The 72089-nt window shown below is 41.4% G+C and overlaps 3 protein-coding genes across 3 annotated transcripts; all 3 read right to left on the bottom strand.

The window, feature by feature from the left end:
- Window positions 1-33675: 33675 nt before the first annotated feature.
- Window positions 33676-38138, bottom strand: LOC124647597. Its single transcript, XM_047187513.1, has 4 exons — window positions 37908-38138; window positions 37475-37762; window positions 36667-37254; window positions 33676-34114 (listed from the first exon to the last, which is right to left on the bottom strand). The coding sequence occupies exons 1-4, from the start codon at window positions 38136-38138 to the stop codon at window positions 33764-33766; spliced, it is 1458 nt and encodes a 485-aa protein (XP_047043469.1). The 3' UTR covers window positions 33676-33763.
- Window positions 38139-38464: 326 nt separating this feature from the next.
- On the bottom strand, window positions 38465-42629 carry LOC124708537 (SH3 domain-containing protein 2-like). The gene is made up of 10 exons (XM_047240218.1): window positions 42433-42629; window positions 42200-42313; window positions 42030-42099; window positions 41783-41934; window positions 40419-40520; window positions 39544-39744; window positions 39392-39454; window positions 39145-39300; window positions 38971-39045; window positions 38465-38818 (listed from the first exon to the last, which is right to left on the bottom strand). Exons 1-10 carry the CDS (start codon window positions 42490-42492, stop codon window positions 38702-38704), a joined length of 1110 nt encoding a protein of 369 aa, XP_047096174.1. The 5' UTR covers window positions 42493-42629; the 3' UTR covers window positions 38465-38701.
- A 3773-nt stretch (window positions 42630-46402) lies between these two features.
- On the bottom strand, window positions 46403-60562 carry LOC124647596 (kinesin-like protein KIN-7K, chloroplastic). The gene is made up of 24 exons (XM_047187512.1): window positions 60222-60562; window positions 60015-60112; window positions 58448-58537; window positions 58058-58110; window positions 57736-57801; window positions 56994-57047; window positions 55960-56019; window positions 55210-55288; window positions 53966-54033; window positions 53735-53791; window positions 53519-53623; window positions 53076-53180; window positions 52832-52939; window positions 52614-52745; window positions 52277-52456; window positions 51994-52158; window positions 50189-50329; window positions 49342-49461; window positions 49198-49248; window positions 49043-49090; window positions 48812-48943; window positions 47950-48630; window positions 46930-47059; window positions 46403-46849 (listed from the first exon to the last, which is right to left on the bottom strand). Exons 1-24 carry the CDS (start codon window positions 60560-60562, stop codon window positions 46767-46769), a joined length of 3147 nt encoding a protein of 1048 aa, XP_047043468.1. The 3' UTR covers window positions 46403-46766.
- Between the last annotated feature and the right edge of the window lie 11527 nt (window positions 60563-72089).

The following is a 72089-nucleotide window of genomic DNA, read 5'->3' as shown; positions in this document are numbered from 1 at the left end:
CTTCAAGTGCAAAGTTGAAGGGCATCATGTTAGATCATGCCCATTGAAGAAGAAGAAGCACTTTAGTGAGAAACAACAAGGGAAATGACCACAAAGTCAAGGTCAAGCTCAAGCTCAACCTCAAGTTGAAGATAGGCCACTTCCTAAGAAGAATCAAGATATTGTTCCCCAAGGAAAGAAATCAATAAAGAAGAAAAAGGGGAACACTTGCTACTTATGTCGTGAGAAGGGGCACTTTGCTTCTTCTTGCTTAGGTGCTACCTTATCTAACCCTATAATTGTTGATGATGATTATTCTCTAGGGAAGGATAAGGATGGCAATGTGTTTTCCAAGTTTGTTGGAACTCAAAGTGGTTTCAAGAAAAGGACCATTTGGGTTGCCAAGCCTATTGTGACTAACCTCTTAGGACCCAACTTGGTTGGGGACCAACAAGCTCAAATTTGATCAATAGGTGCGTGTGGAGGTCATTGGAGACTTGGCTATTTCATGAAGAATTAAGGGATCTTCATATGTTATATTTTGACCAAGCCAAGTCGTATGGATCATCATCTATATCTTATATCCAATGTTCCTCCTTGCGGTAACTTATACTTCAACTCTTCATATTTATTGTAAGTTACTTGCCCCTTTGCATGTTTGGTTTTATATCAAATATGTGTTTGTATGTGTTGAGTCTTACTTACCTATCTTGTGTACTCAAGTATGTTTGTTTGACTCATCATATACTTGTGTATTGTTTTGATCCTAATGCATCTTGATGATATCTTATTTGGCTCTCTTTGAGTGATTAATGGAACATCCCATTTTGGGGGAGTGATATGCATTGTGCATCTCTCTTTCTTTAAAATGTGTGTACATGGGTACCACCACTTAGTATTGATATTGAAATATTATCTAGTCACTATATGGTGTGTCATACTCATGAGAAATTCAAATTCTAATGTCCATTAATCATCTCTAGTCGAATTTTAGTTGCCTCTTGTTTAGAAGAAATGTTTTATCACATTATGGGGGAGTAATATGTTTTGTACATATCACAAGCCTAAGAAAATATGAACATATGAGGTTATGCCACTTAGAGTTGATACACGTAATTATCTTGATCCTAGGTGGCATGTTTGCTCAAACAAGCTCCACTTGTATTAAAAAGCTTATTGCTCATCTTATGGTTCTTGTTTGAGTAAGAAATTCTTGGTACGGTTTTTCCTCAAACACATATCTCTATATCTTATTTGAGATACCGTTTGCTTCAAGTTATTCTAATCATTGCCGTGCGTGATTGTTTGACTAATTGTAACTATCAAGAATCTTCATCCGTGCATAGTGCTTAATTCTATATACTTATCCTATGCCTTTTATTGTGAAGTTGATCCTTACTATTCTTATTGATATACCACCGGAAGTTAATTCCAATATTCTCATTGTCTTTGACAATTGATAACCTTGTATGTGGTTGAATTTATGGATCACCTTCACCTTGGATTGATTCTTATTGCCTTATTTTATTTCCAAGAAATCTTTGTTGCTCCCATGTGTCTTCCTTGTCCCTTCGGAAAATCCTTTGATAAATTCTCTTAATTCATATTAAGTGTTTGTTTTGGAAGACAAACTTTTTCCTTATGGTACATTGTGCCATTGTGAAAAGTGTAGAGGGTTTGGTTTATTTGTTCGAACCTTGCTCTTTTGGGAGTTTGCTATCTCGTTCCTTCTTACATGTTTTATTTGCTTGAATGAGATAAATCTTTGAGCATGTTTGCTTTATTTTCATCCTTTATGCTCAATGGTTTCTTCTTAGTTCATTTGTTGAACTTTGTTGAACAAATCTTTTGTGATTTGCGTCTTTGATATAATTTGGACAACAAATTTGTTTGGTCACATCTTTATGCCTTCTTCAATTCATTTTGTGTTTCGTCCAAAGTATATCTTTCTTGGATCTTTAAAGTCTTTATGCGTGCTTATATGTAATTTGTTTATATTTGTAGCATGTTTGCTTTCGTTGATCCATTATATAGGGTATACTCCATCAAATCCTAAATGGCTAAGATGTGCATGAAATTCAAATTCCATCTAAATATGCACATATTTATATGGAGTGTGTCCTATATATTGTGGTTAGTCTAACCATGTTGGACCCAATGAGTTTGGGGACCAAGATGTACTTGAATGTTGTTTTAGGTACATTGGAGATGCAATGGAGGCTTGTCTCATCTATAAGGAAGGTGTTGTCACCATATGATAATTGGAGTCAAGCTAGGATGATCGATGAAATCTTATCTACTACATCATGACATTGCTATCTCGGTAACAAGTATCTTATTCATGCATTCTCATATAGCATCCAACCTCTTGTAGGTTGTATCTTGGCATGAAATTATTTATTTTGAAAATATAGCGGTTCTTGAAAAATCCTTTTTAAAGTAAAACTTCTTATTGTACATTTGAGTAATTTGAGAAGATGCATATGTTGGGAATATATATAAATCATGTTTATGATTCACCTACCCAAATATGCCCTCTAGCAATCTATTGCATATCAATTCCTCAAAAGAACTCTTATGTGCAATTTTGATAAAAATTGCGAAATAAATCCCTATTTGTGATACTTGTTGCCTCTCTCAAAACATTCCAACTAGCTTTACTTCCCTTATCGGTAGTTGTGATGTTTTTGAGATTTTCTTGGTTGAAGTTCATTCATATACCATAAGTGAAAATTGGAGCCATAGGCTATATATGCTTCTTAAGCAAACATCCTTTGGTATATTTTATGACTTCATCATGGATATCTTGTCTTATCTATTTTGTTAACTTCTTGTGTATGCATGTTTCTTTATGGATCACTTTGTCCACTTTAGAAACTCATATACATAAGAGCGTTAATCCATCACCTCGATATCCTTGTTCTTTGCCGGCCATATTTTATCCCTTTGTTTTTAGTGGTGTTGGTAAAGAAGATTTATGAGTGCTTGGTTTACTTGTTTTTCTTCATGCACTCATATCTAGTAATTGTTGGACCCAAGTTATTCTTGATAAGCATATTATCTTTATCGTGGTTGTGTTCTAAATGATATAGAGGGAGTAAGGATTCCATGTTTGTGCATATTATGCACGAACCTTGGGGAGCTTCCTTATTTTATTCAAAGCACTATAGCTCTCTTATCATGATATCTTTGTTTGTCCAATTGGATCTTTGATTGCTTGCTTTATTTGTGAAAACTTTCTCCATCATGTTATTCTTATGCAATCTTTGATCCTCAATATAGTTTGACTTCCTTCTAGTATTCATCATTGGATATGTGCATTTGATTCCACTTAAATTATGAGAAGTGCACACTTTGGGGAGGATCTCACATTATATTGGCTTTCTAAATTTTTCACCCATTTTGGCACTCGATGCCAATGGGGGAGAAGTTTAGAGGGTTTAAGGGAATGGTTTTATACTTAAGTTCGGTTTGTGCTTAAGTGTTTTGCCTCTCATGCATTCCATATTTATATGTCTTTCATGGTTGTTTTGCCTCTCATGCATTCCATATTTATATATCTTGCATGGTTGTATATATATATAGTGGAAATTGTCCCAAAGGTTAATCTTGACAATGTATGCAATGAATTCATGTTCATCACACGTGCATAAATTGTGGGGGAGTTTTCTCTATATATATTGGTTGTACGTACTCACATCCCTTGCATTAGTTGTAGTTGTGTGAGTAGAGTTGATTTTGATATGGGATAGTAGTTTTGTGTTACTTGATCATATCAAATACAACCTCTTGTATACAAATTATTCTCGGATAAGTTGTGTACTTGTCTCTAATATTCATTATATAAACCCTCTTATTGTGGTTGTCATCAATTACAAAAATGGGGGAGATTGTAAGGGTATATTGCCCCTATGTGTGGTTTTGGTAATTAATGACAACCCCTATGGACTAATGTTTTCATTGAGTTTATACGAAGGAATATTCCATAGGTTCTACTTGTATTCCATGTGTTGGATTCAAGTATGGATGCCATGAAGATAAAGATATACCTTGTGTATTGGCATCAAGATCATCGATTTGAAGATATATATGTGATATGATCAAGAATAAGAAATGAAGATGGAGTTCCTATGTGGAACTCAATATTAGCCATGCTCTAGCTTATGTGATAAGTAATGGATGATCAAGATCTCGAGTGCTTGATTCCAAGTGAAGAATTCTTTATACACCTCAAGATAATATGATAGAGCATGAGAAGATACAAGGTTGACCAATGCAAAGAGTGAAGAATAGATTCAAGTTTGGTCAACACATGAAGCATGAAGAATGTGCCACATAAAGTCATGTGGTATGGTAAGCCTTGTCAATTATGCTTTATGAACTAACCCATCATATATGTGCACTTGTGTTGTCTATGTGGGTTAAGTATCTTTCCATGGGCATGCATCAATAGTGAGATCTCATATAGTCCATGAGAGGATGACATCAAGTGTTGATCGTCATCAAGATATGCATCAATGGAGCTTTCCCATCATGGTGTATGGGGGAGAATTTGTGAGTCTTCACGAAGCAACAATTATCAAGTAAGGCATTCCTGCTTGAGTGGAGCTCGAAGAGTTATCATCAAGATCAAGCGGGATGCGCAAGGCAAAGGTATGGCCTTGCTAGGTTTTCCTTTTACCGGTCTCAAGGTGGATGTTGGGAGACCGGATTATAGGATAGATAGCCGCACTATCAAGATGGGCTTTCGGTTGGGTAACTTGATCACATCGTCTTAGGGAGCTCAATCCTTTGCATACTTTGCATATCCCTATTTCTTCTTGGTGTTTCTCTGTGAGAGGTTCTTGAGCTTGTTGCTAGCTTTACAACAAGCCCAAGTTCATCGAAAACGGAATCCGCATGCATCTTCTATTGCGTTTTCGAGTTTGGACGTCTTCACCGCTTCTTGACGGTCGGAGACTCCCTCTCTAAAAACATCTAAAAATATCCTGTGAGGAGTCTCCATATTTCCAACAAAATTGGTTTCATGTCAATCGGAGTTCGGACACAAAAGTTATCACAGTTTTTGTATAACATGTTTTACCTACTGGCCCGGTTTCTCGCCCAGCGTGACCGGCCGTCCCACCGGCCGGCCCGGTTCAAACCGGCTCGTGGACTGGTGCCAACCGGGCCATGTACTGTAAGACACATAAGTGTCCCGGTCATGGCCCGGTCACAGGCCCGGTTTGGACTGGCCGGGTCCGGCCCCTCGTCCGGTCTGACCGGGCGGTGGACCGGCCTCCCCGGCGCATGTTCTGCGCGACAAAGACTCGCCCCGGTCACGACCCGGCGCCTGGTCCGGTTTGGACCGGCTGGTCCGGTCTGTGGCCCGGTCTGACCGGGCCCTGGACCGGACGGTCCGGCCCTAAGCCCGGTTGACCGGCCTCCTCAATGGTTGACTCAGCCCAACTTTTTCCCAACGGTTATATTTGCTCTTGGGCTATGAATAGCCCTTCTTCCACCTTGGGCTGGATTAGTTCTTCCCATTCTCTCTCCTCCATTGTTGCCTTTGAAGAACTTTCTCTCTCTCTTGTCCCCCCCCCATGATTCTTGCTCATTCTTGAGGGATCTAAGAGAGGAGATCTAGATCTACACTTCCACCAATCCATTTCTCCTCTAAGTGAGGGGAACTCTTGGGATCTAGATCTTGGAGTCTTTTGTTGACTTTCCCCATTGTTCTTCCTCTCCAATCTCATCTTAGCATTTGTTGCTTGGGTGGGATTTGAGAGTGAAGGATTTGAACACCTCTAGTGTTCTTGCTTTGCATCATTGCATAGTGTTGAGCTCTCCACCACGATTAGTTCGAGTGAGAGACCGTGAGCTTGTTACTCTTGGAGGGAGACCTCCTAGTTGGCTTGGCGGTTGGTGCTCCGGTGATCTCTTCAAGAAGATTGTGAAGAGGCCCGGGCTTCTCCTTCGTGGAGCTTGTGAAGTGGTTGTGGAGCATGCCATCTCCGGAGCGGAGGAAAAGCTAACCATAAGGAAAGGGCCATTATCCTTCGTGGGTGTGGTTCGGAGAATAGGGTGATCCTTCGTGGAGCGGGGAATCCTTCGTGGGACCTCCACTCCTACAAACGTGACGTACCGTCTTGCAAAGGAAGGGAACATGGGAATACATCCTCGTCTCCGCGTGCCTCGGTTATTTCTATACCCGAGCTCTCTTTCCTTGTGATAGCCATCGTGCTTGAAGTTCATATATCTTGCTATCACTTGTGCTACATATATCTTGTGCCTATCTTGCTTAGCTCTAGTTGCTATTGTTACACTTAGTTGAGCTTAGCATACTTAGGGTTTGTGCTTGTAAAATAAATGTTAGTTTAATTCTTCATTCTTACAAGACAAATCCGCAAGAGTTTTTAATTGCCTATTCACCCCCCCCCTCTAGGCGACATCTCGATCTTTCAATGATCAAGATCATCCTTATGTAATGCTACATGTTGTGTTTGCTGGAATCCGCTGAATATTGAATACTATGGTTGAGATTGATGTCATATGTTATTTGTGATCTTGCATGCTCTCTGTTGCTAGTAGATGCTTTGGCCAAGTAGATGCTCGTGACTCCAAGAGGGAGTATTTATGCTCGACAGTGGGTTCTAGTTTTCTGGAAGAGTGACAATAACTTCCAAGATTGTAGATGTTATGTTGCTACTAGGGAGAAAACAATAATGTTTTATCCAAGGGTAATTATATTGTTTACTTTACACATGTTACTTAATGCAATTATCTGTTGCTTGCAACTTAATACTGAAAGGGGTGCGGATGCTAACCGGAAGGTGGATTATTAGTCATAGACACATTTGGATTACGGTCTATGTATTATGTTGTAATGCCAAAACGAATCTCATAGAAGTCGTCTTGCTATGTATGAACTTTATAATGTCAATTGCTCAGCTGTAATTTTTCACCCAACATGCTATTTATCTTGATGGAGAGACACCACTAGTGAACTATGGACCCCGGTCCTTTCCTTTACACTGATACAATCATCATGTTATGTTTACTTTCTGCAAGCACTGTTTTCTTTTCATTCACTTCAAACATCTCCTTCCACACCATACGGTTAACTCTTTGATTCAGCAAAACCAGTGAGATTGACAACCTCACTATAAGTTGGGGCAAAGTATTACGATTGTGTTGTGTGCAGGTTCCACGTTGTTGCTGACGCCGGTAGTGCGCCCTGCCAATAGTCAGCCAGCAACACCTTCAGAACTCACTCCTTTCTCCTATTGGTCGATTAAACCTTGGTTTCTTACTGAGAGAAAACTTGCTGCCGTGCTCATCACACCTTCCTCTTGGGGTTTCCCAACCGCTTCCACAACCGCCACCAAGATTATCTGGCGCCTTACCTGGAGCACCATCAAGATTTTTTGGCACCGTTGCCGGGGAGAAAGATGATTTATGCAAGAGGAGTCTCTCATATCCAATTTCTTTACTTTGTTATTGTTTTGCTTAGTTTACTTTATTTTATCTTGTTTGTTTCATTATATCAAAAACACACCAAAATTAGTTGCTATTATAGTTTGTATTTATGTTGTTCTATTTCTATCTTACTAAAATGAGTATTCCTGAAGTTGGAGTTCGTTCTTTTAAACAACAAGGGGGGAGTTTGAAAGATATTTGGTATAGAATAAGTGATGCTCATCATAGATGTATGAAAAAATATTGTACCTTGATCCTTCTTAGAAATTTTAATGTTGTTATATCTAGCTGGAATAGTTATGTTTTGGATACTCTCACAGGGGGTAATTTTCTGGGCACTCCGTCTTTAGAAGCCTGCAATTTAATTGAAAGTTTCGTAGGAATACCACCTACTAATGTTGTTAAAACTGAGATCACTTTGAAATATGTGGTAAAAAGCTCTTTAGAGAAAAGTGTGCCAAATTTTCTTGATAATGCTAGCCAAATTAATGAGTCAATAGAAAGTATCAATAGAAGAATCATTATTTTAGAGGCTAGCAATACTCATGATAATAGAAATCTTAGAATTGGTAAACTAGAGGAGGCTATGGAAACTTTAAGTTCAACTTTTTCTTCTCTCGGGTTTAAGAAGGAGAAAGCTTTTGTAGGGAAAGAGAAAAAATTCATGTATGTACCCAAGGTACCCAAATCAAAGCCCCATAGTATGCTTAAAATCGATATAGCTTTTAGTACAATTAAGATTAATTTACAATATTAATCATCTCATGGGGTATCTAAAGTGCCTATTTTTACAAGTTGTGTTTTAGAGGAAGTTATTGATCTTGATGCTTCTTTGCTTGATAATACTTGATGCAAATACTTTCTGCGCCTATCTGAAAGGCGTTAAAGAAAAGCGCTTATGGGAGACAACCCATGTTTATTTTCTATAATTTTATTTCGTTGAGTCTTGGAAGTTGTTGCCTTTGTAACAAGCTCTTCTTATCATTTTTATTTCATTTTTGTGTCAAGAGTAGCCTTTAATAGGAAGAAAGTAAGATTTGGGGAAGTTGCTGTCCAGAAACAGATTCTGTGTTGTTACCGTTAAAATTCGTACTCCCCGAGAGTACGTAATTTGGAGCTGAAAATTTTTGAGCATATGCGCCGGGTTATTATCTAACTTTCATTAGTTTCGTACTTTTCGATCTGAGCATAATAGGATTTTCGAAAATCGATCTTTACCTGTTGTTCTGTTTTGACAGATTTCTGCCACTATTTGCATTTGGCTCTTATTCTCTTTCTTTTTGAGTTCTTTTGAGAGAAAGAGCTTTTTGAAAGAGTTGCTACAGTAGCTAATGTTTTTATGAATGTTTGATATATGTTAGAACCGGACCCAAATGAATTTATTATTTTGATTGCACTAACGTTGCTAATAAAGAATTGTGTGAAGTTTTGTATGAAGGAAGTTTTCAAATGTAAGGAGAGAAGAATGATGTAATGAAATAAAGAATGAACAAAAGCTCAAGATTGAGGATACCCCCTGCCACCCCAAGAAATATTCAACAGGTACAAGAGTCAAAGCTTGGAGATGCCCAAGACATCCCCTTCTTCATCAACAAAGCAACAGGTCATCTTTTTGTGCGCTATATTTTAATTGCTTCATATGCTATGTGTTATTCTTGGAGTGTCTTTATTTTTGTTTTTAGTTTTCTTTAGTTTTGTTTGTTGTACAATAAGGTTGGATCGCAGCATATTTGTTTTGGAGAATGACACATTATGTTTTAATTGCATAGAACACTCTACTTTTCACTTTTACTGTTATGCGAGTGTTCTAGTTTTCTAGTACTTCGTTTAGCTCTGGTTTTTCCACTTTTATTTTTGTTTAGAGCTTCTTAGTTTGCTTTCTTCATGTATCATTAGCTCTCTGGTCCATATTTTTTTTGTCTATGAGATTTGTTTCAAATAAATTGATTGGTGTTGGAGACGAGTAAAAAAGTTTCATGCTAATAGTGATGCAAAACAAAGCTTATCTAGACCGTGGCATAGACTTAAGCATGTCATGTTGGATGTTATTTTTATGATATGCTTAGTATTTATTGTTGCATCATGACTTGTCTTAAATATCTGAGAGTGCCTAATGTGCCATTGAAAGAATCATGTGTTGTTTCTATCATAGAAGCATAATATTGTGATATTCTCCTTTGATGCTTTATTGGGTTGACTTGGCACATGCTTACACCATGTTATGACTAACAACCAGTCAACTAAAGCCTTCATGATCATTTAGTTTTTAACTTGTGATATCACTTTATGCTTTGATTAATATTGTTTTGTCGCTATGCATGATTATGGTCGTTATTGCTCTCTTAGTTGGTCGCTCTCAGTCTTTTGCTAGCCTTCGCATGTACTGAGTATGAAGCTCTACTCGTGCATCCAACCACTAAAAACCAAAGTTTGCCAATTGTGTTCACCATATCTACCTATTAGCATTATTTCTATTCCAAGTATATTCATCATCTTTTTTTTATCTATCTTTCAAATTGATTATGAAAAAAAATAGTTAGTAAAGCTCTCACGAACTTGATGGCACATTTATTTTCTTGCACTTAATAAACTTGAACCATTGTGACTATCTTATGTTGATTATATGCTTACAAGTTGTAAGTTGGGACTTAGCACAACCATGCTTTCATGGGGCACGCTTTCAACATTGCACTTACTATTTAGTTCATATCATGATCTTTTGCTTATGGATGCCTATCGATGCGAAATAGAATAGAAACTTGTAAGTCCATGGATTTTGTATATGTGTTAGAGAAACGTTGAGCCGCTAACCTAAGTCATGCATCATTCATGGTGGAAGTTTACAGCATTTCATAGTGAGTATTCTATGAAGCATCTTCAATAAAAAGCTATACCCATAGAAAATAAAAGGATTGATGAGATGCTCATTGTTTGTTTGTCTTGTTATTTTGGTGTGGGATTGCACTTATATGAAAGATTACTTCCATATCATGGGGCAAGAGGTACCCCTGCTGCGTTCTTAATGATACATGTATACTTACAATGATAAGAACTTATTTGGGACCTAAGTTAAGTAGCATGAGGTGTCGGTACTCATATTCAAGGGGCATGAGATTTTCAACTTATGATTGTGAATCATATGACTCATTTTTGCACTCACATTAACTTTAACAATTCAAGATGCCAATGATAGGGGCAATGAGATCTCAAAGCTAATAAGTACCATACCTTGTTGAAAGCTTTATAAAAATTGTTGATCCTTACTTCCTTCTTCGAAGGACCTTTCTTTTACTTTTATGTTGAGTCTTCATCTTCTTACTTTATGCATCAATTAAGAGAGCATAGTTGTCATTCTGAGTATAATGTGCATAGTCCCAAGACTTATTGATTGATTCATGATTATGCTATTGCATGTTCTTAAATTACTTGTATCTAGTCACCCTCTGAACTTTAAAGGTGTCCTAGCATTTATGCTTTGCTATTCCATAAAGGACAAGCTGAATACCACTTTGCTATATTTTCTCTATGCTCATAAATAAACAGTTGCTTTCATTGCATAATTATTCATGATGTTTTGTTTGAGTTACTTCTCATGTTATAACATTGTTGCTAAGTTCTATCGTTAGAATTATATCTTTCATGCCTATGTTTATAGTACTTTGATTCTAGCTTACAATGTTTTACAAAAGCTTGATCAAGATTGTGATAGTTGCATGTCACCTCAAAAATTATTTTTGTTATCACTTACCTACTTGAGGACGAGCAGGAGTTATGCTTGGGGATGCTTGATACGTCTCAAACGTATCTATAGTTTTTTATGCTCCATGCTTGTTTTACACCAATTACACTATGTTTCACTTTTATACATTTTCCGGCACTAACCTATTGACAAGATGCCACAGTGCCAGTTCCCTGTTTTCTGTTGTTTTTGGTTCAGAAAGGTTGTACAGGAAATATTCTCGGAATTGGAAGAAACAAAAGCCGAAGTCAATATTTTACCGTAACGAAGACACAGATCGAAGGGGAGTCGAAGAGGGGAAGCAGGGCGGCCAGACCATGCCTAGGTGTGGCCGAGGCACTAGCCGCACCTAGGGGTGGTGTGGGCCACCTTGGCCTCCACCGACATCGCCCTTCCGCCTAATTATTCACGATCTTGGGAAACCCCTGAAGACCCGAGTCTCCATCCACGAAAAGTTCCGTCATGGCCGCCATTGCAGAACCCATCTCAGGAGGGTTCTAAAGCTCTTCCCGGCACCATGCCGGAGGGGGAGATCATCACCGGAGGCTTCTACATCGCCATGCCCACCTCCGAAGTGATGCGTGAGTAGTTCATCCCTGGACTATGGGTCTAGAGCAGTAGCTAGATGGTTATCTTCTCCAATTTTTGCCTCATGTTTAGATCTTGTGAGCTGCCTATCATGATCAAGATCATCCTTATGTAATGCTACATGTTGTGTTTGTTGGGATCTGATTAATATTGAATACTATGGTTGAGATTGATGTCATATGTTATTTGCGATCTTGCATGCTCTCCGTTGCTACTTGATTCTTTGGCCAAGTAGATGCTTGTGACTCCAAGAGGGAGTATTTATGCTCGATAGTGGGTTCATGCCTCTAGTTTTCTGGAAGAGTGACAATAACTTCTAAGATTGTAGATGTGTTGTTGCTACTAGGGAGAAAACAACAATGTTTTATCCAAGGGTAATTCTATCGTTTACTTTAGACACATTGCTTAATGCGCTTATCTGTTGCTTGCAACTTAATACTGAAAGGGGTGTGAATGCTAACCGGAAGGTGGATTATTAGTCATAGACGCAGTTGGATTACGGTCTATGGATTATGTTGTAATTCCCAAACGAATCTCATAGAAGTCGTCTTGCTATGTATGAACTTTATTCTGTCAATTGCCCAGTTGTAATTTTTTCACCCAACATGCTATTTATCTTTATGGAGAGACACCACTAGTGAACTTTGGACCCCGGTTCTTTCCTTTACACTGATGCAATTATCATGTTCTGTTTACTTTCTGCAAGCACTGTTTATTTTTCATTCACTGCAAACATCTCCTTCCACAACATACGGTTAACTCTTTGATTCAGCAAAACCAGTGAGATTGACAACCTCACTCTGAGTTGGGGCAAAGTATTGCGATTGTGTTGTGTGCAGGTTACACGTTGTTGCTGACGCCGGTAGTGCGCCCTGCCAATAGTCAGCCAGCAACACCTTCAGAAGTCACTCCTTTCTCCTACCGGTCGATTAAACCTTGTTTTGTTACTGAGGGAAAACTTTCTGATGTGCTCATCACACCTTCCTCTTGGGGTTTTCCAACCGCTTCTACAGCCGCCACCAAGATTGTCTGGCATCGTACCTGGAGAACCATCATTGCATCACATATGTGAGGTTTCCTTCGCTGCATTGGGTAACCTTGCATCCTTCTAGTTATTATGCATATTTTGTTTCAAACCACATGAGTTGGTGGTGCACTAGTACCATCGTCTAAGGCATCAGCAGTCCTTGGTGAAAAGAATGGTCTTGATCCTTCATACGTCTCTAACGTATCGATAATTTCTTGTGTTCCATGCCACATTATTGATGTTATCTACATGTTATATGCACACTTTATGTCATATTCGTGCATTTTCTGGAACTAACCTATTAACAAGATGTCGAAGTGCCAGTTCCTGTTTTCTGCTGTTTTTGGTTTCGAAATCCTAGTAACGAAATATTCTCGGAATCGGACGAAATCAACGCCCGGGTTCCTATTTTACCCGGAAGCATCCAGAACACACGAGAACCGCCGAGAGAAGGGGGCAGGGCCACCACACCACACCCGGCGCGGCCAAGGGGGCGCGCCCCCTAGGGTGTGGGCCCCCCGGAAGCCCTCCTGCGCCGCCTCTCCGCCTATATAAAGCCCCCGACCTAAAAACCTCGGGGCGTTCGACGAAAACCACGAAACCTTCCGGAGCCGCCGCCATCGCGAAGCCAAGATCCGGGGGACGGGAGTCTACTGTTCCGGCACCCTGCCGGAGCGGGGAAGTGCCCCGGAAGGCTTCTCCATCGACACCGCTGCCATCTCCACCGCCATCTTCATCACCGCTGCTTGCTCCCATGAGGAGGGAGTAGTTCTCCATCGAGGCTCGGGGCTGTACCGGTAGCTATGTGTTTCATCTCTCTCCTATGTGCTTCAATACAATAATCTCATGAGCTGCCTTACATGATTGAGATTCATATGATGATGCTTGTAATCTAGATGTCATTATGCTAGTCAAGTGAGTTTTACTTATGTGATCTCCAGGAGACTCCTCGTCCCACGTGTGTAAAGGTGACAGTGTGTGCACCGTGTGGGTCTCTTAGGCCATATTTCACAGAATACTTATTCACTGTTGAATGGCATAGTGAGGTGCTTATTTATATCTCTTTATGATTGCAATGTGTTTGTATCACAATTTATCTATGTGCTACTCTAGTGATGTGTTATTAAAGTAGTTTTATTCCTCCTGAACGTGTGCAAAGGTGACAGTGTGTGCACCGTGTTAGTACTTGGTTTATGCTATGATCATGATCTCTTGTAGATTGCGAAGTTAACTATTGCTATGATAATATTGATGTGATCTATTCCTCCTACATATGCATGAAGGTGACGAGTGTGCATGCTATGCTAGTACTTGGTTTAGTCTGTTGGTCTATCTTACACTAAAGGTTACTAAAACATGAGCATTATTGTGGAGCTTGTTAACTCCGGCATTGAGGGTTCGTGTAATCCTATGCAATGTGTTCATCATCCAACAAAAGTGTAGAGTATGCATTTATCTATTCTGTTATGTGATCAATGTTGAGAGTGTCCACTAGTGAAAGTCTATTCCCTAGGCCTTGTTCCTAAATACTGCTATCGCTGCTTGTTTCTTGTTTCTTCGTGTTACTACTGCTGCATTACTACTTGCTTGTTTACTTGTTACTGGGCAAAGCACTTTTACGGTGTCGTTGCCGTTGCTACTGCTTATTCATACCACCTGTATTTCACTATCTCTTCGCCGAACTAGTGCACCTATTAGGTGTGTTGGGGACACAAGAGACTTCTTGCTTTGTGGTTGCGGGGTTGCATGAGAGGGATATCTTTGACCTCTTCCTCCCCGAGTTCGATAAACCTTGGGTATCCACTTAAGGGAAACTTGCTGCTTGTTCTACAAACCTCTGCTCTTGGAGGCCCAACACTGTCTACAAGAATAGAAGCTCCCGTAGACATCAAGCACTTTTCTGGCGCCGTTGCCGGGGAGGAAAGGTAAAAAGGCACCCATACTACGGTCCCAGGTAAAGTATTTTTCCGGCGCCGTTGTGTGTGTGCTCAAAGCTATTTCCTTTAGATCCTGCAATTGCATCTTGTTGTTTCTTGTTTACACTAGTTTGGCATAATGTATAAGAGTGAGCTTCTTATTCTATTTCCTGATTTAAAACATGGATTGTTTGATGCGAAAATTAAAAAACCTATGAAATCTTATTTGCATGTCTGGTAGTAATATTAGTATGAACGCTTTGAACACCATTGTTGATAATGATACAGAAAGTCCTAAGCTTGGGGAAGCTGGTTTTCGTGATATTTTTAGTCCCCCAAGCATTGAGGAGAAAATTTTCTTTGATGATACTTTACCTCCTATTTGTGATGATTATAATAGTGGTCTTTTGGCGCCACCTACTATGGAGAGTAAATTTTGTTGTGATTATACTATGCCTCCTACACTTGATGAGAATAATAATGATAGCTACTTTGTTGAATTTGCTCCCACTACAACTAATAAAATTGATTATGCTTATGTGGAGAGTAATAATTTTATGCATGAGACTCATGATAAGAATGCTTTATGTGATAGTTATATTGTTGAGTTTGCTCATGTTGCTACTGAAAGTTATTATGAGAGAGGAAAATATGGTTGTAGAAATTTTCATGTTACTAAAATGCCTCTCTATGTGCTGAAATTTTTGAAGCTACACTTGTTTTATCTTCCTATGCTTGTTACTTTGCTCTTCATGAACTTGTTTATTTACAAGATTCCTATGCATAGGAAGCATGTTAGACTTAAATGTGTTTTGAATTTGCCTCTTGATGCTCTCTTTTGCTTCAAATACTATTTCTTGCGAGTGCATCATTAAAACTACTGAGCCCATCTTAATGGCTAAAAAGAAAGAACTTCTTGGGAGATAACCCATGTGTTATTTTGCTACAGTACTTTGTTTTATATTTGTGTCTTGGAAGTTGTTTACTACTGTAGCAACCTCTTCTTATCTTAGTTTTGTGTTTTGTTGTGCCAAGTAAAGTCTTTGATAGTAAAGTAAGTACTAGATTTGGATTACTTGCGCAGAAACAGATTTCTTTGCTGTCACGAATCTGGGTCTAATTCTCTGTAGGTAACTCAGAAAATTATGCCAATTTACGTGAGTGATCCTCAGATATGTACGCAACTTTCATTCAATTTGAGCATTTTCGTTTGAGCAAGTCTGGTGGCCTAATAAAATCCATCTTTACGGACTGTTCTGTTTTGACAGATTCTGCCTTTTATTTCGCATTGCCTCTTTTGCTATGTTGGATGAATTTCTTTGATCCATTAATGTCCAGTAGCTTTATGCAATGTCCAGAAGTGTTAAGAATGATTGTGTCACCTCTGAACATGTTAATTTTTATTGTCCACTAACCCTCTAATGAGTTGTTTCGAGTTTGGTGTGGAGGAAGTTTTCAAGGGTCAAGAGAGGAGGATGATATACTACGATCAAGAAGAGTGAAAAGTCTAAGCTTAGGGATGCCCCGGTGGTTCATCCTTGCATATATCAAAAAGACTCAAGCGTCTAAGCTTGGGGATGCCCAAGGCATCCCCTTCTTCATCGACAACATTATCAGGTTCCTCCCCTGAAACTATATTTTTATTCCATCACATCTTATGTGCTTTTCTTGGAGCGTCGGTTTGTTTTTGTTTTTGTTTTGTTTGAATAAAATGGATCCTAGCATTCAATTTATGGGAGAGATACACGCTCCGCTGTAGCATATGGACAAGTATGTCCTTGGTTTCTACTCATAGTATTCATGGCGAAGTTTCTCCTTCGTTAAATTGTTATATGGTTGGAATTGGAAAATGATACATGTAGTAATTGCTATAAATGTCTTGGGTAATGTGATACTTGGCAATTGTTGTGCTCATGTTTAAGCTCTTGCATCATATGCTTTGCACCCATTAATGAAGAAATACATAGAGCATGCTAAAATTTGGTTTGCATATTTGGTTTCTCTAAGGTCTAGATAATTTCTAGTATTGAGTTTGAACAACAAGGAAGACGGTGTAGAGTCTTATAATGTTTTCAATATGTATTTTATGTGAGTTTTGCTGCACCGGTTCATCCTTGTGTTTGTTTCAAATAAGCCTTGCTAGCCTAAACCTTGTATTGAGAGGGAATACTTCTCATGCATCCAAAATACTTGAGCCAACCACTATGCCATTTGTGTCCACCATACCTACCTATACTACATGGTATTTTCCCGCCATTCCAAAGTAAATTGCTTGAGTGCTACCTTTAAAATTCCATCATTCACCTTTGCAATATATAGCTCATGGGACAAATAGTTTAAAAACTATTGTGGTATTGAATATGTAATTATGCACTTTATCTCTTATTAAGTTGCTTGTTGTGCGATAACCATGTTTACTGGGAACGCCATCAACTCATTGTTGAATTTCATGTGAGTTGCTATGCATGTTCGTCTTGTCCGAAGTAAGGGCGATCTACACCGAGTTGAATGGTTTGAGCATGCATATTGTGAGAGAAGAACATTGGGCCGCTAACTAAAGCCATGATTCATGGTGGAAGTTTCAGTTTTGGACAAATATCCTCAAGTCTCTAATGAGAAAAGAATTAATTGTTGTCAAATGCTTAAAGCATTCAAAGAGGAGTCCATTATCTCGTTGTCTATGTTGTCCCGGTATGGATGTCTAAGTTGAGAATAATCAAAAGCGAGAAATCCAAATGCGAGCTTTCTCCTTAGACCTTTGTACGAGGCGGCATAGAGGTACCCCTTTGTGAAACTTGGTTAAAGCATATGTATTGCGGTGATAATCCAGGTAGTCCAAGCTAATTAGGACAAGGTGCGGGCACTATTGGTACACTATGCATGAGGCTTGCAACTTATAAGATATAATTTACATGATGCATATGCTTTATTACTACCGTTGACAAAATTGTTTCATGTTTTCAAAATCAAAGCTCTAGCACAAATATAGCAATCGATGCTTTTCCTCTATGGAGGACCATTCTTTTACTTTCATTGTTGAGTCAGTTCACCTATTTCTCTCCATCTCAAGAAGCAAACACTTGTGTGAACTGTGCATTGATTCTTACATATTTGCATATTGCATTTGTTATATTGCTTTGCATTGACAATTATCCATGAGATATACATGTTACAAGTTGAAAGCAACCGCTGAAACTTAATCTTCTTTTGTGTTGCTTCAATACCTTTACTTTGAATTATTACTTTATGAGTTAACTCTTATGCAAGACTTATTGATGCTTGTCTTGAAGTGCTATTCATGAAAAGTCTTTGCTTTATGATTCAGTTGTTTACTCATGTCATACAATTTGTTTTGATCGCTGCATTCACTACATATGCTTTACAAATAGTATGATCAAGTTTATGATGGCATGTCACTCCAGAAATTATCTTTGTTATCGTTTTACCTGCTCGGGACGAGCAGAACTAAGCTTGGGGATGCTGATACGTCTCTAACGTATCGATAATTTCTTGTGTTCCATGCCACATTATTGATGTTATCTACATGTTATATGCACACTTTATGTCATATTCGTGCATTTTCCGGAACTAACCTATTAACAAGATGCCGAAGTGCCGGTTCTCGTTTTCTGCTGTTTTTGGTTTCGAAATCCTAGTAACGAAATATTCTCGGAATCGGACGAAATCAACGCCCAGGTTCCTATTTTACCCGGAAGCATCCGGAACACACGAGAACCGCCGGAGAAGGGGGCAGGGCCACCACACCACACCCCGGCGCGGCCAAGGGGGGCGCCCCCTAGGGTGTGGGCCCCCGGAAGCCCTCCTGCGCCGCCTCTCCGCCTATATAAAGCCCCCGACCTAAAAACCTCGGGGCGTTCGACGAAAACCACGGAAACCTTCCGGAGCCGCCGCCATCGCGAAGCCAAGATCCGGGGGACAGGAGTCTCGTTCCGGCACCCTGCCGGAGCGGGGAAGTGCCCCGGAAGGCTTCTCCATCGACACCGCTGCCATCTCCACCGCCATCTTCATCACCGCTGCTGCTCCCATGAGGAGGGAGTAGTTCTCCATCGAGGCTCGGGACTGTACCGGTAGCTATGTGGTTCATCTCTCTCCTATGTGCTTCAATACAATAATCTCATGAGCTGCCTTACATGATTGAGATTCATATGATGATGCTTGTAATCTAGATGTCATTATGCTAGTCAAGTGAGTTTTACTTATGTGATCTCCGGAGACTCCTCGTCCCACGTGTGTAAAGGTGACAGTGTGTGCACCGTGTGGGTCTCTTAGGCCATATTTCACAGAATACTTATTCACTCGTTGAATGGCATAGTGAGGTGCTTATTTATATCTCTTTATGATTGCAATGTGTTTGTATCACAATTTATCTATGTGCTACTCTAGTGATGTGTTATTAAAGTAGTTTTATTCCTCCCGCACGTGTGCAAAGGTGACGATGTGTGCACCGTGTTAGTACTTGGTTTATGCTATGATCATGATCTCTTGTAGATTGCGAAGTTAACTATTGCTATGATAATATTGATGTGATCTATTCCTCCTACATATGCATGAAGGTGACAAAGTGTGCATGCTATGCTAGTACTTGGTTTAGTCTGTTGATCTATCTTACACTAAAGGTTACTAAAACATGAGCATTATTATGGAGCTTGTTAACTCCGGCATTGAGGGTTCGTGTAATCCTACGCAATGTGTTCATCATCCAACAAAAGTGTAGAGTATGCATTTATCTATTCTCGTTATGTGATCAATGTTGAGAGTGTCCACTAGTGAAAGTCTATTCCCTAGGCCTTGTTCCTAAATATCGCTATCGCTGCTTGTTTACTCGTTTTACTCGCTATTACTGCTGCATTACTACTGCTTGTTTACTGTTCTGGGCAAAGCACTTTTCTGGTGTCGTTGCCGTTGCTACTGCTTATTCATACCACCTGTATTTCACTATCTCTTCGCCGAACTAGTGCACCTATTAGGTGTGTTGGGGACACAAGAGACTTCTTGCTTTGTGGTTGCAGGGTTGCATGAGAGGGATATCTTTGACCTCTTCCTCCCTGAGTTCGATAAACCTTGGGTATCCACTTAAGGGAAACTTGCTGCTGTTCTACAAACCTCTGCTCTTGGAGGCCCAACACTGTCTACAAGAATAGAAGCTCCCGTAGACATCAATCCTCTAAGAGTTGGTGTTGCAGTACAAGTAGGAGTTTGTGCCCTTGGAGCTGGTGGTGCAGCAGGAGTAGGAGCAACAGGGTTTTATGAGTTTGACTTGTAGGAGCTAGTGATGCAGTAGTAGTAGGAGAAGCTACAATACTATGTGAAGTAGATGTACAATCTATGTAGTTTTGCCTATTTGTCTGGTAAGAAAAACAATTCTTATTTGTTGATGAAGCATGGTAGTATAGTTGAAACAAAAATATATATTTATTCACCATTTGTTTTTATTTTCTTAGTTGCAGCTCTGACCTCAACTAAACATTGCAGGATGTGTACCTATGTCCTATTTTCTTGCTGTTGCTACAAGTGATACTTCCCCCCCTAAAGGTATCTCTAGGTGTTGGTATCTCAGAATCCGTCTTCCTCCTAACTATTTGTTTTTTGCATGTCCTATCTCTGAACATGGGTGGATCAATATCTTGGGTGGTATTGGTCTTTGTCCGCTCATCATGACAAGGGACTGGATATAAGTAGAGTGGTCATATTTTGTTGCGTTGCGGTGAAGTGGTAGTTTTTTGGAATTTAACAGAAATATGGTGGTTTATGCTAAGAATTTCAAAATGGGGCAGTCCTAGCCTCTACATCAATTGATGCATACGACTCTTTATTGATTTATTAAAAGATCAAGTTACAAACTTATTATAGTTCACGGATCACTCAAGGTGTCAACATGGATAAGACCTAGGAACATGAAAAAAAAGAACAAGGTGCCACAAATTCTTCATGTTAGCCGCCTCTCAAAACGCCAACCGCGCTAGTGATGGTGCTCGATACAAGCAGTTGGGAAACCCCAAGAGTAAAGTGTGCTGAGCACAACAACAATTTTTCCCTTAGTAAGAAACCAAGGTTTATCGACCAGTAGGAGAAAGGAGTGACTTCTGAAGGTGTTGCTAGCTGACTATTGGCAGGACGCACTACCGACATCAGCAACAACATGGAACCTGCACACAACACAATCGCAAAACTGTGCCCCAACTCACAGTGAGGTTGTCAGTCTCACTGGTTTTTTTGAATCAAAGGATTAAATGTATCAAGTGGAAGGAGATGTTTGCAGCAATTAAAGAGAACAGAGCTTGCAGTAAGTAAACAGAGCAGGATTGCAGTGGTTCAATTTATCAGTGTAAAAGAAAGGACCGGGGTCCACAGTTCACTAGTGGTGTCTCTCCATAAAGATAAATAGCATGTTGGGTGAACAAATTACAGCTGTGCAATTGACAGAATAAAGATCATACATAGCAAGACGACTACTACGAGATTCGTTTGAGCATTACAACATAATACATAGACCGTAATCCAACTACATCTATGACTAATAATTCACCTTCCGATTAGCATCTGACCCTCTTCCGGTATTAAGTTGCAAGCAACAGATAATTACATTAAGCATTGTGTGTAAAGTAAATAATAGAATTACCCTTGGATAAAACATTGTTGTTTTCTCCCTAGTAGCAACATCACATTATTTTCATTCTTCCAGAAAACTAGAGGCATGAACCCACTATCGAGCATAAATACTCCCTCTTGGAGTCACAAGCATCTACTTGGTCAAAGCATCTACTAGGAACAGAGAGCATGCAAGAACACAAATAACATATGACAACAATCTCAATCATAGTATTCAATATTCATCGGATCCCAGCAAACACAGCATGTAGCATTACATAAAGATGATCTTGATGATGATAGGCAGCTCACAAGATCTAAACATGAGGGATAAATTGGAGAAGACAACCATCTAGTTACTGCTATGGACCCATAGTTCAGGGATGAACTACTCACGCATCACTTTGGAGGCAGGCATGGCGATGTAGATGCCTCCAGCGATGATTTCCCCCTCCGGCGGGATGACGGGAAGGACTTCAGAACCCTCCCGAGATGGGTTCTGCAATGGTGGCCGCGACGGAACTTTTCGTGGATGGAGACTCGGGTATCTTGGGTTTTCCCGAGAAGATGTATATATAGGCGGAAGGGCGAGGTTGGTGGAGGCCAGGGGGCCCACACCACCCCTTGGCGCGGCCAAGGGTGGGGCCGCTCCTAGGGCTAGCGTGGCCTCCCTGCTGTGCCTCTTCGTCCCCCCTTCGGTCTCCGGCTTCGTGACGGTAAAATATTGACTTTGACTTTTGTTTCGTTCAATTCCGAGAATATTCATGTACAACTTTTTCGAAACCAAAAACAGCAGAAAACAGGGAACTGGCACTGTGGCATCTTGTTAATAGGTTAGTGCCAGAAAATGTATAAAAGTGTAACGAAGTGTATGTAAATCATAGTAGAATTGGTGTAAAACAAGCATGGAGCATCATAAATTATAGATACGTTTGCGACGTATCAAACATACCTAAGCTTAACTCCTTCTCGTCCTCGAGTAGGTAAGTGATAACAAAAATAATTTTTGAGGTGACATGATCAAGCTTTTGTAAAGCATTGTAAGCTGGGATCAAAGAACTCTAAACATAGGCATGATAGATATAATTCTAATGGTAGAACTTAGCAACTATGTTATAACATGAGAAGTAACTCAAACAAAGATCATGAATAATTATGTAATGAAAGAAATTGTTTGTTTATGAGCATAGAGAAAACATAGCAAAGTGGTATTCAGCTTGTCCTTTATGGAATAGCAAAACATAAATGCTAGGACGCCTTTAGAGTTCAGAGGGTGACTAGATACAAGTAATTTAAGAACAAGCAATAGCATAATCATGAATCAATCAATAAATCTTGGGACTATGCACATTATACTCAGAATGACAATTATGCTCTCTTAATTGGTGCATAAAGCAAGAAGATGAAGACTCAACATAAAAGCAAAAGAAAGGTCCTTCGAGGAAGAAAGTAAGGATCAACAATTTTTACGAAGCCTTCAAAAAGGTATGATACTTATTAGCTTTGAGCTCTCATTACCCCTATCATAGCCATCTTGAATGGTTAAAATTAATGTGAGTGTACAAATGAGTCATATGCTTGACAAATCATAAGTCGAAAATCTCATGCTCCATGAATACGAGTACCTACACCTCATGCTACTCAACTTAGATCCCAAATAAGTTCTTGTCACTGTAAGTATACATGTATCATAAAGAACGCAGCAGGGGTACCTCTTGCCCCATGATATGAAAGTACTATTTCAAATAAGTGAAATCCCATGCCAAAATGACAAGAGAAACGGACAGTGAACATCTCAACAATCCTTTTATTTACTCTTGGTATAGCTTTTTATTGAAGATGCTTCACGGAATGCTCACTATGGAATGTTGTAAACTTCCACCATGAATGATGCATGGCTTAGGTTAGCGGCCCAGCGTTTCTCTAACACATATACAAACTCCATGTACTTACAAGTTTATATTCTATTTTGCATCGATAGGCATCCGTAAGCAAAAGATCATGATATCAACTAAATAGTAAGTGCAATGTTGAAAGCGTGCCCCATGATAACATGGTTGGGCTAACTCTCGACTTACAATTTATAAGCATATAATCAACATAAGATAGTCACAATGGTTTAAGTTTATTAAGTGCAAGAAAGTAAATGTGACATCAAGTTCATGAGAGCTTTACTGACTATTTTTCTCATAATCAATTCGAAAGATAGATAAAAACATGATAAAAATACTTGGAATAGCAAATGCTAATAGGTAGATATGGTGGACACAATCGGCAAACTTTGGTTATTAGTGGTTGGATGCACGAGTAGAGCTTCATACTCAGTACATACGAAGGCTAGCAAAAGACTAGGAACGATCAACTAAGAGAGCAATAATGGTCATAATCATGCATAGTGACAAAACAATATTAATCAAAGCATAAAGTGATATCACAAGTCAAAAACTAAATGATCATGAAGGATTTATTTGACTGGTTGGTAGTCATAACATGCTATAAGCATGTGCCAAGTCAACCCAATAAAGCATCAAAGGAAAATATCACAATAGTATGCTTCTTATGATAAAAACAACACATGATTCTTTCAATAGCACATTAAGCACTCTCAGATATTTGAGACAAGTCATGATGCAAAAAACAAATACTAAGCATATTATAAAAATAAAATCCAACACGACATGCCGAAGTCTATGCCACAATCTAGACAAGCTCCCTTTTGCAATGGCGGCCGTGACGGAATTTTTCGTGGATGGAGACTCGGGTATCTGGGGTTTTCCCAAGAAGATGTATATATAGGCGGAAAGGCGAGGTCGGTGGAGGCCAGGGGGGCCACACCACCCCTTGGCGTGGCCAAGGGTGGGGCCGCTCCTAGAGTTGGCTTGGCCGCCCTGCTGCGCCTCTTCGCCACCCTTCGGTATCCAGCTTCATTACGGTAAAATATTGACTTCGGCTTTTGTTTCGTCCAATTTCGAGAATATTTCATGTACAACTTTTCTGAAACCAAAAACAGCAGAAAACAGGAAACTGGCACTGTGGCATCTTGTCAATAGGTTAGTGCCGGAAAATGTATAAAAGTGTAACGAAGTGTATGTAAATCATAGTAGAATTGGTGTAAAACAAGCATAGAGTATCAAAAATTATAGATACGTATGCGACGTATCAGCTAGTTATAAAAATATCGTGCTACCATCGCCAAACGGTTGCACCCAATTTCCATGTCATGTCGCACATCCTCCTGCTGGTGATAGGACCACATATGGATCCAGTGGATAACCAAAAGTATAACCTGCTTGAAAGATGGGAAACTTTTGTTTTGTTAAAGATAAAGTCATTACGAAAATTCCAGATAGCACAAAGAAGCGCACACACACCCACTCTAATCTATCATTTTTTTTCTTTTTTAGGCACACCATTAAGCTAGTTGCCAAACAAATTGTTGATATTAGTAGGTGGTGTAATATTAAAATCCATATAAATCATTCTCCAAATAATCTTAGCCAAGGGGCAAGAAAAAAAGAGATGTTGTATTGTTTCATATTGATCACAAAAACAACATTTATAGCACCCCCTCGATTGTGTTTTTTAAGATTGTCCTTAGTGAGTATGATCTTTTTATAAAGGAATAACCACATAAATTTTTTGATTTTATGTGGCACTGTGATCTTCTAGATATATTTCTTAAAATGCTCAGTTTGGTCTTAAAGTAAATGAAGGTATGATTGATAATGCGATATAAGGAAGGGTATTGATCACAAAGAGATTTATCTCCAAGCCATGTATCTTCCCAAAATCCCCAAAATCTTGTATTCTGCCCATTATCGACAACGATTAATCTTCTCCCAAAGAAATCATCATTTACACCCATTAGTCCCTTCCAAAACGGAGAATCTGTAGGTTTTGTTGAAACCTGAGAAAGTGTTTTGTCTTTTAAATATTTATTGTGTAATAATTCTTGCCAAACTCCCTATTCATTCATAAGTTTGTGTCAATCGCTTTGCCAGAAGAAGCGAGACCTAAAAAAAAGTCGAATCCTTTTCTAAACCCAACCGGGATTTCAAAAAAAAGAGCATGAACATTGGTAAGCTTGCACGGATTGAGTTTATCAAAATTAATCGTCCTCGATATGACAACATTTTGCCTGCCCAACAACTGATTTTTTTTCAAATCTATCCTCCACCGATTTCCACTCTCCATTTTTAAGTCTTCTATAATGAATTGGAATCCCCAAATATTTAAAAGGAAAAATACCTACATCACACCCAAAAAGAGTATTATAGTCCGCCTCCATCTCCTTGGCTCTCCCAAAACAAAATAAAATTATATTATTATGGAAATTTATTTTGAGGCCGGACATTTGTTCAAAAATACATAGAACCAATTTTGTATTTTGGGCTTTGTCTATATCATGCTCCATAAAAAGAATAGTATCGTCTTTTTACTGTAAGATGGGGATCCCGCGATCAACGAAATGGGGAATCAAACCACCGACCTGACCATCCTCTTCGGCTCGCTGGATCATGATCGCAAGCATATCAGCGACTATATTAAAAAGAATAGGAGATAGCGGATATCCTTGGCGTAACCCTTTTTTGTCTTAACATAATGGCCTATGTCATTGTTCACTCTAATGCCTACACTCCCTTTTTCTATATACCGTTGTACCCAGTCACATCAAATAGGATCAAAGCTCTTCATACACATTGCTTGTTGTAAAAATTCCCAATTTAATTTGTCATATGCTTTTTGAAGTCTATTTTAAAAAGAACCCCATTTAATTTCTTCATGTGGATCTCGTGGATAGCCTCCTGTAGGATTACCACCTCCTCCAAAATATGTCTCCCAGGCATGAACGCGGTTTGTGTCGGCTGAACAACAATTTATGTGGTTCCCGTAACCCGATTCATCCCCACCTTTGTGAAAACTTTGAAACCAACATTAAGGAGGCAAATGGGACGGTATTACTGGATTTGGATGGCATTATATTTTTTAGGTAAGAAGGTTATAGTCCCAAAATTCAAATGAAACAGAGGTAACTAGCCATTATGAAAGCAAAGAAACATGACTATTAAGTTTTTTTTATAACTTCCCAGAAGTGTTGGTAGAATTCAGCTGGAAATCCATCAACACATGGGGCTTTGTTTTTTTTTTTCATCTGCGAGATAGGCTCGAACACTCCAGACTCTGAAAACGCTGCAGCTAGGATTGTATTTTCTTCAGCGGGATATTTGAGTAATATCTTGAATCATATTCTCATCCATAACATAGTGATTATCTATGGGCACCCCGAATAAGGTTTTGTAATATTCAGAAATGTAGTTTTTTAGATTCTCTTGTCTAATGATCGTACCTTCATCTTGTTCTAGTTGGAAAATATTTTTCTTCATGTGTTTGCCATTAGCAATAAGATAAAAATATTTGGTGTTGTCACCACCTTCTTGAATATGCTTAACTTTATCCCATTGGGCCCATTTAGACTCCCCATCCCGACGCAACTTGGTAATAGCTTCTTGTGCATTGCGCAAGGTCTACGCTCATCCTCATCTAAAGGAGTAGACTCAGCCTTACAGTCAAGGATGTCAATGATGCTAAGGAGATGCTCATTTTCAATTTTATAGGAACCACTAAGGTTCTTAGCCCAACACCTCAAAAATTGCCTAAGATGTCTAATTTTATGTTGCCAAACCTCCATCGGATTCCTCCCAGAATGACAGGATGTCTATTCTTTTGTCACCATCTCAGTGAAGCTTTCATGTTTAAGCCAGGCCAATTCAAAAGAAAACTGGAATTTATTTCCCTTAAAAGTTGGTCACCGGAATCTAACTGAAGAGGAGTATGATCGGACCCTGATCTTCTAGGAGATAACAAGTTTCCGACTAAAAATCATGGAAAAAAATAGCGCGTTATTTCAACGCTAATAGCACGCTATAGCATATCTGGAGAGACGACGCTACGCTATTTTGGCGCTATAGCGCGCTATTCGCGTTAATAGCACGCTATAGCATGCTAATAGCGTATTTTTAGACTCACGCTATTTTGTTATAGCGCGCTATTTTTTTCCTTGCTAAAAATACATATATGCATGGGCCCCTGAGATGGCACGGCCAGAACTTCCTACCTTCTTGTCGAATAATTTAATCAGACCGTGCAAGCAATAGCACTGATCAGGTACTTTGATCATCATACGCGTATCACTTTCAGAGCTATAGTCTAGTAAATTCATTTTCGGTTTAGTTGGTGGCAGAGTGATTGTTTACGTCGTTCTGCTATAAGCATGACGCATGATTTGCCCCCAATTTTTTCTCTTGAATATATAACAACCCATCAAACGAAAGAGAAATCCAGTTGCCTCAACTGAGATCACATAATGTATCATGTATGGTTATATTTCTTCCCTGTATTTCTTCCTACTAGGCGGCTTCATGTAAGATAAGCCAGCAGCACTCAACTTTCCAGCCCAGCCATTCTTTCCGTCGTTCATGTGTTCCCTTAGTTTGCAGACATTTTGTTAGACTTCCTTGGCTGCTACTAGCAGTATTCTGAATCATAACGCCCTGCTAGTTTCATTCGTGTGATGCTACTCGCATTAATTAGTTCGTTCTTTCCAACAACAGAAACAAAGTTCCATTCAGGGACCGGATGCTTTCTAGTACATACTAGCTAGTTCCACAAGACTTCGGGTGATGTGCTTTCATCAAAAACCAGCTCCGGATTGCATCAGCTGTTGACGGCATACGGGACATGATGTCGCATCTCCCACCAACGAAGCGCAAGTGCATCAGTCACTGAACCTACTATCACTGTGATGCATACTGATCGGGTGCATCAGCCAATTAAGAGATGAAGCACATTCACTCATCAGATGGCTCATATACGTCGCAGGCCCTGATACGTCGCAGCTTCGAGTGTCCTCATGTATTATTTGAAGTTCGTAATCCACCATTTGTTAGTATAAATTTCATGCATGATGACCCTTGAGCTGACCTGAAGGAGGCAGGCCACCTTCTGATGGCTGCTCCGGGGTCCGGAAGCAGAAGCTGGGTGGAGTAAAAGGCATTACAGTGTGTATGGTGAAAGGAGCAGCTAAACAACCTTGTGCTGTAGGCAATTGCTTTCCCTTCCAAACCCTGAAGAAATCACCGTCGATCGTCAGTTCACTGCCTCCATCTGCTTGCGTCTTGTGCCTCTGTAGGGACAAACGCATCCAGGACGTGTCGACGGAGGAGCCTTTTCATGGCAAGAGCAAGTCATGCAGTTGCTGTTGGACAAAGGAGAAGGAGATGCAGCCAGACTACCAGAGGCATAACAATGGTTCGCTTGTGTTTGTTGGAGAAAGGGAGATCTAGGTCGTTCAGTCCATTTCAGTTTGGGTAGGAGGCGCCAGATGATGATAGGACAAGATGCGTGTGATCCTACATCACAGGTCGATGGGATCACATGGTATTTCTCTAGAATGTTAACTGTAACACAATAGGAGCTTAGTGGAGAAGATAGTTTGGTTGTGCCACTCCATTATCTCTTTAAGCGATGTTGGATCAGCTTGGAGTTTGGGGCAAGTGCGCATTGGTTACTTTGCAGGCTACTGAAGTAATGCTCATGTAATCTACATATGAACCACTCCTATCATCAACAATAGAAAAGAATACAAATACGTGGTACCCACGGTAGCCTTACTATATATAGGTACATGCCCAATGACTTGATCTCGCCTGCTCAAAAGACAGAAAGGTGAAATTGCTGCCCAAAGACCATAGCATCCATCAGAACTTTTCAACAACCAATGGGAACTACAATGCGATTATCCAAGGACGAAATGTTGAAACGTTCTCTATTGACATTTTGGCTCCAGCAGTGCAAGTACACTAAGAACAAGTCAAAGATGGCAGCACTCTGACGCCATGAACTGAACGACTATTGGAGCAATGATATGTCGAGATCAAAATGAGAAATAGAAGACTCAAAGATAAGGCAAACTCTACAAACAAAGGGCAAGCCCCTAAAATCTGAAGAGACTTGAGTGACACCATTTTATTGATTTACAGAAGCAAAGGCTCTAGATTTCTTTGGGGTAGAGGGGCTCAGTCAATTTGGAAGAAATGTGCGAATGGGCCTAGTAAAATCCAAAATGTTGACAATCATGTATGAACTCAAGAAATTAAGAGGTTCATTTGCAGGGAGTTCCATACATTTTATGTCTCCATCTCAACACCTGGAACAGGAATTTAGGTATACCTGGTAGACTTTTTGTTTTTTTTTTCGGGGGAGGACTACTAGGCTACCCACTACCCAGTAGTTGATTATCACGTTCTGAATTGTAAATGATCCGAAGGCCGAAACCATGAAAATGATGCTGATGTGGTTACTGAGAAACTCACACCTAATGATCAAGACCAAAGACTCAGGCAATGTGGATAATCACTGACAGGCAAATATGATTACTAATCCCTCTGCCTAGAAATGTAGGAGGGTTTTCACTTCTAGAGTTGGCAGGTAGCGTTGTATCGTGTATCGTGGAGTGGAGTTGTAGCTTTCGTAGCGTTGTTCCGGCCGTCTTGGTTTTTCTTGTATATGATCGATACACCTTTCAGGGTGTATTCTCGAAAAAAAAAGTACTACCTAAATTAATAAAATGCACGTGATGTGAAATAAATTTGCAAGACAAGTCTGACAATATAGTTTTTATATGGTCAGTTTAGTCTAGAGAGATTTACATTTGATGATACTGACCAAGTCTCCAGAATATGGTGACTGCACGGCAGACAGAGCCAAAAAAAAAGAAAAAAAAAAGATGCTACTCTGTAGTTTTTTGAAGAGGGCCATACGAAAGAGGTAGGTGATGAAGGGTTTTGATGACCCACCAAACTAGCTAGGATAAGTTAGATATACACACATCAGTTTGGTTATCTCAGACTGCACTGTGGAGATTTACGTTTGTGTTCCTTCTATTCAGGCAGAAGTTCTGGATTGGTGACTTCAGAACATAGTTTGCACGGTAGAGGATTAAAAATAAACGTACTCTCTCCTCCTTGTAGAACCTTTTAGATATTTTAATATGGACCAGATACGGCCCGAAATGAGTGAACATACGCTTAGCTACATGCATTTGTGAAAAATCTGGTTTTATAATAGAGATCAAATGATAAGAGGAAGTACGATCAGTATCTCCGACCATGTGGCTGGTCACCCTGTATGTAAAACCTCCCTTGGTTCGATGTGCGTCCAAGCACTACAAGCTTAATCAAACTTTTTAACAACCAATTGGAGGTGTAATTTGATTATCCCACAAGTATAACTTTGAGATAAGGATTGACCTATGGGTTGCAAGAATCCAGTAAACAAAAGTCAGAGATAGCAGAACTATCACTCACCAACAACCATGAATTGGACATTTCAAAATAACAACCATGAATTGGACATTTCAAAATAACAACCATGAATTGGACATTTCAAAATAACAACCATGAATTGGACATTTCAAAATAACAACCATGAATTGGACTATCGGTGCAATTATATGACGAAATCAACATGAAAGCATAGAAGATTCAAAGATGCTGCTAACTATGCCAAAAGTCGTTGGGAATTTTAAATGTCTATGTGGGACAACTGACTGCGTTCGGTTAATTTAGCAAACCACAAATGTTCTAATTTCGTTCAGCGATAGGCTCAGTAAATCAGAAAAGAAACTAGTATACTTGGCGGCGTGGCGCGCCAGGCCCGTGATGGTGATCTTCTGGTTAGTTCCATTGTAGGTACGGACATGAGTATCTACACTTTCTTATTATTATGCAGGAAGGCTGATTTGAACAAGGACCTCTAGGGCATAAGTGTAGATACTCTCAGATTACACCGTGGAGATTCAAATTTGTATTCACGGCGTATCAAATTGATACTCATGATACTCTCTAACCCAGAACTTTAAATGGTGAAATTTAAATGGTGTAAGCCTGCATACGAGGCTATGAGAACAAGGAAATCTCCTTTCGAAGAAGGTCCCTCTCCCTCCCGGGCGACTCCGAAGGTTCCCCCCTGCCCCAACCCTAAGCCCCCTCCCCCCCCTCCTCCAACACCTTTCTCTTGGCATCGTTGCCTCCGACGATGGCGGTGATGGCGCCGCCCATCCGGCCGAATCGGCGGTGGGCAGGGGAGGTGTCACTCGCCTGCGTTTCATGGGGGTTGGTGGGCGTCGGCGGAGGGCATTGGGTGGCGCGGCTGGGCTTGGCCGGGGCCTGAGCGACTCCACCGGAGCGGCGACGATGAGGGGTGGGGCACCGTCGGGCGGGTCTTGACCGCACGGTGGAGCTCTAGGTCGGATCGATCCGATCTGGGCCTTGGGCCAAGATTTGGGCCGGTTGGGCCTAGGCAGGTGCGTGTTCCTGGTGTTGGCCACGCTGACGGGATGTGCTAGGATGTCTTCTCCATGTCTTCCGCTCTGGTTGGTAGTTGACTGGCGGCGAGGGGGCTGCTGGTTTTTGCGAATAATGGTGGCGGTCCTCGGATTCTTCTCACACCAAATTGAAGATCTGTCGGATGCATGTTCTCATCAGTCTAGGTGGATTTTCCTATTCCGAAAGGCCCTACCGACGAAATTCATTGTGTGAATCATGCCTGAAGATTGCTGGATTTGGTGGATTTCGGTCGTGCGCACCCATAATTTTTATCTGGCCGTTTGGTTTCAGAGGGAGCGCTTCGAAGCTCTGCGGACTGTTAATATCATGGAGCACGTTTGCGTTCCATGGTGCTGGCGGAGAATGTCATGAAAGCCGAGTTATATGGACTAGCAATGGACGTAGGGTCTTGGTGGTGATGTGGAATTGACTTGGTGTTTCGTGACTTGAAACACCGACAAGTAAGTGGGGGAGACTGCACAGGAGAAGATCGGAGTCTTATTTTTCAGGGTGAAAATCCAAGGTCTGGTCTTAATTGGTTGTGCGTGGAAATGTTCTTGCTGAAGACATTGTTTTAAGAGCGAGAACTTTCTTTAAGGTGAAAACCTAAGATCTATGATCGGAAGACGACAGTGTTTGTGGACTGTTTTTCTTCTTGGAGGCGTCGCTTATGAAGAAGCTGATCATCTGTTATTTTGGTGGTGTCTTATGGAGAAGCTGGTCTTCTAACGAAACTTTTCTTTTTTGTAATTCTTCTCTTTCTTTTTGGCTGTGCCATTAGGGCATGACGTTGTTGCAGAGGGTGGGTGTAATTGGTATCTCCACGATATTAATATATGCTCTTTATCGGGGAAAAAATGAGAATTTGAAACATAGTTTACACGGTAGAGGACTAACTCGATGCATGTCCTACTCAAAATCTTTAAAAAAAACAGTAGTAATACTAAAGATCAGTATATTTGACCATGTGGCTGGTCGCCCAATATATGTCATACACCCTGCCTTGGTACCGCGTCCAAACACTAAAGATCAAAGTTTTTAACAACCGATTTTACTACAGGCATTTTATTAACCGATAAATTACTGAATCTTTGACGTAAGGATTGACATTTGGGTTGCAACAATCCAACAGAAGAAACGTCAGAGATGGCAAAACTATGCCTCACCAGCAACCATGAATTTGACATCTCAAAATAACAAGCATGAATTGGACTATTCGTTCAGTTCTATGACAAGATCAACATGAAAGCATAGAAGATTGAAAGGTACTGCTAATCATGCCAAAGGGCATTGGAATTTTTGTCCGACAACTGACTTCCGTTCTGTTGATCTCTAATTTGATTCAGCGATAGGTCAATCAGAAGAGAAACGGGCAAGTGTGCAATCAGTCCACTATAAATTCATGAATGGACTTAAGAAATTAAGAGGTTTACTTTGTGCAAGAAAATTTCATGTCTCAGTCTCAAACGGTGAAAATAGGGATTAAGGACTGCCCAGTAGTTCCTTATCTTGTTCCAACTTCCAAGTGCACATGAGCTACGGTTATAAACCTTGGCAGTGATGCTACGAGCATTATTGAACACATCATACCAAATCGTAAGGACCCCAAGAATATGGATAATCTTCAGGCACACCAGAACATGAAACAACAATTATTGCTACAGAAGTTGCATCATCCCGGACCAGACAATTGGAGCGAAGAGCTAACAGACATGGAGGCGAATTTTTTTGAGAGAAACACTGGTCTCGTGTGTTCAATGGACCATGAGAAAGAGATGAGAAGGTGAAGGCTTGTAGTGAACCACAAAGCTTGCTGGTGAGATACACACATCACTTCGGTTATCTCAGATTTCATTGTGGCGCTTAAATTATCATGTTAATAGTATTCACTAACCCAAAACAAAGGGAATCTTGACAATTTAAAATGGTGTTAGCCTGTCTATGTGGTTGATTAGACATGGAACCATAGTATACTGGCAGGAACTGAACCCTAATATGCATTATGCAATTAGTTGGTCAAATTTACATGATTTCTCAAGACAATAACAAAATTAACAATCTATTATTTTATTTTTTGTGCTGCTACACCGCGTCCATATGACGAGCTCTTAGATGCTACTGATCTTCTCTTCTGTTGAGTCCTAAATGTTGACACGGACTTTCCGAATCTCTTGCTTGTGTTATGTCTAGGGCGTTCTCCAAATGAATTCTCAGATTTTCCAAACCTCGCACTATTTCTTGCAAACTCTTCCCTGTTTCTAGCGACTTCTTCCTTCTTTTTCATCTTGCTGGAGCTAGGCCTATATAGAATAACTGATCGTCCGATTTGGTCAACAGCAATGGATCCGGTTGACTCCTCAAGTTGTAGTATCACATCAGGTAGTTCTCCAGGGCAGTTCCCGTGAATCTTTAGCTGTTGTTAAATGAGATAACGGTGAACAACATAATAACCCAGGAAATGAGGTTGCGTAAGATACACCAAATCGTACAGTTTTGTTGGTGCTGTTGCACACAAAGCGGATAGAAGAAAAATTTGTGAGTAAGGCTGCAAGACTTGGATACAAGCGCACAACTACTCAATTTGGCATGCCTAGCAAATAATGGTGAAAAACATAAGAAGTTACGAACAGAGGGAATGAGGCTTAAGAAAAGGGATATTAAAATACAAAAAGGCATAAGATACACCAAATCGTACAGTTCTGCTTGCACTGCTGCACATGAAGCTGATAGAAGGATATTCTGTGTGCAATACTGCAAGGTATCATAATTATTCGACTCGGATAGAAGCGCGCAACTACTCAATTTGGCATGCCTCCCAACTTAGCCAGGTTCAAACACAAAACTCAGCTATCTATGTTAAGCTAATTGCTTTGAGGAGAAACTAGCATTTTGATTCATCTGCCATATTGCGTCCCAAAGGTTAGATTGTTTCACATTATAACAAAATTCCCTGGAAGATAGGCTTGGGATAAAATCCTTCTGTAAGGACTAAGCAGATCGTTTTAATGACAATGAAAGGAAAGGAAGTGCATTGTTAGTAGCTGTATGTGTGCATTAGAGCATCCCCACTCGTTGGCGCTCCCCACGCCCAAATCCGGCGAAATTTTCGTCCGGATTGGATGAAGATTTGGCGTGGGGAGCGCCGAAGTTCCAGCCGTCCCCCCGGCAGGAAACCCCCAACCTCGACCATTTGACATATTTCAAACAAATTCAACATAAAATTTAACAAGTTCGGCAAACAAGAGGACGATAATTGCTGAAACAAATTCGGCGATAACAGTACAATGTTTAACAAGTGCTGAAACAAATGAAGCACACAATTTCACAATTTTTCAAACAAATTAAGACAGACTAGTTGGCGTCGGCGTTGGCGTTGCCTCGGAGCCTCCATATGTGCTCCACCAGATCATCTTGCAGCGAGCTGGTGCATTGTAGAGTCTCGAATCTCCTGGCGCATAGCAATGAAGGCGGCCCATGATGGAGGCACCTGGTGATTAGGGCCGTGCAAGAGGACCCTCTCTCTCATATGGTGCTTCTTGCTCGCCGTAGGAACCGGATGCTTTCGCTCATCTTCAATAATCATGTTGTGTAGGCACACACAGCAGTTCATCACCTCCCACATCCGATCTTTGGACCAAGTCATAGCGGGGAACCGGACGACAAAGAAATCTCTGCCGTAGGACACCAAATGCTCGTTCGACGTCTTTTCGGCAAGCTTCTTGTTTCTTGACAAACTCGCAAAGTTTGGGGGTGCTAGGATTGGAGATCGTCTTCACAAATGTTGCCCACTTTGGATAGATACCGTCTGCAAGGTAGTATCCTTTGTTGTAGTGCCGACCATTGATCACATAGTCCACCGGGGGAGCATGACCCTCAACAAGCTTGGAAGCTCGCCCATCTCCTGAGAACACCAAGGATACATGCGACGTAGAGGCAAATGGACGAACACCTGACGGGCGTGGTCGAGGCAACCCGAGCCGCGAGCGACGACGAGCAAGCAGGCCGGAAAACAGGCCGGCGGAAGAGGAGCCAGATAGACCGTCGTCCAAACACGGCGGAATATAGGCAGGTGGGGAAGGAGTGGCGGCGCAATCTGGGCAACAAGCCGGCGGGGTGGTGCCGGCGGCGAGAGAGATACGAGGGGTGGGGGAGATTTTGAGCGACGTGGCGGTGGGGTTCGTGCGTCGAGTCACCGACAGATCGGGCCCTTCCCCGCTTTTCACTCGTCCGGAGTCCCCGAGCGCTCCCCGGGGGCCGGGGATGGCGTGGGATCGCCGGATGGATTTAGGCCCAAATCCGGACGAAAACGAGGAACCGGGGGCGCGACTGGGCCGAATTACGCCGTCCGGATGGAAAAAACGCTCGCCGGGGGCCTCGTCGGGGGGACGAGTGGAGATGCTCTTAGTTCCTCATGTTATCCATCATCCAAAATATAATTCGTTAACACTTCCAAAGGACCAGTGAGGTGTACAATGTTCCTAATATTTCTACTACACAGTTTCTAACTTCAACATAAGATCACCATCCTACTCGCCTTACTATTACAATAACCAAAATTCTAGTCATTCTGAAACATGGGCAATGTTTGGCAGTTATATGAATTACAGTAAAACATTTCCGTTTAAGCAATCATTGTTTCAATGCCACATTGTCATCGACTCAAAGAGTATGTTACGACAAAGTGGCACAGATAAGTGGACATCGATTCTTGGCCCCCTTATGACAAAAATCCTGGCTCCACCCGTTCCATTTTGAAGCTACTAAATTGAAAACGGCTACCATTATGAATTTACTCCGAAAACCCTGGATGACTTTGGTTATATGAACCCTAGTATGATCCAAATTATTTTCCGTCAAGTACATTAGCAGCATGTCGTTTCTTTGAGATATACTGACATAATAGTCTAGTAGCAGGCAACACTAATCGTAACATGAAGTAGACAACAGGGAGAGGGGGGGAGGCACCTTGAGGAGCTCGTTGGACTCGAGGTTGTCGGAGAAGGCGCCGACGAGGGAGGGCGTGACGCCGCCCTTTCCGACCTGCTGCGACTTGAGCTTCTTGCCGAGGCCGTGCGCGTACGAGGCCAGCTCCTTCCGCTCCTTCACGTCCAGCTTCGGCCGCGGCAGCCGCGGGAGCACGAAGGACGGCGGAGCCGCGTCCTGCTGCTCTTCCTCCGCTTCGAGCTCTTCTTCATTCACCTCCGCCGCTTCGAGCTCCTCTTCAACCACCGGGGCCGCCGCCTCCGAAACGGCCGCTACGGCGAGGCCGTGGCCGGGCGCGAGGAGGGAGGTGAGGGAGCGGTGGGAGTGGGAGAGGCGGAAGCGAGGGGGCGGGACGGATCGGAGGTGAGAGGAGAGGCGGGCGAGAGGGATGCGGAGGAGGGTGACCGCCGCCGCCACGCTCGTCATCGTGTTCGACGGAATGCCGAGGCGGCGATGTACTTCGTCGGAGGGGATAAGCAGGGGATAGCAACTGGAGAGACAGAGGCGAGAGGGATAAGAAGAAATTGACAAGAGCACGTACTGTGAGGATGGGGGCCCAACTGGCAGCATCTTGCAGTCGATTTTGTTCAAACAAGAACACGACGCACAGTTGGCAAGTGCAAAAACCATACAAACATTACGATCAGAGATACACAGGAATTTCAAGCAAATTTATAATGAAAAGTTTGATTCTTGTAGGATTCAAAAAAAAAACTCTCCAACTTTCAAATGTCTCAGTTTTCTGATTGACCTTTTCAGCTAACTCCCCCCCCCCCTCCCCCTCTCTCACCTTTCTAGGGTTTTCGCTGTTCTTGGCCGGGCCAAGCCCCTCTCCAGCGACGTTGCCGCCGGAGAGTAGTTGAGGCTCCGTGCCGGCCACTGTAGTAGTCTGTATAGGAGTAGAGTTGGGCTTTATGCCCATGTCTGGAGTTGGGCACAGATCTCTCTTGACCTGATCTTGTGCAATCTGTGATGGTTTCCCTCCGGCGAGCTCCGATGGGAGGAGATGCCGGTCTACATCGCCGCCGCAGCTATCTCCGTTAATAAGGTCAAGAGTCGCCGCCCAGAGACCTGCTGCCTGTTTGTTTTTTTTTTTTTGACAGATGCTGCCTGTTTGTTGTGTCTCCTCCTTCTGGCCTACTGTGGAGGCGAGGAGAAGGGGAGAGGCAGCGACGGCTCCAGTAGATCTATTGGGCGGTGGGGGTCACAGATCAGTCACCTACAGAGCTGGCAAGTTTCCATGGTGGAAGGAGCCGGTGGTCACTCTTATGGTGAGCGTGAGCCCCTATCTCAATAAGCGCAGCCACCTTCTTCCGGGTGACTCTGCTCCTCCCCTCCTCTTGGCCGGCCTTGGTGACGAGAGAGAAGGTGTGGGTGGTTACGACGTCATCAGGTGGTGGTCCGATGGATATCCTCTTCCTCGAGCGCAACACATGGTGACTGGATCTTGACATCGGCCGAGAGTTTTCGAGCAAACCGCTCTCAGAGCTCGGCAGAAACGCCTCGAGCTCACTGGCGTCCGGTGGCAGTGGTGCCCTGTCCTTGATTCCTTTTTTCTTTCTCCTTCTAAGGTAGGTTTTCTAGGGCAATAGACAAAAAAGGGCTTCTTGTAAATTGCTATGAAATGAAAGCTCCACCAAGGTCGTTGACCCCTCCTGTGTAAAAAAAGGTTTTCTGATTGTAAGAAAAAGCCTTTGGTACTTCACGAATGTGTTTCAAAAGTTTATGAATTCTCCTTCAAATATATGTAAATATGAAAGAAAAAACGGTCTAGTCAGCGTAAATTTGAGGAGAGTGCAATGTGCAAGTTCAGTTTCCAGCCGGTATAATTTGAACAGTGCAGAGAGCTAGCCTGAAGGATCAACAACCATCTCACGGGCAGTTGTTTTTTGACAAAAAGAATGAAACAAATACAGAATATCCACAACTTCTTCACAGATCGCCTTCTTATGAGACAAAAGAACATCACAATGTACGGTGTATAACACCAGGGACATATGTATGGCCATATCAATTTCTAGAAGACCTGGGCAACTTTGCTTGCCAGCACTCGGTCCCGCTTCTCGATGAACTCATAAGGGAACCAACCAGCTTTCCCCCTGCACTCGCCTTCAGCCCATCCATTGTTTGACACCTGATTACGTAACCAGCAGAAGTTTAGGGTAGTCAAATTTGTACAAAAAATCCAGAATTGCATCTGGACGTGACGTAAAAAGCATATGAGATGGTAAAACAACATTTAGAAAGCAATATGTTTAAAGCTGGTGGTAGAAGCGAAAGCGGTACCTGGCGAACCACTATGTAGTCACCACTTGACAGGTTGAGCTCCGTTTCACTCTCAGCTCGGTACGACTGGATGGCCTAAAAGGAAAATGAGCATACATAGCAGTCAGAACACGTAAAACCAATTAGCAGTAAGCTACTAACTTGTCCATCATGAGAAAGCAAATATTTGGTTACCTCGGCCAAGAAATGCTCCACTGTCTCCACTAATTCAGCAACTGTTGGGGCCCTCATGAATATACCATTAACTTCTTCATATGCAGGTGGAGGCGGCATAGAACTCTCAATGACTGGAGGAGGTGCTCCTTCAATTCTCTGGCGCTCAGATACCATCTGTAAATTAAACAATGCAGAATCAGGATACTAAAACCAACATCTTTCTCGATCATGTACAGGTTTCACTTTCGTACAAAGCAATCCATACCTCTCTTTCAAGTTGGTCTAGAATTTGTAGGACCCTTTGGTGGTAACTTCTCTCAGATTCAACCTTCAGTAAGGTCAACAAAGGTCATTTGAAGCAATAGTAGAGCTTAAGACAATAATCAAGTGATCCAAGTAAACAAAGAAAATATATACCAGGGCGATAAGTCGTTGCAATGTCAGCCTTTGCTGTTGGCCTTCAACAGCCGTCATTGCTGCAACAGCTTCTTTCCCTAGAGTCCCCATATTTGATTTTAGCTCTTGCAGCTTTGATTCAGCAGCCTCCAACCTTGAAATCATATCACCATTTCCAGAAGACTCTCTTATCTTCATTTGACGCTTTGAAACTTCAATAGCCTGCAGAACTCACAGATACCTCCCTAAGTTCCTTGTAGAATCAACAAAATCAAATTTAAAGTGCAGCAGTTGAATAGTGGGCAATGAAAGTTTCTTAGGGATCACCCGCATACAGAAAATCAAATTAAAAATGGGCTACTATAGTTGCTACTCACTACACAATTTCTTAAAAAGGTCAAGCACCTCACCTATTTCCTCTGGTTCCTACATACGAAAACATTATTTCTAAACTGAGACATAAACTACTTTTCCAATTACAAAACAGTATAAGTGCTCAAATTTTAGTTATTGGATTCTAGCACAGAAAACAGAAGACAATGTGAGAAATCGATCTGTCTAAATGGCTCAAAATAACTTCTACTTTAGCCTTATGTGAACTATCCAGATAATGAGTTGCACACAGCCACACAGTAGTGATCCACATTCTATAATATCTTTCTCATAAAACAATTGTTGACTTGGTGAAATAGATATGGTATTTTTCAACCAGGAAATTTTGCTATATTGGTAACAATTGTTCTAGAAATTTTAGGGAAATACTTTTTTACTTACACGCATTCTGTTATCTATATTTCAAACTTTCCACTACCTTGGTAATGGATCTTTTGTAGGCCATATGGAGGAAAAGAGACAAGACAAAAGTTCAAGATAGCATGTTTCATAGTAAAAATAACCTGTGCTTCAGCTTCTTGCCGCATTCTGTCATATCTTTGGGCAAGGTGACGAGCATCTTCCAAAGGAGCTCCCATCACCATAGCCCTCAGTGGTTCAGCGACCTGAAAATATAAGCCATTAGTTACAAAAAAAATGCAGATTAATTATGAATATCAATGGACAAGATTGTGCAAGGATGTTATAAGTAACAACGTTCATGTCATAATAAGGTGTTTATTAGTCTGCACAATGTAATGAATAATTTAGTCATCACACAGGTTTGACTGATGTGAGGGTTTCCATGGACAAAAATAATACTATCAACATGGTAAAAAGGACAACTACAGTAATTCGCAATCTAGTAATCTTATAGCCAGGTATAGTTGTACTACAACAGAGAATAAACATCTCACTCACCCTGCACGCTGTACTTTTTACCTGTTGTATCTTCTACTCTTGCATTTTGTTTTACAAATAGAAGAGGGAGAAATTAAGAAAAAGGTTCTGAAACAAGCTGTTCCATATATGACAGTGCATTTAGTGCCTAAGAGGGTATCTTCCCGTCCGTGGCTAGCCATTGGATGTATTACGTGGTACAATTCCACAATTTGTTTGAGCTGTGACAGTCATGGTTAAGTCATGTGTCACACCCATGCAGAAGTGATGAAAGCTGATTTTCTTTTTTCTAGTCAAAAGTACCACCTCATGGATGGCCTACAATTCATGATTAGGTCAGTACGAAAGTATATCCTTTATTACAAGCTAATAGGCTATATGGGAGAAAATTTCATTCCAAGATATATGTAAGTTGCGAATGCCATGAAATTTTCATATGCTAACCCCATGCTACCTTTTGGCCTACTTGTGCATGCTCTGCTCCCGGGAAATTTTATGGCATGCTTAGTATCGCCTCCCGGTAACCACACGTAATAGAGGACAACCATCATATATTTCCATATATGTCATCACGTGTCTCCACACGTACCAGAGGTGGCACAAAATTATTTCATTCCATATATTCACTGGTAACCTTAGTTTCACCAACAACAACGCTAGATGGACTAGATGGTCACCATTTAGAAAACGACAAATTTACTAATAACAAATATTGCTTAATTACTACCCTATGGTTTGTGACTTCCAAAAACCGTGAAGATGGCAGTGTTTTTGTTCCCGCGCAACTTAAATACTACTAGCATATATCATGGAAATAATGACGTAAATAGACTTCTCGGATTTTTGGCAATTGTCATTGCTCATGTCTGCTAAATAAATAGCAGAACTAGTAAACCGTTACGCATCATAACGAACCAATTAATTGTACATAACACATAGTCCCATGTTTCTACACGTTGCGGGGATGAACCCAAAAAGGAATGAATACCTGAGTACCAAACGCTTTCAGCAGGTTTCCCCGTTCCTTCTCGATCAGGGACCGTGCCTTGGCAAAGCTCAACGCTGCCCTTGATAATGTACTGCCACTGGTACAGGTGTTCTCAACACCATACTTCTTGCCATCCTCGCATAACTTGTTACCTACGAAACCACAAAACACACACACACAATTTCAATCCCTATGAAACCACGCCACGCATTACACGCACAATTCAAAGTTGCCGCAAGAACAGTACCGATTTCGACTTGCTTGGAGCCTGTGACGATGTAGCCCTCGACCCCGCGAACTATATCCCTTTGGAAGTGCTGTCAGAGGAAAAAGAAAAAACATTTCTAAGAGGAACACTTTGGCGGGGCAAAGAACTAGGAACTGGGAGGAAACCAACCATCCGTTGGTCTGTCTTACCTTGGCGGCGCGCGTGGAGATGTAGAGCTTCTCGAGCTTGGTGTGCTGCTGCGCCTCGCCCTCGTCCGCGAACACGCTGTCCGCGTACCCGCCCCCGAACTGCTTCAGCACGGCCTGCGACACGCAAGCACGGGGACAGCCGTTCAGAGACAAGAATGAGATCTCGAAGTGCCGCATCCGAAGGGGCAAAGGGAGACGAATCCTGAGCCGGCGGTGCCGCGTTGCACACTCACCTGCTGCTGCCGGGCGACCTGCTCCCGGAGCTTGGAAGCCTGCTTCCGGATGGCCTCCATTGGCCTCCGCCTCAGCCGCCAACGCTGCCGGCTCCCTGTACGACGAAGAGATCGGGGCTGGGGAGGAATGGAGATGGAAGGGACTCCGGTCGGTGGGAGGGGGAGGGGTAGGGGAGATCTGAATCGGAGGGTGCGGGAGGAGGGTGGTGGACTGACTGGTGGCTTGAGAATTCCTCGCGGCTCCGGCCTGGCCTGCTTCGCTCTCCTCTCTCTCTCTCTTTCCCCCTCCTTTCCACACTCTTCCTCGGCTCGTGGTAACTGACGATCCAACGGTGAGATGATCGACAAAGGGGAGTTTTCAGAAGAGAAAAATGGATGGAAGTAAATTATACTCCCTCCGTCTCCTTAAATATAATGATATATCTAAATTTAAACAAATTTTAGATAAGTTTCATAAAATGGAGGGAGTAATATTATTTGTTTAATACAACTTGTTTTATTACTTCTCTATCACATAGTGTAAGAAAATTTTGATCGGGGACCGAAGGAAGATTTTGTCAAACTGAACGTTGCAGGGTTTGATATTGACTAAGGCATTGACCCAATACTGGATGAATTGTTTCGCTCTCCTCACGTCACCCTCTTCTAGCGAACGAGGAGTCGAAACCCTATCCGCGCCACCGCTTCTCCCCTCCCATCTTCCCCCTCCTCGTTGTCCCAAGAGACACCACCGAGCTAAGCTCGCGACTCCAGCGAAGGGACGGCAGGGATCTGAGATCTTGAATACACACCAAAGCAAGGGAAAAAATAAACATAAGGTTGTGAGATTCTCATGTGAAAATGAGTGGAAACAAGCAATCATGCATAATGGATATAAGAACTACTAGAGAGCATGAGATGATTGATTTTATATTTATAATCTAAGCTCGAAACACTTAACTGTGTTACTTATGAGCTTAATGAGGTGAATGCATCAAGGTTAGGTTAAGAAAAAGTGCATCATGGCAACCATTATTATTACAGCTCGTACTACTGTAAAATTGGAAAATATGCTAACTAGAGAGACGCATCGGGCAAACTATCCCTCTAGATCCACTCCTCATGACCCTACTTTAGGCTAGGAGTTGGGATTTGCCCCAAAAAATATGGGCCAGTTCATTTGGGTAAAAGAAATCAGGTTTCCAAAACTCACACCCTAAATTTTTCCAAAAAAAAAAAGTGCTACCGGATAGTTCGGGTACCCGGAAATTCAGGTTGGGTTTAGATAATCCCACAATGCCCGAAATACACAACGGTGCAGAAAATGACAGCAAAAGGCCTAAGTGACGTGAGCTTACCTTATCGGGTATCCATTGTTAACATACCAGGTGCGGTGCGCATGAAACCCAAGAGGCAATGACAACTGAATCCCAAGAACCTAACGTGCAACACAAGAACTAGCCCATACAGAGGTAGCCGCACATGCAACTGACCCGGAGTCCTGGTTTCCTATATAAGGACCAGGAGGGATCGACGGGGAGAGAGATCCACGATATGTAACCTATATTGTAACAAGCCAAGTCCACTCCAGGACTCCAGCCCCCACCTTCATGGCTTCACCTAGTTTTCTTGATCACTGTCCAAGCTTCACATCGTGTAATTTGTTATTATCAATTAAATTCTTGCATGTCAAACTTAATGTTAATTTTCATAAACTTGTACCTTTAAGAACATGTCCAGTGCTTAGAGATGGACAATCTTGCAACAGATTTAGATGTGGTTATGTTACTTTTATCACCTATCTCGTTCCCTTTTTTTCCTTTGGCAATATTCCTGCAACCAAATTCTTCAATTAACTCTATATGAATGGGATGCAAACATGTAGTAAAAACATAGGAAATAATGGCAAATTCAAATAGATAAAGGAAAAGAGGGAACATTTTACCTTTTCCGATATTGGTTAATGTGTCCATATTCGCTTAGATGTTAATATGATTTCCACTTCTAAGACAATCTTGTGCACATTCGGGGAGCTCTAACATAAATTGATTAAGAGAGGTACGAAATTCATCTAGTCCCTCCATCCATAAAAGAATGTCGAAGATTTATCTAAATTCAGATGTATCTATACACTAAAAAGTGTCTAGATATAAGTCCACTTGTGCTAAAAGCTGACTTCGAAGCTACGTTGAGATGGGTATAGCAAGCAAATCACATGCCAAGTGAGCTAAGATGGGAAATCAATGAGCACTGACCTTACACCAAGCAAAAAATGGCAAGCTATTTATCTCGGTCCGGTCTTCACTATCTTGAGCAAGATATTTGTCTAGTTCTGACTTGGCATTGCTACTTGTACCATTGTTCATCTTCAACCTTTTGGCAATGACATCTTTCAGCATGCCTCCTCTACTTCCCTTTGCTACACTTGCATCATCTACTTCAGCAGTTCCTTCAATTGAAGTATCCAACTTCTTGTATTATTCAGGTAAATCATTGACACGAGTTTTTTTATCGTTGTCGAAACTAGCTTCATGTCCAAATATTCCATTAATACTACATTTGTGTAATCAGATAATCTGTATCATGGACCAACAACAGCCGTAACAAAAACCAGCAAGTTTATGTTCTCCTTTCCTTTTCCCTTAGACATAATGTCCTTGTTCTTGATGTGCCAAAGTCCTCAACACATGTTATATTTATCTTCCATGCTATGGCCCATAGCAACTTGCAAACTGTCTTCACTATCCAACCAAGTTTGAATTACCAAATGCACTTCCGTGATCTCATGAAAGAGAGTATTACAAGTGACACTGAGGGTAGAAGATACACACTTTCTGAAACGGCCAAGTAATCAACGGAGGGGTCAAAGTGTTCATTCCAAAGTTATATAGGATGCTCAAATCTTGTATGTGCTCAATATATGTTTTGGTACTTACACGCATAGGTGTGGATGTTTTCGTCACCATCCGGTGTGCTTTAAGAATCGAATAAAAAATGAGAGAGAAAGAAATCTTTTCATCTACCATGGTGAGCACAATTTTTTTTTGAACAAATTGAGCACAAATCTCGAGCTTTGGTATTTATATAGTTTGACATATGAACATTTCTGCGCTTATTTTGTATATTTGTACCAAGGTTGTTCCTAGGTCGTCCATGTGCATCCACTATTGCTACTAGTGTATTTTTAGGAAGATTATTTAAGGGAAAGTGAGGGGGTTCTCCCATCCCCATACCTGTTGGGAGGAAATACAAGAGAAATGAACAAGGCCTTATGGTGGGGATGATTTCGTGATTGGTTCTACTTCCAAAAGAATCCAGCCTGAGCAAATGGGGACGAGGACACATGCCGGTTTTTTAGGTCATGGTTTTCTTCACCTCACACTAGCGGGGAGCGTGCGGGTTTATTTTACATATGATGGTTAATTTACTTACGGACACCACCGATTCAAATTTAATAGTAAAGGCTCCCTCGATTTCAAAGATTAAAACGTATATTATTCTGTTAAAGACATATCTTAACAAAACAAAATGTGTCATACTTTTAGGAACATAGTGATATTGCATTGTAAGATGTTCCCTTATTTTCCTAGTCTCATTTATCTTCCATAGCATCTTATCCGTAGGGAAGCACCTCCGTTATTTCAAGTTCCATAGAAAAACGTGATTAGGTGCCTCGAGAGAACAAACTACTCATCACCCGAACTACTCCAAACGCGACATTGAGGTTGTGACGCTTCTAATCAAGGCCCCTTCGCACGTTAGACTGGTGCTAACGATGCCAATCTACGAACTTGACTTCACAACTCTTGGTTGCTGATATGTGAAACGGTCTATCAATGCTGTCAGCCAGCCATAATCTTACAGCACCGGACACAGTTCAGAAACAGGAATTTTGAATAATGCTGTAAAATTTCCGTGTTCCAAACAACGTAAAGCAATAACATGAAAATAATTAACTGTGTTAATTTCAGGATCTCATGGTCGTTGCAGCTTCACTTCTAAAAAAATGCATTGCCACATCAATTTGCTTTACTTCTGAGGACAATGTTGAGTCACATATCTATACACAATTGTCAAGTCGTCAAACCCCTCGATGCAATAAGGAAACAAAAGTGAAGCTATAGGGGAATAAAAAAATAAGGCAATACAACACAGAAGGAACATCTAAGTCACCTTCTTTGCTACAGATAAAAAGAAACATATACGGCTGGTGATTTTACAGGGAGATTGGGTGCGTCAAAAGTTTCCTGGCAAATATTTCCGTCAGAAGGTTTCAGAGGTTAGGAGCTGGGATAGGATAAACAGATACCAACATGCAAATGGCGAAGTACTCGATACCTTGGCTAACAAGTAACCTATGTGAAGGTAATTATCCTGTCTACAATTCTTGTGCGGCACAGAGGGCATTCCGAACATGCAAGGGCGCAAGGCTTGCACACTGAAGAAAAGGCATAGCGTTAGTAAAGATAGACGATAAGGATGCTTAGCACTTGAATACAATTCCCTAACATTACTTACAGCAAAAATGCCGACAAGGAAGCAAAACTGCAGCAGTTGCAGATTCAAAACATACTTTGCAGACATGGGAATTGCCATCTTTGTCACCCAAGGGATCAGTTTCCTTCTCCTTCATCTCTTGAATTTTAGCCTGCATGCACGGAAACATAAGGAATCCAGCAGCCTTCCATGATGGAAAAAAATTTCAAGCAACCAGGAGAAGATGTCTCTTAATCAAGTACAGAAAAGAATCGACCAGTTAATATTGGAAACCAGGCTAAAATAAATACAAACGAATTAGCTAAACTAGGCCCAAAGAAATCTAGTTATTAATTTCCTTTTATAATGTGACGAGAAACTTTGTAAATAGCTGCTATGTTCAAGTACATCACCTAGTTGAGGAGCTATTTGCACCCACCTTGCATACGAATTAAAACTTATCTAGGTAACTAAACTAAGATCACTGTTGAAGAGCATACCTCACAGGTTCATACAGGGATGAACACCTTTGAACTTGAGGGCCTAATTTACAACTTACTTCCTCAGTATCATAATATAAGCAGTTCTAAAACTTGACAGGCAAATATTTTCGGGTTTGAGCATTAGCATAGAAAGAATTTCGAACATAAAGAATATCCAAATGATATTACTCCCTCCGATCCATAATCATTGTCCCTGATTTCGTACAAAGTTGTACTAAATCAGCAGCATTTAATATGGATCGGAGGGAGTACTAGATATAACATGAATATACTAAAAAACAAAATGACATACTTTTAGAACATTTTTTGTCAAAGTACTTTGAAGACCATGTCAGTGTCCTATACTATGGAGTACTTATATTGTGAATCAGATGGAGTATTCTACACCAAGTTTTACCAGTACATAGGCATCACACTGATCTCATAATCTATTTTCAGAGTTTGGAGACTTCAAGATGTGCATGAGGAGGAGAAACAATACACAAGTAATGGACATATTATCCACCCCTTCGTGAAGACACACCGTAATACAAATAAATCGAAATATATATATATATACCTTGAGACGAACAAGAAGAGGTTCAAATTCTGGACTTCTATATTCTTCTGCAGTTAGTGACTTCACTGTATCATCTGACGCTTGTTTCTCAACTAGAGCTACATTGGTGCCACCTTTGTTTTCTTTTGCATCATTAGTTATGTCAGCTAGATTGATAGACCGATCATCAACATTTAAATCAGATATGCTGAAAGCCCCTCTCTTCAACTTAGCAACAAGAACCCACATGCCTGCCAGATCATTTTCCAAAGAAAGCTCTTTTTTCTTTGCTTCATCAAACTTCTTCTTGTACTCCTCTTCAAGAAGCTCCTTCTCTGCTAAAGCTGCTTCTAGAGCAGCTTCCCGCTTTTTCCGTGCCAGTAGCTCCATCTTCATATCCTCTAAATCAAGACTCCAAGTTCCAACCTCATCCCTACCCCTACCTGTTGGGCGGCCCTTTCTAACAGGGACCCTGGAATGTGCCATCTCCTGAGCAATTAATAACTCCTTTGCCTGCCTTGCATTTTGTATGGATAACTTTGTAACTTCTTCAGCCAAATTCTTAAGCTCAACAGCTGCAGAAGATGCCAATTCTTTTGCATAAGCAGCTTCCTCACTTAATTTGTGGTTCTGCTTGATTAGGTCCCTATTTTCTTCAATGATTTCTAGATGCTCATATTTAAACTTCTCACTTTCAATTTCCTGTCAAGATATATCACCAAAGTTGATTGACTCCTTTGATTAAAAACAAACAAATAATCGTTTTGTGCAACCATCAAATGAACATATAAATATAGTATTGCATGTCCACCACATATTAAAGAATGCAGCACGAAATTTTTCCTAGGAAATCCAGCTAAACAGAGCACAAAACAGATCAAACCTTGGCCTGAAGTTTAGATTTCAAATCAAGAATCTCCTGTTCTGTGCATTCTTCAGGGGATATGTTTGTTTTTGGTATGAGCTGTGCCTCAAGACGTAGAACTTTTTCTTGTAAATCATTCATTTCTATACTCTGCAAGTAGCATAAAAAATTTGCGCACCAATATTAAATGTTTAGAACATTTAAACTGAATTTAAGCACACAAAAAAGGAAGGGAGACGGGAAGAAAACCTTCTGTTCTAGCTGCTCCTGAAGGACTCGATTATCTGCTGATTTTAACTATTACATCAAATAAGAGACAACAATAGTTAATTTAAAATGTTATGTACATGTATAATGAGAAAATTGGTTTTGTGGAAAGCACACTGCTTATTTAGCAAGATCACCTCCAACTCAAAAGACTTCTCATTGCATTGAGTTGTAAGCTTCGTAATAGTCTGTTTCACAAAACCAGCATGTTACTACACAGGAAGCAGGGTACACAAATAATTATGAGGCTTATCCATTGTCCATATACTAGACAAAAATACCTGCTGCATATCCACCATAGAAGCATTAGCAACTGATGCCTCACCACTTTCCATGATTTTTTGTTCCAGGGCTCGCAGATGCCTCCTTTTTTGATGAATTTCATGCTCTAAATTTTCTATCTGTTATCAAAAGATACATGCATGAATATTAGTTACAGCGCAGGGCATTGGACCATCAAAAAAACGAAGAATGTGATAGGTTTATCCAAAAATAATTAGAATAAGCTCATGATTTCCAAAGGTGATGTCAGGGGCCATCTATCACAAGTGGCAGATTTTGAAATAGTATAGTAAAGTAAGGGAAGGAGCCTACCCCAACTTGTTTGGGACTGAAAGGCTTGGTTGTTGTTTGTATAGTAAAGTAAGGGAAGGCAAGATAAGGTATCAACCATGAGACATGGAAGAGAATCTAGGAAATTAGCTAAAGTTTAGTGTTGTATAGTGTAGTATGCAACTGTCAAACACCCCACATGTCTACACCTCAGTAATACAAAAACGTATGCTTATTTATCCTTGACTAACAAGACAAATTTGTTACCCGCAAAAATAACTTTGTTGATTAGAAATAAAACATCTTGTAAATTATGGTATTCCAATTGCATATTGTGATATTTGAAGTATTATTTTGCCTGTCATGCTAGTAATCATTGATCAGAACGTGAGTCCTAATTCTGAAGATACATCCGATTGTTTCCACAGCATTTGTTATTTGTTCAAGCATTGATTTTGTGTACAGCAATAGACAGTAATGTGCCATTGATGATGACTGCTGATTTAGTGGAACAAGATTGAATATTGAGCAAAAGGATTAAAATAGAAATCTCTAAAAAATGGAAAGAAAACCTACTTGATTCTTTGTCCCTTCAGGGTCTTCTATAGATTGTTCGATTAGTCTTTTCAGCGAACTGGTACCAAACGCGATCTCCCCAGCAAGCATCTTAACTTGTTCAATCAGTAGATCCAAATGATCTGACTCTGTGATTCCCTCCTGATAAAAATGCAATAATATATAACCAATACTCAGCCATAAATTCAGCTTATTCACTTTCAAAATACAGTATAAATTAGAACTACTCAGCCAGGAAACCCTTGTACTCCCTCCGTCCCGGTTTACAGGTCTTGCACGTATCTCTAGGTTGCTAATTTCACCAACGTAACATAAGATATGTACTACATAATATATATCATTAGAAAGCTCAGATCTTATACTTTCTAATGGTATAATTTTTATAGTGCACAATTTATATTATATTGGTCAAATTGATGATCTTGGGATACGCGTAGGCCCTGTAAACCGGACTGAGGTAGTAATATATATAAGCCTGCGCAGAATAAATTGTGTACATATATGTGGATAATATAGGCATCCAACTGTTCATACATTTAGATTAGATTGGAACTGAGTAGCAGAGATGGAAATAATTGAACATGCCTACCATAAAAGTTAACAATGTTGCCTTACTAGGTTACTTCAATTCCAGTAGGCGCAATCACAATGCGTACCAATACTGTTTTGCCAAAACCATGAAGACCTGTAAAACCCAGTCCAAATCCACTACCACTAAACCCTAGGATAAATCTCTCTCTAAACTAATCCCTTCGGTTCAAAATAATTGCCCAAAAATGGATGTATCTACACACTAAAACGTGTCTGGATACATCCATTTTTTGGGCAATTATTTTGAACCGGAGGGAGTAACAAAATTCTCTACTCTAATCGGTCATTGCCTCCAAAGGCCACAAAATGACACAATAGTGTCACCTCCTCTGACAGCCCTCCCATTGTCATCTCCTCCTTCCCCTCCTCTCTCATGTTCGCTGTCGCTGCCCCTTCCATCCCCTCCTCCATCCAAGGCCGATGGCTCCACCACACACTGACACTACCTCCGCACAGAACTTTTGTTCCTGCCGCAGCCGCCTCTTCCCAAGGAGCTATTCTAGAGTCCCCTGTCCATAACCAACATCTGATTTCGGTATTTGCATTTGGATTTCGGGCATGGGTTATAGAAGATCTCAATCTTGGTTTAGGTTTTCCGTTTACATAAGGTAATATCGGCTCCTTGCTCTCTCATAGCCTCACCAAATATTTGAGTTTTGTTTTTACATACAGATAAACTCTGTCTTCCATTATCCAATGAAAATACAGATCAATCGATCTACTATTTGCCTTCCAGATAGAGTATCACCATATGGCAATACATGTATCGCGGGTGCCTTGTATTCTGGGAAAATATGAATAGAGCTCAAGAAAAAAAAAACGTTTGGCGGTGAGAAACAATTCGAGAACATAAGTGTCAGCCATGATTGAAAAGAAACAATGCAAGACTGCAATGGTGAACAAGCTGTGGGTGTTACGGACGGGAAGCAATGTTTTAAGGGGGGAATAATGAATGTGGCCACATAGAATTTGGATTTTTAAAATAGTTTACCTAATGTTGTTTGGAGGCTAACAAGCGAGAAGACATTTTTTTCAGGAAGAAGTGCATTCATAGTGGTGATATTGGCAAAATTGAAGAAGGGCAACATGATAGTGCTAAATCTAAGGATTAGGACACTGGCACATGCCATTGCTCAATTAAAAAATGTAAAGTGCAAAGCCACTGGCACATGCCATTGCTCAGTTTAAAACTGTTAAAGTGCAAAGCCAATTACCTGCGCTGAATCTGGTCCCGAGCCAGTTACTGAAGAATGATCTCCGCTAGCAGACCTTAATTCATTGATCTCATCCAATGGATCTGGCAAAGCAACTGACAGAGAGTCCTTCGATGTACCGTCATTTTGGACTAGCGTAGAATTATCTTGTGAAGTGCTTAACTTCTGAAATAGATAGAATTAGTACACTTTCCTAGTTAAAAAGCATACTGATGACTAAAGAGAATCATACAAGCTTAAATATAGGAACAAATGCACAATCAGATCAATAAAGACCACCTACATCTTCCTCACTAACAGAATTTTGGCGCTGGAGACGAGATGAATCTGTCAAAGAAGGAATACTGCTCTTTGTGGAAACAAGTATTAACTTAGTCAATCGTTGTATTCTGCTCATAAGAGCAGCTTTTGCATCCTCTTCCTCCTCAAGGCGAGATTGCATTTTTACCTGGCCTGCCTCCAACTACACAAGGAAAAGGTATAGTCAAAATAAAAAAAATTGAAAATGCAAAATCATCTAATGTTCATAAATAGCTGACCAAAAGTATCAAGCATTTGCATAGATGCCTAACAAACTTCTGTTGTTTAGTTCTATCCCGCAAAAGGAAAAGGAAACAGACCTGTTGCCGTAATATCATGATTTCTTCCTGACTAGCACCCCCAATCATTCCTCTCCTAAACTCATCAAGCTCTTGCTTTAAAGATGATATTTCTCTCTGATACTTCTTGATCAAAGACTTCTCATCAACTAACTGGACAGACAAAATAATGAAATGACCGTTAATTATTCAGATAATGGTGCCATGGGAAGTCAGTTTTGCGTGCTGAGAATATTTACCCGGTTACGAGAGGCATAAATTTCAACACGTTTTGCTCTGCTTGCAAATTTCAATGTATTATGGGTTTCTTCCATGTTACTTGATGCTGGGGTAATTGTGCAAATTAGCTGCATAAAGAAATCAGTATATCAGCTGGCTAATTGAAATAATCGAGTTTCACTTCACACTGCATGAGATGGTCTCACCCAGTACAAGCAGTGACTTCTAAAGAAGGAAAACTCTAAGAAACGGGTAGATACTTACTGAGACATGACCATGGCCACTCAGTGATGACTGCAGCAGACGAGTCAGCTTAGAATCTCGATATGGTATATGTGTTGCTCTCCCTTCACTGAGCTTCCCAATAACCTTTGAATTAGGAAGTTAATTTTAGAATGAATCACCATTACGTTAAGAATACCAGAAACACAAATGGATCTTGTATAAATCTAAAAGGAATTAAGTTTAGAATTTAGTACATGTTGAACTGAATGAGCAAAAATATGTTACCACATATTCAACAACCCCAACTACTAATTACTTGTACCATATAATAGCATCTACCAGATGACTTCCAATATAAGTTCAGGTTTACTCCCTAAAGTTGGTAGAACTGCAGTTCTAAGACAGGATCTCAACGAGGTGTGTTTGAAGTTACATAAAAAGCAACTCCGAGTTGTGACAGGTAATTAGAAACAAAAACTTACTGTTCCCAGAGTTAAAAGACTCTTGTTAATGAAGGATCCTTCCCTTCTTCTTAACCCAGTAGTCTCTGTCTTAGAGCTCTCTGAGCCAGCTAGATCGATCAAATTCTAGGAGGGGGAAATAGCATTACAAAGTAAGACTAGGCAGCATTAAAATGTAAGACTATAAAGCATTAGTAGTTGAAAAATAAAATGTGGCTCATGCGTAAAACAACATACAAGTTGTGAGTACATTGCTCCATCATACTCATCACTGCGATCACTGCTTTCGATCATCTGCCAAAGAGAACATATATCATGAGCCCAAATACAGAAATACAACATATCATGTGAGATTCAAAAACATGATGCACAATTATGGATAAAAACATAGCATCTTTCATAAGGAATAATAAGGCAATATTCATAAATTGGTTAAGCCTTAAATACAGAAAGAATTTGTGAGCTCACCATAGTAAAAATAGTATGACTTCGGCTGCTAAATAAGTTGAAGTTGTTTGAACCAACATGCCGATGCTCTGTTATGTTAAGTAGCATTAGTTTTGATAATACCAAAATAGAAGAGGTTGTGGCTCACTCTGGTAAGACTACAATTATCGATCATAAATTTCACATAAATCAGGCCAACTATTTAGCAGTACAAGATATTTATGATAAAACTTCAGAAATTAAAACAGCAATTGAGTTAGGATCCTAAATAGAGTTGTGAGCAAAATCATAAGTCATCAATTGCATGCATAAGATTTGATACTTCAAGAATCCCATACTAGGAGAGACCATGGTTGTGAATAGAGTAAGAGAGAGGAGTTACTAAGTGAGTTGATAGAGGATATTCACCCAGCAAAAGAGTATTATGTAACCATAAATCATTTATAATATGCATACCAATGGCTAAAACATCAACTACTTTGTAAATGAGGGAGTAAATACTATGTTATTTCTAAGTCAATGATCTTACACATTAACTCTTTAGCTAACGGTCAATTGAGTAATTGCATATTTTGGAAATTATGTGCAACTGCGGTCTACAGATTATCTAAACCTTAAGTTGCACAAATGTTTGTACAGTTGTACTCTTGAATCTTGATAATGTGCAACTTTTGAATTTCTCAAGCAACTGAGAAATTGCAAATCCATTAATCAAAAGCAATAATAGAAAATCCATGTCTAATTATTGGCTCTAAAAGAGAAGAAAAGCATACATTTCACAACCAGACTAAATCAGGCCAACTATTTAGCAGTACAAGATATTTATAATAAAACTTCAGAAATGAAAACAGCCATTGAGTTAGGATCCTAAATAAAGTTGTGAGCAAAATCATAAGTCATCAATTGCATGCATAAGATTTGATACTTCAAGAATCCTGTACTAGGAGAGACCATGGTTGTGAATAGAGTAAGAGAGAATCTTGATAATGTGCAACTCTTGAATTTCTCAAGCAACTGAGAAATTGCAAATCCATTAATCAAAAGCAATAATAGAAAATCCATGTCTAATTATTGGCTCTAAAAGAGAAGAAAAGCATGCATTTCACAACCAGACTAACAGCATGGTAGAGAGATACTGGATGGCTAATAGCATGTGACTCACAGAAACAACACACTTCACTTGGTGCATATCCATACCAATTTGTAGCCACTACGTTCAAAAAAGATAATAACATTCTAGTGTTGGGGAAAGCAATATAAATCACCTTCACCCGCAGCTATAAAAGAAAGAGCATGTCCTGGAGATAGGACAACTTCTTCTTTTATCCCTTCTACATATGTTCCCTATAGCAAAAGGAAGCAGATCATTAGAAGATCATAAATAGAGGTGCCACTGCAGTAGATAAAAGCATAAAGCTACATAAGCGTTACTGCATAGCTTGCGTTATAAATGAACAAGTTAGGAACTAAAACTGACTAATACAATGAGATTTACATGTCAATCACTCTCAGAATCAAATGTCACTCCACAAACAAAGTTTGCACGCTAGCTTGACATTTAACAATCTCATTACCAGAAGAGGGCCACACAAACTGCATTCCATTTTGATAACATGCAATTCAAATAGGAAGTATTCAGCTAGAATCGTTCATCAAGCCATTATGCCATGAGAAAACAACACGGTTTAAAGAAACATAATGGGTAGCATGCAAGAAAAAAATTCAAATCAAACATAGGAATGCTAAACTGATAATATTACAACATATTCACAATTTGTTGACTGGATGAAATAATGGCCAAAATAGCAAAATATAAAAATAAGCTAAAAAGAGGGGAGGAAATGAGAGGTTGCAAAAAGTACGGGCAGAAGTTTTACGCTAAAGGCAATGAAAAAAAAATCAAAGAAAATAGTAAAAAAAATATTCAAAATATGTTTCAGGAGGAGATGCAATAAATACAGAGCATATATAAAAGCAAGGCAATAAAGATAGCCCAATGAGTGCAGAGTTTAAACCTGTGCATCCTCCCTCACACGCAGATTTTGTCCAGTAGGATCAAGCAGATCATTTATCACCTGCAAGGAGATAACAGATTTAAGCCATCACATAGTACTAGATGAAAGTGCATTCTGAATACAGATAATCTACAATGGAGCATGACTTTTACAGAAAAAAAAGGAAATAGATTCAATACCCAATATCCACAAATCGCAGCATTAGTATTTGTACAGCACAGGTGGGAAGGATAGGACAGTCACCAACCGCATTACTTCAAAACTCGGACTGGCATGAGTGTGGCTCATGCAAGCTAACTAAGCCAAGAGCCAAGAGCCCACACCAATAATAACTAAAGACTTAAGATTATATATGCCCCTTAATAAGATACTACAATCGCTACTGACTATATTATGATCAGTTGCAAAATGATTTTAAAAACAAGGCTTTCTCGCCAATAGTGCTTTTGACACCATTTTCTCCCCGGGTATCACTCAACATTCACTCACCTAGTGTGGAACTGAAACTTGGTTGGGCTGCCTGCCGCCTGCAAGAACCAACCAACACAACAGCAGCTCCGTTGGTATATTTGGTGGATCCATCTCTATAGACCTTTCGATTTGGCTGTTAGGGCTAGTCCTAGATCGCTATATATCCTGTTTGGAAAGGGTCATCCCTGTATAAGGAGGCGGGCACGTCTATTTATATGTGGGGAATGGCAAAGTACAACCGAAAGAAATTCATGTGGATAACACGGCCAGTGACAGCAGTGCTGACAGCACCAGAGCAAAACAAAATGAGGATAATAAATAGTAGCACGCTCTAGGTAGGGATATTAACCAGCAAATATTTTGTGAAGGGTCAGACAAGTCTATTTGGATTCACCTTTCAGAAAGAGAAGGCACTAGTCAAATTAACATGCAAGTATCAAGCGATACTCAAGCAAAGCTACTGTCAACTAATCAAGAAAGTGATAAGATAACTAAAAGATGCAGTGCCTGTGGAGTGTGGAGAATTTATGAAAATGGTAGTATTTCTCAATCAGATGGCATACCTCATTATAGATTTCCAGATATGACACGCGGAGCAAAAATTCTCTTCCAGGAGTCTGTAAGTTAAGATATAAAAATCGAAGTTTTAGTTTAGTGTAAACAGGAAAATGGCAAAATACTAATTATACCCAAGCAGCAATGAGTAAACAGTACGGTTGACAAAATGGAACATGCAAGTTCTGTATATAGGTTTGAGTATGTCATTATGGCCACAGCTTCTGGAGTTGTCAGCCCCTCACCGTTCTTTAGTCAACCAATTGAATACTACGATTTTTTATATTTTGTTCCCTAAGAAGTGAGTGGGGAGTTCCATTGTGTAAACCAATTAGAGAACTCTCCAAACCCATAATGTTCCACTTTCGAGGCAGTTTATCTTCAACAAAGGACTACCACACAGTTATACAGATTCGGTCTTAAATCTTAACTCTTGAAGCTGTCATTTGGAAATTCAGATTACTTTGGTCAGCTGAGTTTGTATATCACAAAACATATTTGCGTCACATGCATAAACATGAGCTGCTTTGGTGATACAGTGGTCAGAATGGCATTCAATGTTATCTAAACTATTCCTTGCACCAACAATGACCAAGAAGACTTCAGAGAAGATTTACGAGGTGATCAGTTAGTCAGCAAAGTAAGGTGTTTCTTTATTAAGGAAACATAAAATAAATCCATTATGGCAGTTCAACATATTTACAGATGCAACGTCCAAGTCCTATGCAACTAAAGCACTTGCTGGCATACCTCTTGTATTAAGCTGAAGACGTCCTTGATGGCTAATGGGATTATTCCAGGACAATTCTGGTCACCCTGCAAAAGTTAAGAGAATAAATGAATATGCTGAATAAACATAAATATTGTCTTCGCAAATTGCAAATATGTTTATATAACAATATTATTCACGAAAATGGATATATGACAATCATATTCGTTATCACTTGCAGTAGCAGGTGCACAAAAAGAACAAATTTAATGTGAAAGAGTATGCTAGAGGGATGACTCCTTGAACTTGTTGCTATTTCATTGGATCTTTTGATAAATTTCACTGTAGGAAATAAGAACTTACATGCATTGTGTGGGTTTTCCCACTGCTTGTGACACCGTAGGCAAAAACTGTCCCTACAAGTTAGTACAAAATTGTGCTCAGAGGTGACTTTGGTAAGCTAGCAATTCAGCAAAGAAGGTAAAACATTGAATTATGTAAGAATACATGCTGGTGTCGTGTCATTGGATAGCACTGGAAAATGATAGGGATAATAGCAGTAAATTAAGTATCAAAAAAGTCTTAAGAAGGTAAAGATTGGATAGCTCGGAATGGACAGTGCAATCACAACGGTAGCATTATATATAGGCATAGGGTGAAGGTTCATAGATGGAAGTCAACTCTCATGACACAATAGTTATATCAATGCAAGAAATGTGCATATAGTGACCTAAATGAGTGAAAGTAGCATACCATTTATGCCCTCCATAGCACCTTTCACAACAGGCCGGGCAGCAACATCATAGACAGCCTCTGTAGCTGTTGAAGGCCCAAAAACTCTATCTAAACAAATAAACAAAAGGGAGACAAACTGATTAAATATCAAGTAGAAACCAAGCTGAATAGCTGATATAACATATTGATTTATTTTAAACTGTTCGATCCATCTTAATCTAAACATAGAATGTGTAGCTTGAATTGAGTGAGGTTGTTTTATATTAGCTCTTCTCATTATGTTGTTGCAGAGGCCAGGTGTAATTGGCACCAACTTGATATTAATATATTCCCTATATCGAAAAAATAAGGTTTTACCACGGTGAGCAGAAATAGTAAGGGTAACTGTCTAAAACTACTAATAAACGAGTAGAGAAAGTAGCCATGAAGCTCATAAAATAGGCCACCAAGTTTACTGTCAAAGATTTTTCTGCTTTTCAGCATCTATTCAATTTCCGTTGATGAAGATTACCCCTCACACTCAGGGCATCAGCATCATCCAACTCCTATTATTAATGTCCATTGAGAATCACATAGAGATACCTGAGGACCACTTAAAAGCCTTGTGGTATCCATATTGTAATGCAATCTTAAGGGTGGACCACAGTTCTTGAATTTGCAAACGCACACCTTCAGACTGAATTTTGAATGTGTCTACATTTCAGGAGACATGTACAATTATAAATACTGTACCCACAATGTCCATACTCCACATATTAATGGTGGACAAAACCATCCATATATGTTTATATGATGCCACGATTCAAGCCCGAACTACATAGGGATTTGTGCACACTTTCGTGAGCAAAACAAGGATCTCATAAACTGCATCCAAATCATATGCTTAGTAGGATATGTAAATGTGAAGTAAACCCACCTTCTGTATTGATTTCAAAACACCAGATGTTAATGTGTGGGCATAAGACTGTGTCTTACCACTATGACATTTAGTGTTAACACACATCAGATAATACACGCAAGAGTCAAGACTATTCACTGTACTCAACATTAGAAGAAGTGCACATCCAAGAAAGATATAAGGTCAAAATGTCCATATGGATATGTGCTGTACAATGCACAAGAGAATGGTACACTGGGAATTGGGACGTTTCTCAGCTATATGTTGTAGTAGCAGGAAAAAATTATATGAAAAATTACTAGCTGTCAACAAAACAGTAACAGCTGCTTCCTCAACAGTGCACACCGGGAGTGAAATTTCCAGTCCATCACCCCCGTATTAGCTCTTATCGATTTGTCTGTCCACAATCGTAGCTAACTCCGTGCTAATTTCAGGAATGTGGCGCTTATCCTGTGAAGTGTGTATGTAGACAACATATTTCACCAATGTACCCGGGGGAAAGAATTGCATCCAATAGCCGAACCAATGTAAATTGTATGAAGAATTCTGTGACCCCAAAATGACGGAAACCTGGGAAGTTCTAGTAGGATGGTATCAAACATACCAAATCACCAACCCCGCAACCCACATTGCCAGCCAAATCCAAATAGACCAGAGAGAAGCAGGTGGAGCGTACTAACTACTTACCATAACCATAGGCCGACGGCTGTACGAAGTCGCAGCGCACGAGGCGATCCCCATCGGGGTACCAGGTGATCTCGTCGCCGCGCTGGATCTCCCGGTCGCTGCAAGCACAGCAAATCCAGAGCTCAAATCAGTCGGGACACTACTCGCAACAAGCCCCAGGTCCCGCTGGCGGGCGGGCAGGCAGATCCCCGTGCCAGATCCCCGTACCTGAGCGGTCGGAAGCGGATGGTGACGGAGATGCTGTCGCCGGAGCGGGAGGTGTCCTCGATGACGAGCTCGTCGGCGCTGGGGAAGGGCACGGGCGCGGGGGGCGGCGCCGGGGCGGGCGCGGCCCGGCGGCCGGGGGTGGTGGACCTGGATGGGGCTCCGCCTCCGCCGCCGTTGTAGAAGGAGTGGGAGGAGACGGAGGAGGGGGAGGAGCGCGGGATGAGGCGGCCCGCCGCGTAGGAGCTGGAGGAGGAGGAGGAGGTCGGCGGGCGGCGGCTCCCCGCGGAGAAGGGCGAGCTGCTGCGGCGCGACGATGAGGAGGACGACGGCCGCGACGACATCGCGGATCTCGCCCCGCGCAGCCGCGAGCGTACGCGGCGGTGGGGCGCGGCGCGGGACGGGGGAGCGAGGCGAGGCGGGGCGGAGGGAGAAGGGAAGGTGTCGGAAGGTCAGAGGCTTCACATGGCCTGCTGCTCCATTCCAAAAGAGAAGAGAGGCCGCTGCGTCCTCAGTTTTTAAAGCAGCAGCAGCACAAGCACGGGAGGAAGGAGGAGGCTGCACTGTACTACCCCTGCCGTAGGCGTAGGCATCGTAGGTGGGGGCCACGTTGACCACGTGGCGGCGCAGTTACACTGAGCCGCTGGGCTCGTCGTATGATGTGGCCTACCTGGCGGCGGGGGCGGTGGGGCTCGGTTGATTTGAAATGGGAGGCGGGTTGCGTGTGGCGGGCGGGAATAACTGCGGCGTGTTTGGCTTCTTAATTGTTTTCGGGGCGGGCTAGGGCAGGGAGGGAAAGGCGTAGCGGTGGCCGGTGGGAGGTGAAAAAGGTGAGGGTGAAACGGGTTGGGTGGGGTGGTGGCACCGCGCGCGCGGCTTTCCTGGAGGCGCACGCGATCTGCTGCCACTGCGGCACTGCGACTGGGCGCTGCGGATGCGGATGCGGAGCTGGTTGGTGGTGCGCTCACCAGCTTTCCTTGGTTTATTGCGCGTTTTTTTCTTTTAAAAATCGTCGGTGTGGTGCTCTCGATGGGGTCTGTGAATTGTGAACCTGTAGCGCCGCCAGTGACCATAACATCACATATCTCAATGAAAGATGAATCTACAACATAATAAATGACACAATGCATTACATCAAATATAAGTTACTACCCACTATGAAGGTAGTAACCTAGACTAGTAATATGACATATGTTACTAGTCTAAGAGCATCTCTAACAGACCTCTTAAAAAGTCCAACCCCGTAAAATAACCGTTAATATACGGGGTAGAGCTCTACCCGGCCGTCTAGCAGACCCCGTAAATCAGGCCCCGTCTCGAATTTTTACAGTTTTGGCTACGGGGTGGCTTTTCACCCCTTACTTGTGAGGGGTGGGAGGGGGAATACAGGGCCAACCCCTCACCCGTGGCGGGCTGAAATTTCAGCAGATAGCAACTGCTCCTGCGCATGACCTCGCCGGAATCCGGCCAAATTCCAGCGAGTTGCGGTCGAGGGTGGCGGCACGGGGGCTAGGAACGGCGGCGCCCGAGATTGGGGCGGCGGCGCGCGGCGAGCGGCGGCGCGTGGGCGGAGCGGGCGACCGTGTGTGGCCATGGCGAGCGTTCGAGCGGGAGCGGGCGCGGCCGGCGTGGGGCGGCCGGAGCGGGAGAGGGCGCGGCGGAGCGGGCGCGGCCGGCCGTGGCTCGCGCGTGGGGGGCGGGGGCGGGCGGCCTTGGCGAGCGGGCGGGGGCGGGCGGCCGTGGGCCGGCGGCGGCGGGCAGTGAAATACAATCTACTGCAATTGTTCTTTACTGTTCTTTGCAAACAATCATCATCTTCCACACAATACGTTCAATCCTTTGTTTACAGCAAGCCGGTGAGATTGACAACCTCACCGTTACGTTGGGGCAAAGTACTTTGATTGTGTTGTGCGAGTTCCACGTTGGCGCCGGAATCCCCGGTGTTGCGCCGCACTACACTCCGCCACCAACAACCTTCACGTGTTCCTTGACTCCCTACTGGTTCGATAACCTTGGTTTCTTACTGAGGGAAAACTTGCTGTTGTACGCATCACACCTTCCTCTTGGGGTTCCCAACGGACGTGTGTCTTGCACGCTATCACGAGGCAAAAGCGGGCCCGTGCGGATTGGAAGTGCACGGTCAACGCGCGGAGATGAGCGAAGCGCTGGGAGGGGCTAGGCGCTGGAGGTGGGCCAACCCGGTATGACCGGCTTGAGGCCCGGTCATACCGGCTGGGTCCTCTAGAAAAATAAGGCTAGGCCGAACTGGAGGGAAATCCGGTCATACCGGCCTGGGTCCCCAGTATGCGGCCTAGACAGTTGTTTTGTCCCCCCCTTATTTTGTTTTTGTTTTTCTTCTCCCTTTCTTTCTTCTCTCTTTTCTTTTGGTTATTCCTTTCTTTTTTTCTTTCTTTTACTTCTTCCTCTCTTTTGGCAAACATACTGAGCACACTTTGAGCCACAAACGAAAAAAAGGAGAGAGCAAGTGCGGAATAATGTGGAGAAGAAAGTGGAAGCTCAAGATGAAGTATTGTGGAGAATCATAAGTGGTAGAAAAAAATATGGCAAACGTCGAGCAAAAAATCGAGCCACCTTTGGAGATGCGGAATAGAGGGGATCAAAAGCGGCATATGGTGGCAAAGATAAAATGGATGAAATATGCCAAACGAATGGGATGAAAGATACAAATGTGATTTGAGCCAAAGAACCAAATAACAAATCCGACCCCCTCTTAATAGTGTGGGGTCCTATACTCAAGAAAAACTGAAAAGAGGAGACTACCTTGTCGCGCTTTTTCGAGCTCCGTCTTCGAGATCTCTTTCGTACTCCGTCTCAAGATCTTCCTCTCCCTTTTCATGATGTGACCCGGCAGCATAAGAGGGCGAGAGAATTAACCGCGAGCCGCTTGACCTTGATGACAACACTCATGTTTCATTCAAGTCGGAACACCTCGGTTGATTGCATGCTCTAGGTCTTGGTGACCAATAGCTCAACTATGAGGCTTGGAGGATTGTGACACCGACTTCGAGCCAAAGCTTCTCTCTTGACATCAACTATCTTGAATCCAACAAATGGACTTCAAGCAAAACCTATGGAGTTCCTTCAAACAAAAACTCAATGGAAATATTAGTCCATAGGAATTGTCATTAATTACCAAAAACAAAAATAGGGGCAAAGTACCCTTACAGCCACGAGATCCCAAACCCTAGCCGCTCGGGAGAGCTCCCATGTTATCCGCCGCCAGCTGGGTCCATGAACTTTGTTCCCTAAGGGGATGGGGGACCTCCAATTTGTCTCTTGCAATGGCGGAGTATGGATCATGCGACGATGATGAATAACAGTTGTGTGATTCTTCCCGGCGATTCAACCGGCGAGGCATGGTGGGATGGCTTCCTTCCTCTAGGCTCTAGTGCCCACGCGCCCCAGCAGCGGCCGAAACATTGGCCTCGCGCGGTGGCAGTGCGGTTGTGTGTGCTTGCCGGATCTAGACGGATAGAGTTGGTTTTTGAGTTCGGTGGTGTTGGCACAATCGTCGCGTCAGGGGGGAGGGGTCGGTGGTGGAGTGGGGCTGCTCTGCCTAGTTGCATGAGGTTGTTGTCGGGAAGCTCTGGGTGAAAACTAGTTCCACCCGACTCTTTCCAGCCACCGGTGTCACTTTCTCCTTTGGAGTTGCCGTCGTGGAGTCTTCTTCGACTTCGTCTAGCCTCCAAATAGATTTTGAGGTGAAAGCCTAGAACTAGTTGGGTCGAGCGACGGGAGGTACATTGGTGTCACTTTCCTCCTTTGGGGTTTCGCCTTGGAAATCTTGCCTCTATCGTGCCACTTGATGGCTGAACACACATGTAATTTCACTCGGTAGTTGCCTGACATGTGGTGTGAGGTTTTCTGTCTGGTAGCTTGCGTGGCGACGACACTGATGAGTCATGTTTTGGTCGTTCCAATGGCTTTGGTAGTTTATGACCCACAAGTATAGGGTGTGTATCGTAGTACTTTCGATAAATAAGAGTGTCGAACCCAACGAGGAACAAAAGGTGTTGACAAGCAGTTTTGATCAAGGATTCATTGTAAACACTAGCAAACAGGTTTTTCAGGGGTATTTGATATTGCAAATAAATAAAGTATGAGTAAATAAAAGACAGTAATAATAATTGCAGCGAGTGCTCCAATCCTTTCTAGAGCAAAGGACAAGCCGGTTGTTTTACTTATGCTAACTAAACGTTCCTGAGGACACACGGGAATTTCGTCAAGTGCTTTCGCTTCACGCAGCTGAATAATCTTTATTGGTTTGGTAGGTGTTGTGTGGATGAACCTATGCTAATGCACTACCCCCAACTTGTACTAATGCATACTTGTGATTATACCCCTTGCAAGCATCCGCAACTACAAGAAAGTAATTAAGATAAATCTAACCACAACCTTAAACTTTGAGATCCTACATTTCCTCATGCACTGGCCGGTTTCCTAATGGGGGTTTAGGTTTGTGTCACTCTCGCAACCCCATAATTAGTAGACAAATACACGATGCATTCCCCTGGGCCCATGAAGGTGTAGTATCATGTAGTCGATGTTCACATGACACCACTAGAAGAATAACACCACAACTCAAATATCAAACCATTAAATATTACTCAACATAGTTCCACTACTAACATCTTAACTTCCCCCATGTCCTCAAGAACTAAACGAACTACTCACAAGACATCATATGGATCATGATCAGAGGTGATATAATGATGAATAACAATCTGGACATAAACCTTAATCCAATGGTTTCACTCAATAGCATCAACTAGAAGGAGTAATCAACACCGGGAAAGTTTCCCCTATGAACTAGACAAGAATCAAACCCAAAATGTTACGGTGGGACGGAGTGGGGGTGGTGGAGATGACGGTGCTGGTGATGGAGATGATGATGATGATCCTGATGAAGTCCAGCTCGATGACGGTGACGACAACGACGATTTCCCCCCTCTGGGAAGGAATTTCCCCAACAGATTTCTGCCTGCTGGAGAGCTTTTCTCTCTCTGTGGTTTTCCGCCCTGTCGCGACAGCGAAATATTTCTCTGTTCGCTCCCCCTCTGTTTTGGGTTCTCGGGGGATGAAATATTCGAAGGCACGATGTCAGAAGTGGGCCAGGACCACCACACCATGCCTAGGCGCGACCAGGGGGTGGCGCACGCCTAGGGGTGTTGTGGGCCCCTCCTGGCCCACCTTAGGCTCCCCTTCTGGCTTCTTCCGGCATCTGGCAAAATAGGAACTTCTAGGTATTTTCTGGGAATTGTTGTTCTTCAGAAATGTGGTATCTTGATGGTCCTTTTTCCAGCAGACTCCGGTAGTTAATTCTCCAATAATCATCAAACATGTAAAAATGGATGAAATAACATAACTATCATCTCTAAATATGAAATATATCAGTGATTAACAGTAAATTATGATATAAAATAGTGATGCAATTTAGGTGTATCAGTAGTCAACTCTTGTTCCGACGTGTTCGACGGGTCTTAGCATTTGTCGTCCCCTACTGCGAAGTTGGTCATGCATCGATGAAGCCCTGCAGTGGGTGGTTCAATCGTGATGGTCTTCTTCAGCACGAGTCTTGTATATCTCCTCTTCGGAGCTCATAGTCAGAATCGAAGCTCACATTATTATGCTCGGAGGGTCATATGTTTGGCATAGGATGATGTGATCTTCAGGAGGCCGCTGCGATGGGTGATACGTCTCCGACGTATCGATAATTTCTTATGTTCCATGCCACATTATTGATGATATCTACATGTTTTATACACATTATATGTCGTATTTATGCATTTTCCGGCACTAACCTATTAACGAGATGCCGAAGAGCCAGTTGCTGTTTTTGGTTTCAGAAATCCTACAAAGGAAATATTCTCGGAATTGGACGAAATCAACGCCCAGGGTCCTATTTTTGCACGAAGCTTCCAGAAGACCGAAAGGGAAACGAATTGAGGCGACGAGGCGGCGACACGCCAGGCGGCGCGGCCCACCTCCGGCCGCGCGGCCCTGTTGTGTGGGCCCCTCGCGTCGCCTCTTGACCCGCCCTTCCGCCTACTTAAAGCCTCCGTCGCGAAACCCCCGATACCGAGAGCCACGATACGGAAAACCTTCCAGAGACGCCGCCGCCGCCAATCCCATCTCGGGGATTCAGGAGATCGCCTCCGGCACCCTGCCGGAGAGGGGAATCATCTCCCGGAGGACTCTCACCGCCATGGTCGCCTCCGGAGTGATGAGTGAGTAGTTCACCCCTGGACTATGGGTCCATAGCAAGTAGCTAGATGGTCGTCTTCTCCTTATGTGCTTCATTGTTGGATCTTGTGAGCTGCCTAACATGATCAAGATCATCTATCCGTAATTCTATATGTTGTGTTTGTCGGGATCCGATGGATAGAGAATACTATGTTATGTTGATTATCAATCTATTACCTATGTGTTGTTTATGATCTTGCATGCTCTCCGTTATTAGTAGAGGCTCTGGCCAAGTTTTTACTCTTAACTCCAAGAGGGAGTATTTATGCTCGATAGTGGGTTCATGCCTCCATTAAATCGGGACGAGTGACGAAAGTTCTAAGGTTGTGGATGTGTTGTTGCCACTAGGGATAAAACATTGATGCTATGTCCGAGGATGTAGTTATTGATTACATTACGCACCATACTTAATGCAATTGTCTGTTGTTTGCAACTTAATACTGGAAGGGGTTCGGATGATAACCTGAAGGTGGACTTTTTAGGCATAGATGCATGCTGGATAGCGGTCTATGCACTTTGTCGTAATGCCCAATTAAATCTCACAATACTCATCATATCATGTATGTGCATGGTCATGCCCTCTCTATTTGTCAATTGCCCGACTGTAATTTGTTCACCAAACATGCTATTTATCTTATGGGAGAGACACCTCTAGTGAACTGTGGACCCTGGTCCTATTCTTTACATCTGAAATACAAATCTGCTGCTATTGTTCTTTACTATTCTTTGCAAACAATCATCATCCACACTATACATCTAATCCTTTGTTACAGCAAGCCGGTGAGATTGACAACCTCACTGTTACGTTGGGGCAAAGTACTTTGGTTGTGTTGTGCAGGTTCCACATTGGCGCCGGAATCCCTGGTGTTGCGCCGCACTACATCCCGCCGCCATCAACCTTCAACGTGCTTCTTGGCTCCTCCTGGTTCGATAAACCTTGGTTTCTTTCTGAGGGAAAACTTGCCGCTGTACGCATCACACGTTCCTCTTGGGGTTCCCAACGGACGCGTGATGTACGCGTATCAAGCAATATTTTCTGGCGCCATTGCCGGGGAATGAAGAAAAGCTACACCGCAAAGATTTCCAACTCCCACGTCAACTACACGCCAGCAAGCATATTTTCTGGCGCCGTTGCCGGGGAGATCAAGACACGCTGCAAGGGGAGTCTTCCACATCCAATCTCTTTACTTTGTTTTTGTCTTGCTTTATTTTATTTACTACTTTGTTTGCTGCATTATATCAAAACACAAAAAAATTAGTTGCTAGCTTTACTTTATTTATTGTCTTGCTCTCTATATCGAAAACACAAAAAAATTAGTTACTTGCATTTACTTTATTTAGTTTGTTTTATTTACTACTGCTAAAATGAGTAATCCTGAAGTTGAAGTTCGTTCGTTTAAACAACAAGGTGGAGAAAGTTTTAAAGATGCTTGGTATAGAATTAGTGATGCTCATCACAGGTGCACTAAGAAACACTCCACTATTATCCTACTTAGGAACTTTTATGTTGGTATATCTAGTTGGAATAGGTATGTTCTTGATACTCTTTTGGGGGGTAATTTCCTAGGTACACCTGCTTTAGAAGCTAGTTGCATCATTGAGAGTCTAGTTGGAATACCACCTGTTAATGAAACTAAAAGTGAAATCTCTCTTGAGGATGTTATGAAAAAATTGGAAACCATAGAGAAATTTTTTCCAAGTGTTGAAACTAAATTGGAAATGTTACTTGATAAAACTGATGAACTTGATAAATCCCTAGGAGGAATTGATGAAAGAATTTGTGTCCTAGGAACTTGTGTTGTCCATGATAATCAAATCAATAGGATTGACGAACTTGAAAAAGCTGTGGGAACCTTGGGTTCAACTTTTTCTTCTCTTAAATATAAGGAGAAAGCTTATATGGGTAAAGAGCAAAAATTCATGTATGTCTCTAAGGTGCCTAAACCAAAGAATTATTATAGGCCTAAAATTGATAAAACCCCCAATACCCCTGGTTATGATGTTGATACTTCGTCTCTTGACAACACTTGATACACACTTTCTGCGCCTAGCTGAAAGGCGTTAAAGAAAAGCGCTTATGGGAGACAACCCATGTTTTTACTACAGTAATTTTGTTTTTTATTTTGAGTCTTGGAAGTTGTTTACTACTGTAGCAACCTCTCCTTATCTTAGTTTTGTGCATTGTTGTGCCAAGTAAAGTCGTTGATAGTAAGGTTCATACTAGATTTGGATTACTCGCGTAGAAACGTATTTCTTTGTCTGTCACGAATTTCGACCTGCCTCTCTGTAGCTCATAAAAATATGCCAATTTACGTGCGTGATCCTCATATATGTACGCAACTTTCATTCAATTTGGGCATTTTCATTTGAGCAAGTCTGGTGCCTCAATAGAATCCATCTTTACGGACTGTTCTGTTTTGATAGATTCTGCCTTTTATTTCGCATTGCCTCTTTTGCTATGTTTGATGAATTTCTTTGTTCCATTAATATCCAGTAGCTTTATGCAATGTCCAGAAGTGTTAAGAATGATTGTGTCACCTCTGAACATGTGAATTTTTATTATGCACTAACCCTCTAATGAGTTGTTTCGAGTTTGGTGTGGAGGAAGTTTTCAAGGATCAAGAGAGGGAGATGATACAATATGATCAAGGAGAGTGAAAGCTCTAAGCTTGGGGATGCCCGGTGGTTCACCCCTGCATATTTTAAGAAGACTCAAGCGTCTAAGCTTGGGGATGCCCAAGGCATCCCCTTCTTCATCGACAACATTATCGAGTTCCTCCCCCGAAACTATATTTTTATTCCATCACATCTTATGTGCTTTGCTTGGAGCGTCGGTTTGTTTTTGTTTTTGTTTTTGTTTGAATAAAATGGATCCTAGAATTCATTGTGTGGGAGAGAGACACGCTCCGCTGTTGCATATGGAGAAATATGTCCTTAGGCTTTACTCATAGTATTCATGGCGAAGGTTGAATCTTCTTCGTTAAATTGTTATATGGTTGGAATCGGGAAATGCTACATGTAGTAATTCTAAAATGTCTTGAATAATTTGATACTTGGAAATTGTTGTGCTCATGTTTAAGCTCTTGCATCATATACTTTGCATCCATTAATGAAGAAATACATAGAGCTTGCTAAAATTTGGTTTGCATATTTGGTCTCTCTAAAGTCTAGATAATTCTAGTATTGAGTTTTGAACAACAAGGAAGACGGTGTAGAGTCTTATAATGTTTACAATGTGTCTTTTATGTGAGTTTTGCTGCACCGGTTCATCCTTGTGTTTGTTTCAAATAACCTTGCTAGCCTAAACCTTGTATCGAGAGGGAATACTTCTCATGCATCCAAAATCCTTGAGCCAACCACTATGCCATTTGTGTCCACCATACCTACCTACTACATGGTATTTCTCCGCCATTCCAAAGTAAATTGCTTGAGTGCTACCTTTAAAATTTCCATCCTTTACCTTTGCAATATATAGCTCATGGGACAAATAGCCTAAAAACTATTGTGGTATTGAATATGTACTTATGCACTTTATCTCTTATTAAGTTGCTTGTTGCGCGATAACCATGTTCCTGGGGACGCCATCAACTACTCTTTGTTGAATATCATGTGAGTTGCTATGCATGTCCGTCTTGTCTGAAGTAAGGGAGATTTACCACTCATTTACTGGTTAGAGCATGCATATTGTTAGAGAAGAACATTGGGCCGCTAACCAAAGCCATGAATCATGGTGGAAGTTTCAGTTTTAGACATATATCCTCAATCTCATATGAGAACATTAATTGTTGTTAAATGCTTATTCATTAAAGAGGAGTCCATTATCTGTTGTCTATGTTGTCCCGGTATGGATGTCTAAGTTGAGAATAATCAAAAGCGAGAAATCCAAATGCGAGCTTTCTCCTTAGACCTTTGTACAAGCGGCATAGAGGTACCCCTTTGTGACACTTGGTTAAAACATGTGTATTGCGATAATCCCGGTAATCCAAGCCAATTAGGACAAGGTGCGGGCACTATTAGTATACTATGCATGAGGCTTGCAACTTGTAAGATATAATTTACATGATACATATGCTTTATTACTACCGTTGACAAAATTGTTTCTTGTTTTCAAAACCAAAGCTCTAGCACAAATATAGCAATCAATGCTTCCCTCTGCGAAGGGACTTTCTTTTACTTTTATGTTGAGTCAGTTCACCTATTTCTCTCCACCTCAAGAAGCAAACACTTGTGTGAACTGTGCATTGATTCCTACATACTTGCATATTGCACTTGTTATATTACTCTATGTTGACAATATCCATGAGATATACATGTTACAAGTTGAAAGCAACCACTGAAACTTAATCTTCCTTTGTGTTGCTTCAATACCTTTACTTTGATTTATTGCTTTATGAGTTAACTCTTATGCAAGACTTATTGATGCTCGTCTTGAAGTACTATTCATGAAAAGTCTTTGCTTTATGATTCATTTGTTTACTCATGTCATTACCATTGTTTTGATCGCTGCATTCATTACATATGCTTACAATAGTATGATCAAGGTTATGATGTCATGTCACTCCAGAAATTATCTTTGTTATCGTTTACCTGCTCGGGACGAGCAGGAACTAAGCTTGGGGATGCTGATACGTCTCCGACGTATCGATAATTTCTTATGTTCCATGCCACATTGTTGTGTTTGTTGGGATCCGATGGATAGAGAATACTATGTTATGTTGATTATCAATCTATTACCTATGTGTTGTTTATGATCTTGCATGCTCTCCGTTATTAGTAGAGGCTCTGGCCAAGTTTTTACTCTTAACTCCAAGAGGAAGTATTTATGCTCGATAGTGGGTTCATGCCTCCATTAAATCGGGACAGATGGATGAAAGTTCTAAGGTTGTGGATGTCTTGTTGCCACTAGGGATAAAACATTGATGCTATGTCCGAGGATGTAGTTATTGATTACATTACGCACCATACTTAATGCAATTGTCTATTGTTTGCAACTTAATACCGGAAGGGGTTCGGATGATAACTCGAAGATGGACTTTTTAGGCATAGATGCATGCCGGATAGCGGTCTATGTACTTTGTCGTGATGCCCAATTAAATCTCACAATACTCATCATATCATGTATGTGCATGGTCATGCCCTCTCTATTTGTCAATTGCCTGACCGTAATTTGTTCACCCAACATGCTATTTATCTTATGGGAGAGACACCTCTAGTGAACTCGTGGACCCCGGTCCTATTCTTTACATCTGAAATACAAATCTGCTGCTATTGTTCTTTATCGTTCTTTGCAAACAATCATCATCCACACTATACATCTAATCCTTTGTTACAAGCAAGCCGGTGAGATTGACAACCTCACTGTTACGTTGGGGCAAAGTACTTTGGTTGTGTTGTGCAGGTTCCACGTTGGCGCCGGAATCTCTGGTGTTGCGTCGCACTACATCCTGCCGCCATCAACCTTCAACGTGCTTCTTGGCTCCTCCTGGTTCGATAAACCTTGGTTTCTTTCTGAGGGAAAATTTGCCGCTGTACGCATCACACCTTCCTCTTGGGGTTCCCAACGGACGCGTGTTGTACGCGTATCAACGGGGTCGTCCTAGGTGGTCG

Source organism: Lolium rigidum, chromosome 4 (genome assembly GCF_022539505.1).
Source record: "Lolium rigidum isolate FL_2022 chromosome 4, APGP_CSIRO_Lrig_0.1, whole genome shotgun sequence".
Taxonomy (NCBI): domain Eukaryota; kingdom Viridiplantae; phylum Streptophyta; class Magnoliopsida; order Poales; family Poaceae; genus Lolium; species Lolium rigidum.
The sequence above is the reverse complement of the archived record's forward strand: the minus strand, read 5'-3'. Positions and strand labels throughout refer to the sequence as shown.

Bases quoted from the DNA above. Each gene is read 5' to 3' on its own strand.
- LOC124647596 (XM_047187512.1), bottom strand. From the start codon at position 60,562: ATGTCGTCGCGGCCGTCGTCCTCCTCATCGTCGCGCCGCAGCAGCTCG. The intron at 52,940-53,075 runs GTAAGTATCTAC...TTCTTTATGCAG, and splicing joins GTGGCCATGGTCATGTCTCA to CTAATTTGCACAATTACCCC. The intron at 49,091-49,197 runs GTGATCTTGCTA...TTGATGTAATAG, and splicing joins AGAAGTCTTTTGAGTTGGAG to TTAAAATCAGCAGATAATCG.
- LOC124647597 (XM_047187513.1), bottom strand. From the start codon at position 38,138: ATGTCAAGATCCAGTCACCATGTGTTGCGCTCGAGGAAGAGGATATCC. The intron at 37,763-37,907 runs GTAGGTGACTGA...AAAAACAAACAG, and splicing joins CATGGAAACTTGCCAGCTCT to GCAGCAGGTCTCTGGGCGGC. The intron at 34,115-36,666 runs GTGCCTCCCCCC...ATTTAACAACAG, and splicing joins AGTCCAACGAGCTCCTCAAG to CTAAAGATTCACGGGAACTG.
- LOC124708537 (XM_047240218.1), bottom strand. From the start codon at position 42,492: ATGGAGGCCATCCGGAAGCAGGCTTCCAAGCTCCGGGAGCAGGTCGCC. The intron at 39,301-39,391 runs GTATGGATTGCT...TTTAATTTACAG, and splicing joins TAGACCAACTTGAAAGAGAG to ATGGTATCTGAGCGCCAGAG. The intron at 38,819-38,970 runs GTACCGCTTTCG...TTACGTAATCAG, and splicing joins ACTACATAGTGGTTCGCCAG to GTGTCAAACAATGGATGGGC.